The following is a 67,094-nucleotide window of genomic DNA, read 5'->3' on the forward strand; positions in this document are numbered from 1 at the left end:
GCTTTACCAGTAATCAATCTGGAGTAAACATTTGTGAAGAAAAAAATGTGTGTTTGTATGTTTCTGCGTTAACTCCAGGCCAGAGCTGTGGTTCGCTGGCCGTGGCTATTAGGTTCTGTGATTTGCTATTCCGATCGCGCTCTCTTTACAGCTCATTTCCTCTCCACACAATAACATAAAAGACCATTTTGTTCAATATCAAAAGACTCCAACCGAATAATCACAAGGGTGAAACTGTAACTATTTTACAGGTACCTCTGGGATATCCCCACACAACAGGGGTGTCAAAATCAGCGCAGAGAAAAGTTTCTGCAGGGCAAAGCCTGTTTTGGCATTTGTTCCAACATCTGCCTATAATTACTTAATTATCCCAATCAGTTACTAGCTCTGACATTAACATTTCCCCAAATGCTAAATCATAGCTGAAAGTTGCCCTGTTCTATTCTGCCACGGCATTAAAACGGATCATGAAAAATGCATAGATGATAATGTACATGGATACTTAACTAATTGAGCCAATTAAGGGGGAGAATTGGTTTGAATGAGAGCAGGGGAGACAGTGCCCTGAAGGAACCCACTCTGACACCTCTGATATACTGCTGTGACTTTCACTATTCAGTCATTCAAGCCCCGGGTTATATTTCAGCAGACAAAAGAACTTGCCCTCAGTCTAATGGCTGGGTTAAAATCAACATAAAAGCAAGAGGCATGTCTTTAAATACAACAGAGAACTTCTTCAGGCCACACACATGCTATAAGGGTGGAAGATATATAAATGTTGTAAAGGCAAAAAAAAGTTAATTTCACTGAAAAGTTTTCTACAGCACTAATGGGGTATATTGTGAAATGTATGTGATGAAACGACAGAACGATGGATAGAATGATGGACAGAGAGATGACAGACAGACAGACCAAAAGACAGATAGATAAGATGATAGTTAGTAAGACGGGCAGACAGATAGGAAGGAAGGACAGTGGGAAGGAAGGTTGACAGATGAATGGAAAGTTGATAGATGATTGAAAGATGGATGAACATGTTATATATAGAGAGGGACAGGGAGATTGGAAGGATGGATTACGGTGGGATGGTAGGTTGGGGAGATGTAGAGAGATGGAGACAGACAGATGATAGATAGAAAGACGGACAGACAGATAGACAGACAGACCAATAGACAGATAGATTACAGACAGATAAACAGACAAACATACAGACAGACTTTTGGAAGGTTGGATAGTAGAAGAGGTGATGGTGGGAAGGAAGGAAAACAGAACAATAGACAGACAGACAGATAGATGACAGACAGACAGAAAGACAGATGATAGATAGAAAGATGGACGGACAGACAGACAGACAGACAGACAGACCAATAGACAGGTAGACAGACAGATAGATGACAGACAGACAGAAAGACAGATGATAGATAGAAAGATGGACAGACAGACGAACAGACAGATGGACAGACAGATGATAGAAAGATGGACAGACAAATAGACAGACAGATCAATAGACAGATAGACAGACAGATAGACTGACGGACGGACAGACAGATGATAGATAGAAAGACAGACAGACAGATGATAGATAGAAAGACGGACAGACAGACAGACAGATAACAATAAAGAAAGAACTATAAAGAGAGAACGATAGGTAGATATAGATTTAAAAAAAAAAGACTACCCATTGGATGTGAAATAAAGAAAACATCACTATTCTAAAGGTCATCCTGTAGAAACACAAAGAAGAGAACAGGCAATACTCATGCTGAATATGCCAGAACATGGATTTGCAAAGGGCTTTGATGCAGAAACACAAAGTCATTGGAGACCTTAGAAAAGATGAATGATTTGGTTGGGTTGAGAACTACACCCTCTAAAAATCCAAATCTGTGAAATCACCAAGACCCCCCCCCCCCCAAAAAAAAAGACATATTGGAGCCCTACGGTTGTGATTTCCTTCTTGCTATAGATGCATAAATAAACATAGAAATAAATACACAGAGGACACAGGCTGTGAGTGGGTGGCCAAGTGGGGCAGCTGTTATTAAAAGGGCTATTTATCACTGTCACCCTGCTCAGGTTTCATCCCTATCTGCCCGCCAGCATTGTCACTAGGCCGCACAGGAACAATGAGGCTCATCCAAGCACACCCAGCCCCACTGTTTGCACCCACTCACCCACACACACAAACATATACATAGACTCTCTTTCCTATACATTCACATGCCAAAATCAGGCTTCAACTCAAAATGCAGGCTTGCATGAAAAGACACATGGCTAGTGCATTGATATGAAATGAACATATGCAATCTATAGCTGCCGCAACTCAAAGAAAAGACCCTGGAAACCCATTTCAGACCCCCTCCCTCATACAACAGCACCTTTTATTTTATGCTCCGGTGACTTATCGATTATAGCAACAATTACCCACTAATCTCTGCAGGTTGAGTTAAGTGAATTCCCCCTTTGTTGGACAATAACTAAACAGGGCTGTTGTATAAACCTTGTTGCCTCAGGTCTGTAACGCTTCCAATCACATCATTAAATTTACATATAGGTAATAAATTAGCAGACGCGAGGCTCCACCCATCAATTACTTTATCCCTGAAGAGGGACAATGATAGACAAACATGGCTTTCCAGGTCAAGCATTTACCCTGGTTTAAGTCCTCACAGACACTAGCAAGCCACACCATTGATTTAAAATCACAGGGTGGTTGCAACTTTCACATTTTTTTGCTTTTAGAGAAATGTGAAACCAGAGGCCTCATATTTATAGAAACTGAGGGTGCACATACTGCATTTGATATATATATATATATATATATACGTATATATGTATAGATATATATATATATATATATATATATATATATATATATATATATATATATATATATATATATATATATATATATATATATATATATATATATATATACGGGCATTTCCATGCAACACAAGGGCGTCTGCATCTCAACTGAAAACTGTAACAGTCATTTCAGGGTCTTTATGATTGGGATTATCAATAAATAGTTCCATTTGGTGGATTTCTGAAAAAGAACACCCATAGATGTCATTACATGCCTTAGCATTCAAAACAAAAAACTCTGTGCACAGATGTAGAAACTTGCTTAAATTACTGTTTGCATAATTACTGATATTAACATTTTACAGCCAATTATTCGCAAGAGAAAAAGGCATTTTCCAGAAATATAACAGCATAAATAAAAACTATGTAAACTATTATAATCTAAAATGAGAATCAAATTATTAAACAATAATATAAATAAATAATTGAACACATTGTTTAATAAATAAGTAAAAATCAAATAAAGAATAAAAAACATTATTACACACTGTCTAATTTCAATGCAAAAAAATGAAAAATAAAAAATGCAAGCATCTTAAGGTCTCTGTCCAAGTTCTGTTGTCCTGTATAGTCAAAGTCGGCATCGCCTTCATTCATGAAGCTGCTGGACTGTGTAAAGCTTAATCAAGTGCTTGCTTAACCAACTCAATCCTCCTTAATTCCTATTAATTTGGCATAATAGCAATCCTCTCATCTGGAATTAGCGACAGCCCAGCAGAAACCCTCCAGTCTCTGTGGAGCAGCAAACAGTCCAGCCAGCACATTCACATCCAATTTGATATGTATGTACATACAAGTGTGTAGATGAAAATGGTTAAAATTCATAACCCTTGCATAAGACCCCCATCAAGTCTGCTTTACACCTGTATTACATTTTCCTCTTCAATCAGCAGCTTTTGGGTCGAGCATACGACTCGCACTTCCCATGAGAAGCAGAAAGCCATTACAGAGAGCCAGGGCTCATTTGCAGAAAGATTGGAGATCTAACATCATGTTTGAGAAAAAAAGAGAATGAGTATCAAAGTGGATAACAGGAATGATTTATTTCACTTTCTTTCCTCTATGTTTTTTCCCCTTTGTAAAAGATTGCTCTTTGCTGCTGAAAAAGTGTATTTAAAGTAGATGGCATTTCACTGAATGCAACCATAAGATCTGTAATGGCTAGACACGATTTCTGCTGTAACTATAAGAATGCATATATATGGATGTATAAAACACAGAAACACATTTATAAGAGGAAAAAAAATCTTGACCTTCGGTAGATGCCGTTAACCTCCAGCTGGAGAGAACGTGCCCTTGGAACAGCAGATGTGTGAACTCTGGCGACCCTTAGAGACGGTCGATACACATTCAAGAGGTAAATCAGTGTTAACCCTCATGTTGTGTTCCAGACATTTTGACCTGGAGAGGATTTGTTCTTTTCCGCTTTTGCATTGAACTAAATCTTAATGACTTTGCTCACACAGGGTATAACAACCTAGGAAAATTTTCTTGTTACACTTTTTTTCTTGTTACACTTGTGGTGATCCTAGTCAAAAATGATCAGCCAAAAAAAAAATTGCCTATAAATTTCTCTTTAGGCAATATTATCATCAAACATTGGATTCAATCTTTTTAACAACTTGCTTTCTTTCAATTAGCAAAGGTTTTGTATTTGATCATAGGCCTCACTGATCTGAGGTTATGCACCTCAGTTTTTAAGTGAACAATGATTTTGAATGAAAATTATCCACAATTAATGTTTTTTTTTCACTCAAAAACTGAAGTACATAAGTTCAGATCAATGAGTCCTATGACCAATCAGTTCCAAAACCCCAAGATTTGTTGATAATATAGTAAAATCAGACATTTACAAGCAATTATTTAAAAGGCTGGTTATTTTTGGCCCAGGAACACCAAGGAATTTCAGCACAACATGAGTATAACCTACATCCAAAAATGTTCTTTTCCATACAATGAATGTGATTGATTTTTGAGGATGTAGTGAAAACTGGATTAAACCACAGAAACCGGTTTTAAATCATTCACACTTATTTTAAATATAAATATAAACAAGTCGTACCACCTCAGGTTCCTTAGACTTGCGTAAACTCCTTCAATAAAAAACATAACAGATTCTGAATGCAAAAACAAAGCATTAGTTCAGAATATTGTAATAATGCTTTTCTGAAGAACAGATATAATGTAGCCTGTGGCAACAAGGGCATCGCTGCACACTAGCAGGGGGTAAAAGACAAACTTGGGGTGGGGGGGAGGGGGCCGTCTGGTTTTTAATGACCCAAAACTTTAAATACTGCATAATATAAAATAAAATGGAGAGTTCATTTAACTCTCACAATAATTCATGGAGACACCATTAGTATCCATTATTCTTAATGTCAACACTGTAAACAGTAAATATGAGCGAGGCATCTTCCAAGCTCCAAGGGAGAAGCAAAAGCGAAGTTGTAATCAGCTCGAAGGAGAACCAAAAACAATGCATTAAGCTAAATGTTCGAAAATATCAAAACAGAAAACATGAATTCAGACAACGCGTTAGAGATACATTTGCACGGATGTGTCAGTCAGATGATGAGCCATTAACATAAAGCACGTATTAACACGCATTCATAAATAACATCATCTGCACTGTGCACTTCAAATGAACAACTTTTTTAATGAACTTCTGCATTAATTAATGTTGCATTTATTTAAACACCAACTAAAGAGCGCTTCAGAGACGGCCTTGAGGAATTGTTCTGCGTGAATCGTAAATCGCTTGCCTGAATCCAGACTTGAAAGGGTCAGTGCCTCGCATGACTGACAGCCACTGGAACCACCTGCAGCCTGTAGCTGTAGAAATACTGATTGGCACAGTGGGCATGCTGCCTTTCAGCTGGCCTTTTCAAAATAAAAAATGCAGAGAGGGGGAAAAAAAAGGAGAAAGGAAAATAAAATAGAAATATAGAGCCACTTGTCATCCCTTCCAATCTGCTTAGTAATGAGAAGGCTTTCCCCTCTGGGTAAAAAGATCTGCTTTAATAGATTTTTAATGGCTTTTCCCCTCTCTATAAGAACCACTCTCAGCACCCAATAGCATGTGGAAAAAAACATCAAGTAATTCCAGCCTCAGTGGTGTGAGGTCAGCAATTATAATACACAGAAATCACTAAGGCTTTAACAATTGAACTAAATCCATTTTCATTTTTTCTGTCTGATAATGCTGTGCTAACATGATGCAATAAGGGAAATCTCTATTAAAACATACTTACTATCACAGGGCATTAGGGAAGACCAGGAATGGTTGTACCATGGGGTCAGTTGTAACAACAACAACACTTGGAAAGTACAGCGATGCAATCACCATCACACGACTTCCTTCCTCTTAAGCTGGCAGGTGAAAAATATAAAATATAAAGGATTAACATGACAAAAAACTATTTTGAGGTATAACATATCTGACTTGATCAGGTTAATGCAGACAAAAATAACATAATGGCATCATATGAATCAGATTCTCATTTAATTTTATATGTAACAATTACTCAAAACTATCACCTAAACATTAAAAACAAGCACACACATTAACTAGAAATAGTACAGCAGAGCAAACAGAGAGGTCTGTAACACTAATGGCATCTCACAAAAACATAAAAATTGGACAGTTTATAAGCCAATATCTGACAATTGTGAAAGTGACTAAAGCTGTCTTTACACAACAGAGGTAAGGCTGCTCTGTGCCTTCCCAGACCCACCTCAGCCTATAGTATCAAAGTATACAGTCGTAGTGTAAATGCATTTAGAAATGCAAAGCCACCTCTTATTATATTTTCCCTTAATACTTTTTGAAATGGAATGCTTAAAATGGAATAGGGTGGGGGAGGGAAGACTTCATTCATGTAATAAAATAAGCACATGTAGAAATTTAAACTGCCCAAGTTACAACTCAATTTTATGACAAAAGCACTATTTGTACTTGAGATTAATTGACATAGTTTAGGGATAAGTTTAAGATTTCAAAACTTTAATTTATGCCAATAAATGGTGTAACCAAATAGGCCTACTGAGTTAATCATTTAAAAAAAAAAAAAAAAACTTCACCTACTTCTGGATCCAACAAGACAATGGTATTTGTGAAATTGAAGTTACTGGTTAAAATAATCAAGGAACTGACCAAAATAAGTAAACAAATTATATTTTGTATATTTACCTACAAGAAAGTCACATGACTACACTCATTATAGTGATCCTATTCTATAAAAGAAAATCTCTTTCCACACTAAAATGAACTTAATCAGAATTTAGGACTGCTGCCAATACTGTAATATCACGAGACACAAATGCAATTAATACACTGGCAGATTTGTGACATTCTTGAAGATGTCCTCATGAATGTGATTCAATGAGCTATAATTGCTTACCTTGGTTTGTCACCATCATTTAATGACTTCTGACAAAAGAAGCTCAATTCCAAACCTATTTGTCTCAGCACCTCTGTTGACATGAAAATCATGGTGTACCTGAAACAGATGACACAAACTGTATTGCAGCTGAAATCCCCCTGCTGATAGAGCACCCTGAGAGGCAGAGGAGCCCGTAGTTGGTCTGGGAACTCAATGATAACCTTCACAGAATTAGCTGCAGGGGTTATTCATACAATTATTGTTTCTGCCAAACCAATACATCTCCATGTCAACCAAAAATGTATGATTTTTTTCTTGCTAAATAATAGATTATACACCATGTAGCTTTGAATACCCCTCCCCCCCATATCACGATCAAATCCAGCTTTCACATTTTCATTAGTTACCTAAGATGTAAATAGTGTTTGTATTTAAAGATTTCAACTTGGTCTCCTTTATTTGCATGTAATTGAACTTGTTAATACAAGTGCTTAATCCTTTGTTGATTAGTACCTTATATTCAAGAGAGGGTAATTTAGACCTTCAATTACAAACACGAGTCTTAATTGCACGGCCCTTAAAACAAGGCACTGATCTCTTAACGTGGCACCGTTAAATTTTCTGTTACTTTACAGTAGACAATTTGCTGCTCTGTTATCCTAGACCGTTGACCGAGGTGAGGTGTAAGTGATCAGCACCTGCTCAGACTAATGTCGTCTCCTGTGGCTTGGCACCACACTTGTGGGACTGACCAAAAATGGGAACACCGCGACATGGGCTTGAGTTTCTCAGCTCACGTCAGCCTGTCAAAGCCACAAAGGCCTGGCCTGACACTGCGCTGTGATACTCTACTCCTCCTCCAGGTCTGCTACAGTATCAGTGATGAGGAAAAGGTCAAAGAGTCAATGAGGAATTAAGACATGCTTCCCTGAGCATTCCCCACATAGCATTTCAACGCTCATACTAACTCCCATGAAAAGGAAAAGCTGACCGTTCAGGATAATAGTGCTGATCAGATTTTGCTGGTTGTCTGAATAATTCCATTAAGGCCAGTTAGCCCCCGCACTGATGATGTAATATAGGGGCTACCTGCCTGAATATATATTGGGAATAAGGAGGCAGGTATGTAATAAACTCAATGATAATGATAGACAGTAATACGTCACTTGTTTTCAAATTTGATATAATTTATTTTTAAGGGTTATTGGTAACTCATTATAGGCTACAGAGTTTCTGCAGGTTTTTGAAGGTTAACTTAAGACTTTTAAGACATTTTTAAGACCAAGCAAACAACTTAAGGAATAAATTAAAGTGAACACATCAAAATATACTGTAAATGTACGTTTTACTTTATTTAACTAGTATATGGAAATAATGTTTAGTGTACCTTCTGATCAAACTGGAAAAAGTAATGTTCTTTCCCCAGTATTTTTGTCTTGTTTCCACTGCAAATGTTTAAAGATTTCTAAATCATGATACACTTAGAAGCAAAATGTCAAAATAATGTGCGTTTATGATTAAAAGAGGAACAAATATCTGCCAAAGGGGTCAGAAAAATACACTTAAAACAAGAATAAATATTTCCTTGAATGAGGTATAAACTCAGTTTTGTTCAATTTCATATCTACAATTTGGATCTCAAAATTGGATGTTTAGATATTTGCACTGGAAAATGACAAAAAAAAATACTGAGAAAGATATTAATTTTCATGCAGTGCATTCACCGTGACTTTATGAATTTAAGACTCTCTGCTCCAATTTCAGATCTTTTCAAAGACTTAATTTGTGGATGGGTGAATTAAGACTTTTCAAGACCCACGGAAACCCTGTTATAACCATGAAATGCCATAATTCATACTAGATTAAGTCATTACACAATGGCTCGGTCAAATCCAAATCCCTTGGAATTATGGTTTGTAAAACAAAGGCCAAGAGGTCCATTGATTTACATGTGATACATGAAATTATTACTTTGGTACTGCTACCAAAGAGAGTATGCGGCAAGGCCAGACAATCGAGGCCTCTGATAAATGTGCTCAGCAGAAAGCTTTAAGAAGTCTAGAGAATCAATATGGTAGTTTGTCAAAGCCGATATCAGAGGTAATGTGACGAAGGATCCTGCAGAAGAGAGCCAGAGTCAGCAAAGTACATTATCAGAAATCAAAGCATCTGAGAATGACAGGAAGAGGGGGTTAAGGGTGGGTCCTGAACGAAGGCCACACTTCCTCTATTGTAATTAAAAACCATTTTATCAGGCTTGTCCTCCAAACAATCCCTCTTGCTTCCTATTGACAATATGCCAGGCAGGGCGTGAGCTCTAATTTGACTTTAAATAAATGAGCTGAAGGTATTTAAAATTCTGCATTAGCTTTAGGGAAGAAAACAAGTGGGAAAACAAGGAGTTGTAAGAGCTTGTAAACTTCAAAGAACACATCAGATGCATCACAATAATGCCTAATTATCACGATAATGGCAGAATAATTTGCATACCATGTGTGACAAATCAATTTAATCCAAAAAAAAAAAAAAAAAGACTTGTCAAAGAAGTGCAATCGTCACCTTTCAAAATAAACTTGCCTATTTATACCAAATGGATGAGCAACACAATAGCCAATTTGATTAAAAAAAAGACATATAATAAAGTCCATATACATTTACCCTGAAAATATTCATGTTTCTTGAACATTCTGATCAACATTTTAATCAGCAGTTTTAATCTCTTTTATTATTTATCTAGTTGGTTAAGTATATGGCTTCCTTAATTTGCCCCTTTTTTGTCAAATAATATTGTTAAATAAATTATTTAGGTTTTTATTATTACTTTTTAATTAACTTGTAGTTATCAGTCTGCTATTAATACTAATAATACTAATTAATAAATACAAATGTGTAATATTGAAAAGCAAACCCCAAAGTTTAAAATTAATAATTTATTTATTTTTGTGCAAAAGTGCATTTGTGTATTTCAGGTCGCACTTGGCCATTCGTACAAGTTTTCAGACAGTCTGTGACAAACATTTTCTTGTGAAACTCAATTCTTTCTTTTCAAATACTCATTGTGTCTCTGATATTAGAACTGAGCACCCTCCACCTCCTTGTATGCAAAGTAAACAGTAACAGGTCCTGCAGAGGTCTGAACTGTCTCTGTCACTCCAACTACCATCCATGAACCCAAGCCATATGCCAAGCATGGGATACCTAAAGAAAGACAGAGAGAAAAAACATTAGAAATGTACTAGTGTGCTGTCAGAAACATAAAATAAAATATGTTTAACTAATACTTTAACTGACCTAGATTGATGACTTTCAATGCCCCAAAAAACTTATTTTCAAACTCCAGGTTCTGTGGAGGTGCTTTGGTGCAGTGGTATTTGATAAAAGGGAAAGCACCGGTCCTAAGGATGTGGTAGTTCGCTCCCTGCACCTGCCAGTTGAAGTTGGACAGACCGAACTGGTCGTTGATGACATCCCGGTAGCGCACGCAGAATGAAGTCCAGGGCGGCAGCGCGCGCTGCGTGAGGTGACATGTTAATACTTCAGAGGCAGCGGGACGAGGCGCTTTATTTCCAAAGGTGCTGGGCAACAGAGCCATTTTTAGAAAGCCACCGTGGATTCTGCGTAGTATTTCTGTCATAGCCGAGTAAATCCTAAAGTGATCTAATATCAAAAAAGACGTTTCAAGAGCAACTGTTGGCTTGTCACATCAGTTTGGACTAATGAATAAATTAATTAATTAATTAAGCAACGTAAATCATTACTAAAGATCAAACCTAACCATACTGCAGTTTTGCAACCTTTAATCAGCTCAAAAATGCTGCCGAAACTTTCTGTGATGCCGAATCATTGTAGAAGTCCCGCACTCGAGAGAACGTTATACAGCTTACCGGTGAGCCTTTCATACTAGTTTGACAAACAGTTATATAATACTACAACACTGCTTTTACAAAAGTACGATTAATGAGCTAGTTTTGTGCAGAAATATAAGAGACGTTCAATACAACCTTCACTGGTACGATTAATATTTTCTCCGGGAAGAAACAACCGAGCGCTTTTTTGTTCCTATTTGCCCTATGTAGTAGGTATTTTCATTCTCATGCACAAATAGACTTCCATTCATAAATGGAATTACACATAAAATACAATGCAGTAATAGAACAAAAAATAAATCATATTTGAAATATTCAATGTATTTATTATATGTATATATAATATCCAAAATATATTAGGCTAAATGTTTAATTATTGTAATTATTTTATATGTTGGTCAGTCTATATAAATTAAACCCATAACGGGAGCCAATTACATACAAACTCCACTTAAGTTTTTTTTTTTCCTTTTAATTTTCATCAGCTGGCCACAGCCAAATATAACTGGATACAGTTAAATTCAATAACTACATTTCAGATATTAGTCTTTTAATATTTTAAAAGTTTTTTCATTCCAAAAAAAAAAAAAAAAAAAAACAATCTCCTGAATCCACAATAACGTTACAATTTATTGACGGTTTTCTTGAAATAACTTACAACAGATCTGATTATTATCTGGATGTTGGTACTGTTAAAAACTATCAAAATGTATTATTTGTAAGTGATTATATTATATGTACCAATTATATAGTTTACTGATTAAGCAACATTGTATCTCTAGCTATTAAGAGCTAAATGTCATGAATGGCACATGTAACTTAAATGTAATTATCCTTTTCACATTGTTAATCTTTCTAGATGTAAATGTACAATAGTTTAGATCACTATAACAATGTGATCTAAAAATGTCATGGAGAAATCCACTCAAGCAAATTTATAGATGCGTGTATCTCCTTTTAATGTTACTGTATGTTAGCCACTTTACAGCTATAACTAAGTTCTATAGAATTGTTTGGTTACAGCAATTATAACTGAATGTGTAAATGCTATTGTATGATACTCTAGAAGCATGTTGATTAATTTAGGGTTGTTCTGTAAGGTTTATGAGATTATAAATGTTCGCTTTCGGCTGCAGTAATCTCCTTTTCTTCTTGAGATGTGGTTTGGTTTTGTATGGTCATGCCCAGGACTTCCTCAATGTCCTTGATAAGGTCCTTATAAAAGCAAACAATAGCAGACATTCAGTCAGTATGTCTGACTACAGATCCTAACCTCTAGCCACTGAACAGTGAATGAGAATTTCTCGATAAAATTAAGTAACATTGTGTTGAATGCAGCTATTCAGGTAGTGTCAATGAATCTACAGTTCACTCACAGTATCCAACATTGTCTACAGAGTTCTACATTTGAATGATTTCAGCTGCAGATAATACAGATAGAGATAAAGCCTTGACTTTAATAAATGAATACCTTGTGTATTGTATGAAATGTTATTATGATACACAATTGACGTTTTCTCAAAACATGTGCTTAAGTGTGATGAGTTCTCATCTGAATTTGACCAAAAGCTCAAATTCACTACTCTTCGCCCTAAAAAGACTCAGCAAAACATTGGTATAATGTTGGTAATAATAAACTTTAGTTATAACGCTAACAATAATTTCTTTAGAATAGCATATTTAGAAAAGATTGCAACAAACGGTTTGGTGCAAACTGGAAGTTAACAATTTCTTTCACTGAACCTATATGGCCCAGTCTATTCATCATTTGTCAAAGGTAATATGCTGCCAATTGTTGTCTTAAATTTGACTTGAAAAATATGAGATTATTAAATTAAACAACCTTGAACACTATGAAGGATGAAGTTTATTATTACTAGCATTACACTAAAGTTTTGCAGAGCCTTTTGGAGCAAGTGGTGGAGTAAACTTGATGCAGCTCCTCTACTGAGTGACTGATTCTTACTGCTCCATTGTGGATATATTTCTGTTAATTATTTGATGGTCATAATTCATACTTTGTCTTTGTAAAGTGACCCTGAGTGTTCGAAAGGAACTAAAACCATGATATGTTATATGGTGAAACCACCAAGAATCATTGTGATTAATGTTCTACACTCTTAGAAAAAAAGGTACCAAACTCTCACAGGGTATTAATATGTATTAATATTAAGTCTTAATATGCACTTTTTAAAGCACTAATATGTAGCATTTAGGGGTAAATAAGGTTCTTTTCTACCTCATGGTATCACCCCAGTGACAGCTTTGTACCTTTTTACTAAGAATGTAATTTGTAGATGCATGATCTGAATGTGAAGTGAAGAACATACCATTTTAGCTGGTCTTTTAAGAGTAGGTTAAGAAAAAACGACATCCACATACCTTAAAATTGTTTGCTCCTTGCATATTTGGAGCTGATATTTCCTGATGAATGATTGACAGGTTGCGAGCAAAGGTCAGCAGAGCTCCCTGGAGATCCTCCGAGATTGTTCTGTTAACGACACACAGAAACAAACGAGCTTACTAATGATCCCCCAGAACCATCAGAGAAAAACAAAAAAACAATCACCTTGTTTGGCTGTGGGGCTGTAAGGAGCTTAATGAGAACTCTCAGCCTTAAAGAGTGTGCTATCTTCAGGGAGAAATGAGGAAGGAAAGCTGGGCTTCAATGGGATAGGTATAGGATTTATGTGATGAATGCCTTTAATTCGACTTGGCAGTATTTTGTGCGCTGCCACATTTTGGGTTGAGGTATTCACTACATAATGTATAATCTGCACTTGGGAGTGTGCTCAAGGTCTAGATATATCTCTAATGGTAATGGGGACAGAGGAAGGGAAAACAGAGCCGGAGAAAGATAAGGGTAATGCGTCTGCCTGCTTCTTGTGGGAACTCACAGCATGCCAAGGCTTCTTCGATCTCTGCTGTCATGGAGGGCGAATACAGTGCCTTGCCTTGCCTGAAACAAATATTAAATATATTGAAACACTTGCTCTGCAATCAAAGAACTCCAGCTGTATTATTGGAAAACAAGCAAAGGTTTTACCTTGACATCATAACCTATGCCCTGCGCTTTGCACATCAGAAAAAATGTGCTATAATATACCAAAGAAAGATTGGTGTGTAGAAGTCGGGTGCACATCACTGCAAAGCGATTGGTCACTGAGGTTTGCTGAGGAGAGAACAAATACACAGAGTTAATCAACAAACTGCATGTGATTCTGTTGCTAAAAATTTGACCAGTATATCTAAATGATAAATTAACCTCTCGGGGACAGCAATAACAGCCTTGCTAGAAACAAATAGAAGGGTTTCAAAATCCCAAATGGAGAAACATTAGGCATTAGTCTCATAGTCATATAGGGCACTGGGGAGAAAGAGTCCTGTGTTATTAGGTTATACAGAAAACAGAAAGGTTTCCTCTAAAACCCAACAACGCCCACAGACACGGCAGATAAAAGATGTGTCTAAAAGAACGCCACAGGAGCGGATTAGTTAAGAGTGGCAGGACTCGCAGGACTCATAGCGGGCATGAGGCATATTCTCAGTGACAGATATGAAGCGGAGGGTAAAGCCCTTGCACGGTGTGCGGGGCATGAGTAATTCTCTTCTATGGAACTCTGTTTTTGGCTGTCAGACACACTATCCTCAAACAACAATAAAAAGCTTTTCCTGCAGGGTTTTAATTGTGTTTGTAATATTCTGGGCCTGAATGATGGCCAAAGCCGGAGCCATTAAGACAGGCAGGCGAGAGCCGGGCGATAGAAGCACATACAAACTAAATGAATGTTTGATAAAATAATACAAGTCGCAGATTAACAAGCGTAAACTCTGGTTTGTCACTAATAAAGGAAGTCTATTGTTTAGGGGCTGGCATCAGGTTGATGAGGTGCTCAGGCATGCATACACATGCATAATGAATATGGTATGCATTATTTATGGGCTGATTATTTAGGCTCATCTATCAAAATGATAATGAATTCAGCTTCTTCTAAACACCAATCAGGTCGGAAGCGTAATTACAGCGTTTAGTTGTATTTAACCAAAATAAAACAACAAAGCTTAGCTAGATCAATCTTTATGGATGCCGTGATTTATCAGGATAATATTCAGCAGAGGACTTTTATTGCTCTCTGGTCTGGTCTCAGAGAACACATTCGGGATAACGACATTCTTGTGCTTTAAAGAGCTAAAAGAATCCCAAACAGTTTAGAGCATAACCTTTTAAGTGACGTTTTTCACCCGATATGTAAAGCTCTGTCATCATTTACTCACCCTCAGGACCTGTATGACTTTATTCTACTGTGGAACGCAAAGAAGATAAGTATAGCAAGATGTCTATGCTGTTCTTTACCATGCATTAAAACTGAATGGTGATCACGAACGGTAAAGAATATAACACAAGTTGCATAGACTACTTTTATAATGATTTCTTGGTACTTTTTGACATCCTATGGTCCCCATCAACTTTATTGCATTGGTTTTATTAATGCTTGTATTAAGCAAGAATGCATTAAATTGATTACAACTGTCAGTGAAGACTTTTATACTGTTACAATAAAATTCTATTTCAAATAAATACAGTCCTTTTGACATTTCTATTAATCAAAGAATCCAGAAAAAAATGTCAGTTTCCACAAAAATGTTAAGCAGCAAAACTGTTAATAACACTGATAATCAGAATATTAGAATGATTTTTGAAGAACCATGTGACACTGATCCATTATAATAATAGAAATATTTCTAAATATTATTGTTTTACTGTATTTTAGATCAAATAAATGTAGCCTTTGTGAACATAAGAATTTTCTTTCAAAAATATTTTTAAAATCTTACCTATCCCAAACCTATACTTAGGTTTAGAATGTCATGAGGGTGAGTCAATGACAGAATTTACATTTTTGATTTAATTATCTCTTTAAGGCTGTCTTTAAGGCTGAACTATTCTAAAATAAAATCTTATGTTTTAATGCCATATTTCAAATCCAGTATATAACAATCATGTCATCTTAATGCTGAAAGAGAGAGTGGATATTTTAATTGCATTTACAGATTCTTACAGCTTTGGTCTTTATTCTAGCATTGCATACAGAAGACTTCACGTCTCTGACTGGAGGAGGAACCTCCAATTTACTGGTGCGGCAGTCCAGCGTCCCCCTTGTCATCATGAGCATCAGCTGTGTCATGGCCAACTGGTTACTGTAGCCCAGGTCAAGATCAATAGCCCATACCTAAATACAAACCAGTGCACACAGACATAAGTCAGCAGATACAACACATAAATCAAAATAACTATTCAATTATTTTTAGCCAACAAGTAGACAATGGCAGAAATTTAAAACAAACAGACAGATGGATATTTCAAAACTGTATTTGCAGAAAAAAACGGAGCTCAACAGACATTGTGTGTGTGCATGAGAGAGAGAAAGAGAGAGAGCGTAGCATACTGTGTCTAAAGCTCAACTGGAGACTCTCTTCACATCTGTATGGTTAATGGCATCATTATAAGGATATTAAGGGGTCAGGCCCAGTCGTGGCCTTATGCTTAAACAGGGCTAATTTTCCCTGATAATAATCTAATAGCTATGCCCTCTCTTCAAAAAGTGGCAAATAAATCACCAGTGAAGGAGTTGTTAATAACTAAGTGGCAGTTGGCTGACTCTCCTGTCGTCCCTATTTGTCAACCTAAACGCTGCTGCCAGCGAATGCAAATGGTGGCCCGGCTGCTGAAATCACTTTATGATCACCGTATCGTGCTTACCATTCACATGCTGAAATACAGTGAACCGAATCATTTATTTACACTGGCTTAATTTCAGCTGCAAACACTAATTAATTTCAGTATATAAAAACTATTAAAAAGAAAGAGAATAAAGGATTGTTTATGTAATTTGCTTGTTTTATTCTGTCCTTTTAACAAGAAAACATATTCCTCTGTTGAAACTAATATACAAGTTGATGTTCTGTCCTCCAGATTAATTTTTCCAACATTACTTAGTTTAAGGAATAGTTCACCCAAAGATGAAAATTTGCTGAAAATGTACTCACCCTCAGACCATCCTAAATGTAGATGTGTTTTTTTCCTTAATCGGAAAAGATTTGAATAAACTTAGCAGTGAATGGGTGGCGGAATGAGAGAATCAGAATGAGAGTTCAGATGTCTTAATAATCCACACAACTCCAGTCCATTAATTAACATCTTGTGTAGTGTCCATAATCCATAATAATGCTTCCTCCAGTGAAAAGGTCCATCCCCTGTTGTCCTCTCACATCAACATATTTGTTTAGAACTGTTTTGGACTGTTTTCTTATGTAAATGGTGCTTGATCTATGCATATTTCTCTCCTGATTCAGACATAACAACTTTTTTACTGAAGAAAGCGATATTATGGATTGAGGACTCAAATATATTATTTTAGCTGGAAGCAGTTTAAAGTTAAACATGGTCTTAATTATTTTATTATAAACACAAAGCTTTCACACTACACTATGTTCGTTGATGGACTGGAATTATGTGGTTCACTTGTGGATTATTGTTTTGTTTTTATCAGCTGTTTGGTCTATAATTCTGATGGCAATTCTGCGAATGATCCATTGGTGAGCAAGTGAAACAAACTCATCTACATCTTGGATGGCCTGAAGGCAAGTCAATTTTCAGCAAATTTCCATTGCTGGGTGAACTATTTCTTTCATTCTAAATTTGACTTTCTAAAAAACAATTTAAACGCTCTTTTAAAAACTAAGCAACCAAAAAGGAAATTCCTTTTAAAAATAGCTCCTGTAAAGGGATAAAGTGAAGCAATGACCTTTGAAAACAGGACTCCAGACTTACAGGAAGACCTCAATATAGAGAGCTGAATTCACCCAGCAGTGCCTCCCGTTCATACTTAATACCTGTGCTTGTGGGATAGGTGGGACCATTTAGCCAGTCTGTAGAATCAGCCAAGCCTGCTTCTTTGTCACCCTTAACAAAGGCGCTTGATATATACGCCCAGATTGTACCTGTCTTTTATAGCCCCTTCACTTTCATTAAAAACTGCAATCTTGCAGCTGAGCCTCCCTTTGCACACAATGTGAAGCAAGCCTGCAAGGGCAAACACATGCGACCCACCTCTCCCCCACACATACAAAAAATACAGACTGCTTTTAGCAACAGGTCTGAATGTAAATTGATGTTTAAATAGAGACAGGTTAGCACTAGTCTGGCAGATCTGTCTCCCTCTGTGCCAGGAGAGATGGGACAGTAATGTTTGGATTTATCCGTCTGAATTCCTTTTGTCGCTTTTAATTGTGTGTGCAGTTTATTCTCCGTAAGATACGCTGAAAAAAATCATCCCGTGCCTCTGTGAATCCATAATATAGAGAATCCTGGTGCTATTCAATCAGAATAATGTATGAATTACTTTCATTTGCAGGAGTAAAAGCTATTCTATCAGGAGACTATATGAGATTCAAGTGTGAAATTGTCTGTTTCTGTGGAAGACTACATTCCACCTCAATGCATAATTTATCTAAAAAAAGCTGCCGTTCTTTGACTTCCAAAGTCAATCATCTATTTTAAAATCACAGCATGCCAACTGAGTCAATGATTAAAACAGCAGCATGTGACATTCATTTGAAAATATATCTGTTCTATAGCATTTCACCATTTCAGAATGATAAATAGCATAATGTGCATATGGAGCTGTAAGAAATCAACCGCTGACTCAATGGGGGCTTTAGACTTTCACTGTGTTAAGTAAATGTCATAAGCTATTTTTCAGAGCTGTAACATCTTATACATTTCAAGAACATACACACGATTACAACACAAACAAAAGCTTTAGCTTACACCAACAGGTCAGTCCATCCCCGCAAAGGGCCCTGAAACATTAACAACAACAGAGAGGAGGTCTTCTGTATGCAATAGTGACAGATGTAGTGAATACAATGTGAGTGTGTTCTGCCACCCTCTAGTGGTAGTGGGAATCGCTAAAAGAACAATGTGACAAGACACATTTCCATCTTAGGCCTGCCAGCAGGGATCATTGATAAAAATCACAGTACTCTAATTAATTATGTATCATGTTGCCTAGTTATATAATCACTCCTTTGCTCACTTATCATTTGCACTATGTATAATGTTTCCAAAGGGGATATTCACATTCCATGACTTAATAAACAGACCTAAATTTAGAAACGCAAGTTTTGAAAAATGACTAAATCAATGTCTAACACAGCGAGGTCAGTGAGGTCAAATCCATACCATTTTTTCTACATTAGACTCAGATTTATTTTAATGCATCCCCTCCTTTTTCCCCCACAGAGATTTTTCAGTTGTCATGTCCTTTGGCAGAGATGCAAAGCGAATGGTCTGAAATGCAAGGAATGCTAGATTACCTCCTACTGTCAGGGTTGGCTTTGCACTGTAAAACATGTTTATTTAGGTAACCTTAAAATGAGCTTCATGAGGTCTAAATTAACATCTAAATTAACTGTTACTACATTATCTTATGCTGTCAAAAAGATTAGAAATAAAACTCTTTATATAACTGCACAACATAATATTTCAAATTTACTAGTGTAGTGTTTTAATGCAGTTTTTACAGAAATTGAAAAAATAATGAGAAAATCTCATAAATAACCAAGCCAAAAAGAACATCAACAGTAATGTGCGATCAAAAGCATTATAGTGTCCAATCTGTCTTGACAGTGACCAAGAACCCTATCGTCTGAGGAAAAGACACTCCGGCCTGACCTCCTGTCTGACACCACTACATAGCAGGGGTGTTGTAAGGTCAGGGGGCAAGGCCTTAAAAGGGGAATTAGTTTATTGACACAATAAGACCTGACAGTTTATTAGATAGCCTTTTGGCACATTAGCCCCTTGTCATTCTCTCATCTGTACAGCTCTTAAGGGGAACCTATAGGAGTGTCCTATAACATCTCAATAAGAGCCCCAAACCAGCAGATTGAACCCTCACACTATCTATATTCTAAGGTGAGAACAGGGCCACATGTCAGATCCCATCTAACTCTCAACAGCTTCTTAACATGGCAGGTTCTGTTTTCATAGAGCTGTAAAACACACCACTGACATTTAAGGGTCAATTTGTTTCTGAGAGAGCTTGTTTGATAAAAGATAGATAGAGCTGAGTGCTTTCATTGTTCCTGGAGCTCAAATGGTAGAGCTTGGTGCTAGCAATACAAAGGTTGTGGGTTCGATTCCCAGGAAACACTGCTGATAAAAACCTATACCTTGCACTATAAGTTGCTTAGGAAATAAGTGTCTGACAAATGCGTAAATGTTACCATTATATTATGCTTTTAAAAGCGTTATCTATCCCAGTGTACTGCCTAATGTCATACCTATAAATGTACTGCATAATGTCATACCTATAAATTTAGCTTATATGTTACAGTATCTATATTCTTATTCAAATGTACGTTGAAGGAATGCTCCACCCCAAAATGAAAATTTTGTCATTAATCACTTACCCCCATGTCGTTTCAACATTTCTTATTATTATCAATGTTGATAACAGTTGATTACAATTTTGGTAGAAACTGCGATAACTTTTTTCAGGATTCTTCGATGAATACATATTTAAAAGAACATTAGTTGAAATAATATTTTTTTGTAACAATGTAATAGGCTTCACTGGCACTGATCAATTTAATGAATCCTTACTGACTACAAGTATTCTTACTCTAAATCTTACTGACCCCAAACTTTTGAATGGTAGTGTAAAAATATAAAGTGTTTTATATAAGTGTTTTAAAGACTGAGTACTGAACTGGCTCTCTAACCTGCTGTTCCAGGTTGCTGGGATCCAGGAAGGTTACTAGATCTAGGGAGATGTGGCCCATGATGGAGCGCTTCTGACAGGCCTGACCCACACGAGTGCAAATGGAGTGCAAGACATCAGGGCAGATGGAGGTCTGAGGTACGGTGCAGCCCACCACTTCCAACCCACTGGGCCCACGCAGTTGATCTCCACAGGACAGCATGCAAACATCTCCCCCTGGCTCCACCAGAAGATCCACCGTCAGACATGTCACACTATCCGAAGGCGGGAAAGCTTCTATCACTCCACCTTTGGAAGGAGATGGATACAAAGAAAAGACTACCAAGGAAGATCTGACAAGTAATTGGTTAGAGGTACTTTGCAAAATTGGTTGAAGCTACCTTCCCTGAGGAAGTGTTCTAGGAAACAGGTCCATGTGGCATAGCAGGATGTGTTGGCCGGATGTGCATATGAAGCCAGAAGATGAGGAACCTCCTCTAAGAACTTGATCATCACCGACTCCTGCATCAAAATGAAAGATAAAAGCAAAGGCATAATGAAAATCCTCTAAGCTCCATTGAGCAACCTAAATAAAATGAATATCTTGACTTTTATGCTATAAAGCAATTTCTAAAGTGTCTGGGCCTGATTTAAAAAAACATATAGCACTACATAGTGTCGACACCCTTGATGAATCAGTAACTACTGAAGTGTGTCTTAATTTGACATGCCTTACGAAAGCACAGGGGTGGGGGTGGTGGTTGATGTTGATTGACAGCCCATTGCCACGGCTGTAGGCAATAGAAGGCAATAGTAACTGCACCTGTCCCCAATAACAACTGACACATGCTGGCAGATAAATACCCATGCAAGCCAATCGATCAGCAGATCAATCAGGGTCTGTTTCTGATCAATACAGGCCTTGTTTCTGTAACTAGAAAACACCATAATGGCTTTGACACTTAATTATGTTGTTAATTGCAATGTTTGACTTCCTGTGAGTGCCTCTTAAAACCTGTTGGTTAGTAAGAGAAAGAATTTCACCTTAAGGACCTCTCAAAGCAGGGAAAAATGGACAGAGCACTTACGGATTGCACATAAGTGCATAGTTTGTGCTTACAACTGCAATGAGATGTATAGAAAACAGATTCTAACATAGCAGAACATAAAAGGGGAAAGAATCTTTTTGGTGGGAAACAATTTAATAAAAGGCCCTTTTTTATTTAAGCGCTTTTAACAAGTCAATAGGTCCTGTTTTACAACCTTGAGAACTGCAGGTTAAGAAGATGTAAGGATGAATCGATTTTTGTTTTCCATAAAGTCTTTATCCTTTTCAAGTACATTTATAATGTTCAAACAAATCTGACATCACTGAAGAAGTTGTCTCAAAATGGGAAGATACGATACTGTTGATATTCAAGTCATGAAACAATCATCATCATATTCAAGTACCAGAAGAGCCAGGGTCAATCGCTGCGCTGTGATTTCACCCCCGATACAAGCCATAAAGCACACAATGGTGCGGCAAAAAGTGTAAGGAAACGGCCTTCGTTCCCCGCGAAAGAGCAGGCGTGCTCTGAGAATTTGCCAATGCACTTCACACAAACAGCGGGGAGGGAAGGAAAGCGAGAGGGAATAATTTTTGCCATTCTTTATTTGGACTTAAACTGCGAGCTGTACTGTGAGAGAGGATTCGGGCCTTGCTTGGCTTCCACATAAAGATGAGCTATTTGAAAATAGATAAATAAAATAGACGTCTCCTGTGTGCTTTGATTGCTGCTTTATCTCTACATTAGGAAGAGCGACTTTGCAGTCACGAGCATAGTCAACAGCATCCCTCCTAAAAGGGATATAGGGCTTTTTTTAAAGCTTTCTTTAAAGGGATAGTTCACCCTGAAACAAATATTCTGCCATCTTCATGCCTTTGGAACAACAAAAGCAGATATTTTGGAAAATGTTTTTTTTTTATTTTTTATGCAACTAAAGACCCCATTACATTTATTGTTTTAGGTAAAACCCCTTCTTTGAAATATATTATAAATTTTGTGTGTTTTTTTTTTTTTGTAAGCCCTCTGATATACAGTTTCTATACATCAGATATTAGATATAATACTAAACAAATATGAAGTGACATTTTGAATAGAAATTGAAATTTTGAATGAATATGGAGCTTTCCTTAAAGGTATAGTTCACCTGAAAACAAATAGTCTGGCATCTTCACCTTTTTGTTCAAAATTAAAAGCAAAAGTAGATATTTACACTTACAAAAATGTCTGTGTTGTTATTGTTTGTCCATACAATAAAGATCAGGTCCAGTGTTGTTTTGGAGACCATTAGCTTTTATTATATGGACAGAAACAGTTTGTGCGTGTGTGTGTGTGTGTGTGTGTGTGTGTGTGTGTGTGTGTGTGTGTGTGTGTGTGTGTGTGTGTGTGTGTGTGTAAGCCATATACCTTTATGATACACCTTTCTTATACATCAGATATTAGGCATACTAACAAATCCTGCAGAAATATAATGTGGTGATATCAGGTAAATTGACATTTTGAATGGGTTTGAAAATAAAGCCTGGTTATAATATGGAAATATTTGCGGATTATTTCCCAAATGCAACATTAACCAAAGAGGAATACAGAAAGTGTCGTTACATTCAAAATCTAATAAAATAAACGTGGTACAACACGTAATCCCACATGCATTGAATAAAATAAGTAGGAGACAATCTGTCTATCTGTTGATGCTATTAGTATAATGCTCCCTCGTGTCTAATGACCCGTGTGCTGGCAGAACGTGCATGTTTGTAATGTGTAAAGTGTAGCGTGTATGAGTCCACCCAGCCGTTGAATAGAGTGAGATCCGCATGTCTTTAACCTATCTTCTCTGAATAGCTGTGAGGCTCGCCCAAGGCTGAAACACCCCTCAGGGTGTGGGCCTCCCGAACACATTGCAAAGAATCACACAGTCTTATTTTACATTGCCTCTAGGTCTGTTTTCACACTTATCTCTGTAGCTGTTCCTCTATAGGACCACATGGGTTCTGGTATTCTTCCTCCTGCATTCGAAGAGGTTCTTTATACAATCAATAATTAAACAATGTGCACATAGTAAATAGGGTAAATAGAGGGGGAGCTCAACATAGGCCTGGGCTTGACAGGGGGAAATTAAAGGATGCATTACAGTGAAAGACAGTTCCCTAGAGAGGCAAAACAGCATTTAAACTTCTATGACTTATAACTAAAGCCAAACGTAAAACTTAAGTGAAGCCTCTGAGCACTGATAATTGCAGTCAGATAATTACAAAATCATTATAATATTTGTAGTGGCCTACAAATGGACGTTTTAAAAATTGAATTGCAAATAGACGTCATACATACTAATTTTTTTTTACTTAAAGAACAAAAGGCAATATTTACCCTTTATTACCCACTGCAATTAAAACATTAGACCGATATATGTGTTCTAGAATATTTTTACTAAAAGAGTGAATACAGATCTGTAGAAAATGAATGACACACTGAAATAACCTCTGTGCTCTCCATTCTGTTAGCAGAGCTTGCCATTGATTAAAAAGGTTGAAGAGGTAGAATAAAGGCCCGTACTGGCTTCCATATGGCCCAGAAGCCCTAAGGGTGGAGGCCAGCTCATCAGGCCCCAGCTCCCTTTCCTCTCACTGGGACCCCAGCTGGTGAAGAGCCCCCCATTTAAAGCTCCTTCACTGCCATCACCATAATGGAGCTTGGCTGGGCCTCAACCGCTTACCTCTGTAATTAACAGCACCAATGCCACCACAATTACAGCCCCAGATTCCTCTCTCGGCCTCAGTGTGAATGAGGGACTGAGCTAATAGCTTAGAGGTAGGACACACGGCCTCGTCTTGCCCCCAGGATAGAAGGCTACAATAAGAGGCTGGAATAAAAAAAGCTAGGTCTGATTTTGCACACAGCCGCGAATGAGGATAACCCTGTAATTAGCTTACACAAAGCTCACAGTGTAATGGCAAAACACTGTATTTAAATCAAGGGCTAAATTGTAGGCATATGATGCAGGAGAGGGTTATGAACAAGATTACAGGCGGATAAAACCGATGTGTTTTTAAAGCACACAACAAGAGTGTTGAATACATCACATTTGAATTAGAATACATAAATATGCTACAATTCAAATGACTCATTATTAATTTCCCATGAATTTGAGTCATAAGCACTCTCTAGACAAATCACGATGATGGCATCAAAGTTTGGCCTTGGTCAGTAATGACAGGCTTGTCATTGAGACAAGGGTGCATTTTGTACAGAATGTGAATATAAAAACCAGGCAAAGCGGAAATTCTAATGAACAGGGCTTGTGACTGAAGTGTAGCTGCATTTGCAAAATAAAAGAAATGGCACATTTCATTTCGCATTTAAAAACAAGCTACTTGATACTTTAGAATTGCTACTGTTGCACAACAGGCACTCACTAATGCAAGACTGTGCATTTGAATGGTGTAACTGCACTAAGAACAAATCAGAACAAATTTTGTCAACAGATTTCTTTTATTAGTTAAAAGCAAAATCTGTGTCATGCTCACTGCCTAACCAAAAGATTTGGTTTTTACAAAATGTTTAGTAATATCACCAATGTAATGTTTTATTAAACATTATGGTATTTTAGAACTGAAATAGTTCCACTTAAATTCAATTTCATGTAAAGAAAACAAAAAAAAAGTTGCATATGATGCATATAAATTATACTGATTCTTATTAAAGTTAATATAACTAAAAAGTAAAACAAAATTAAAATAAAAACATAATTAAAAATTTAAAAATATAATAAAAATATAATTACAATAAAAATAACAATATGAATAAAAATAATTAAAATGTGTTTTTTCTCCAATAAAATAAAAAAAATACATACATAAATGAAAATAACTGAAGGTTATTCAAAGATCATTTATTTAAAACTAAAACAGTCCTACCTTTATTTGAGACTGTGATGTTCTCCACTGCTCAGGCCCATAGCGGCTAAACTCCTGCTGTGCCCATGGGCGGCATTTTAGGTGGCATGCGTCACAACAGGCCGTTCCCCGTCCACCCACTTCACTATCTATCTTGAAGAGCCATCGCTGGACTTCCATGTGTTCTGTCATCAGCCGCGCCAGACCTTCATGAAGCTGGAAGATAGACATATGAATCATATTCCATTCTTTTTCTACATCATTAAATGTAAGTTTCACATGAGGTGTTTAAACAGATGTCTGGCACACAGACCTGCTCCAGGGTGTATATATCCCACTTTCCTGGAGGCATGTCGACCCCTGCGCTACTGAAGATCCTTCTTCCCCCGGATTTAGTGCTGTATAGTTGGGTCACTGCAGGCTCTGTGCCCAAAAGTGGAACTTTGAGCTCATCTGCCACAGCCAGGTCATCAATACAGGTGACACCGCTGATCATGTAGACCTGCTTCCCCTGAATCAAATTCTTGATGCGCTGTAGTGTTCGAGGACTGTACTTCAGGAGCGAAGCTAGACACATATTCCGGGTCTGAAAGAGGAATATAATACACTGTGAGTTAATGGTCAATTTGAAGAGCACAAAAGCTACAGAATTAATACTATATGCTTCATAACATAATAAGCTCTAATAAATAGAATACATAACAGAAATAGATTTTTATTATGTATATTTCCCCTCAAAGGTGAAATCTCAGCAGTCTTTGTGTACATAAATAACTGTCCTTTCCACTCTAGCTCTAAGGTCTTACCCCTCCCTTTGTCTATGGGTGTAATTTATGAACGTGCGCAAACACATTGGGCCCATTACGTGCAGCCGGAGGGGTCATGACCTCTCCTGTACTCCAACACGTTAAATTGATAAAGGAGAGTCAGGGGAGGGCCGTACACCTCTGCAGCCTCTTGTCTTTACTATGTGCTTAGTGATGGGCTCCATGGGGAAAGCACTAATTACTCCACATCTGTATGTTTGATCCAAGCAGAATTGTCCCGTCTGTCATTGGCACGCCACGCTGGCAGCAACGGCTAACAGAGATTTATCCTGCTGACACGTCTGGCAGAGTTTACACACAGAGAGGAATTGACAGAAGAGGCAGCGCATGCCTCTCGTACACTATGCGGCAATAAATAACAGAAGCGCATTGCTTGCACGTGCAGTCAGTTAGGCCTACAATAATTGAAGAAACAAATCTGCATATAGTGTGTAAAAAAAAAAAAAAAAAAAAAAAAAAAAAAAAAAAACACTCTCCTTCCTTGCAAAATATATATTTTCAAGAATAGTTTACATTTGTGTTGTATTTTTCCATTCACCACTTGAACTAGGGTTTTAAGGTAATTTTTTTTTTGAATCTATTAAAATAAGTTAATGAATGGAACTGAGCCCGTGTCGTGTCTTTAACTGCCGAAAACCTGTTTCCCATGACTGTACGCGCCTTTGATAACTGTGCAGGTCGTTTTATCTGAATGTACATGTCGCCACTAAATTACATTGTATTTGTCCCATTTTGTTATTAATATACATACTGACTTCAACTTGGACCACTAAATAAATAGACTTCTATTGTTATGTATGAGGGTTAGATTATTTAGTGTACAGGTCATTTCAAGAGTGATAAACAAAGTGATAGAAAATATTTATTTTCATGCATTTTAAATGTTTAAAAATGTGGGAACCACTCATTACATCACACCATCTTCTGACTGCATTATTATTTGTAAAATAGGGGCTTTATGGAGTGTGTGTATACATGGCTATAAGTATAACAGTTTATATTTCATTAATTTAGGGAAATGAACAAGTGTATTAGCACTCAAGGGACTATTTGGCCATCCAGCTTATTCCTGCTTGAAAAGCAAAATGTTATTGATAGTGTAAAAAACATCAACTTTGAAGTACATGCTGATTGATGGACTAACATTACTCAACATTACTTACTACCTTCCAGCAACACTACATTCAATAAAGGTAAAATAGTAAAAAAACATAATAATAGTTCATTTAAATGGAACTGGAATCGGAACCTGAACATTTGTATACTGTAATATATGTTAAATTTTGACATTGCCAACCTTTAAATTAAGTTCACAGTAAGTAAGAAAAAGTATTGAGCACTGAGTAGTTGAGTATTGTGCATTTTTCCTTACCACTATTTTTTTTATAGTTGTTTAATGATTTTAATGGAACCGGAATCGGAACTGGAACTGGAACCAGAAAATTTCTAACGATTCCCAACCCTAATCATGAGTAATATTTTTTCTGATAAATTATGAGAAGAATCCATTCAGATAAGTTTGAACTGAATCTGTTTCAGGTTTATACATCCAATGAGTAAAAAAGATACACTAGTAAATATTAATAGAAAATGTTTTAATAGTATTTTTTAATAAATTATTTAGTTTTTAATTTATTATTTTTTAGCATTTATTTATATTAAAGCCAATTATTTAATTCCGTAATCATTTTGCATTTATAATATCATAAGTAATATTTGTCTGATAATTATCTGCCTTTATATATATATATATATATATATATATATATATATATATATATATATATATATATATATATATATATATATATATATAAATATAAATATATAGTATAATTATAATAAATATATACCAGGGGTGGCGAATATCAGTCCTGGAGAATCGCAGCCCTCCAGAGTTTTGCTTCAACCCTAATCAAACACACCTGAACAAGCTAATCAAGGTCCGAAGGGTTACTAGAAAGCTACAGGCAGAAGAGTTTTAATTAGGGTTGGAGCTGAACTCTGCAGGGCTGCGGCTCTCCAGGACCGGAGTTTGCCACCCCTAACATATACTGTAGCAATATTAGAATCATTATAGTTTGGTCCCTCATATCAAAAAGTGTATATGTGACTCTGGACCACAAAACCAGTTATAAGGGTCAGTTTTTTTAAAATTGAGATTTATACATCACCAGAAAGCTGAATAAATAAGCTTTTGAATAAATAAGCTTTCTGAATAAATTAAGCATTGATGTGTGGTTTGTTAGGATATGATCATATTTGGTTGAGATACAACTATTTGACAATCTGGAATCTGAGGGTGCAAAAAAAATCTAAATATTGAGAAAATCACATTTAAAGTTGTCCAAATGAAGTTCTTAGCAATGCATAGTACTAATCAAAAATTAAGTTATGACACACACACACACACACACACACACACACACACACACACATATATATATATATATATATATATATATATATATATATATATATATATATATATATATATATATATATATATATATATATATATATATATATATATACACATATACACACGATAGGAAATTTACAAAATATCTTGATGGAACAGGATCTTTACCTAATATCCTAATGATTTTTGACATAAAAGGAAAATCAATAATTTTGACCCATGCAGTGTATTTTTAGCTATTGCTACAAATATACCCAATGCTACTTATGACTGGTTTTGTGGTCCAAGGTCACATATATTGACATTGTTTATGTTTAGTTTTAAACAATATCAAATATATATATTTTTTAAAATGCTATTAAATTATAATATGAAAAGATCTTCTTTATCTTCTTTGCATTTCTCCTCTTCCCTAGCTTGCTTCCTAATCTGTCTAATAAACTTAGCATTGTATATTACGAATACAGTTGCTCTGTGACAGTATCTTGTGTTCCTCTTTTGTAAGTGGCTTTGGATTTTTGGATTTAAGTACAGAACGTAAAAGTACAGAACCTTGCACTGCAACCTAATCAATTATGGCAGATCTACACAGAGTACTGTAGTAAATACAAATGTCACCTCTGTCGCCCTCTACAGGTGAGAAATAAACCAAATTATTTTATGAAAATTGTTAAATTCATGTGCACCACTATATTTCAGAAATTATTTTGAGGGGAGACAAAAGGTATCAACATCTACTGTAGGTGTGTGTGTGTATGTGGTGCACCATACTGGAAAATACTCCAGAGCTTCTGGCATGAGGACAGTGAAGCGTTTGGAACAGTGGGACTCAGGTGCAGAAGCGTCACCCAGCTCAATGGCTGTCTGCAGGCCCAGCAGGCGAGTGTAGTATTGGAGAACATCCTTGCCCAGGCACACCGGAGACACATAGATGACCTCGACATTCTCATCTATATATAACACAAACAGTACTGTGTTTGCTTTCATGTGTCTGCTGTCAATCTAATTTGATCATGTCATGGTTCACACCCTCACCTCTGATATCACACAGTCGGCCCATCTGGGTATTCTGGAGAACATCAAATCCCCTGAGACTGAGCCGCTGATGTTGGGAATATCCTATTGAACAAATCAAAATGATTTCAAATGAAATTTAAATATTTTAGCAATAAATTCATGACTTTATTCTAAGCCAGGAAACCCCAAAAAGACTGCTATAAACTAATCTCTATAATGAAATGATTAAACGCATGCAAACTAACAGAGCGAGGCAATAAAAACAATAGGGTTCAACTTCTTAATTATCTGAGCTCACACAGGCCTCTCCTCAGCCACCCCCAGTGCAAAAATCACACTCCATCTGCTGGTGATTACAATTCACAACCATCATCATCCCCAATAGCCAGTGCAGGTCTCAATGACAAGTTTTTGGAAAAATCAATTTTCTGTGTTTTCTGCAGGTGCACCCAAATACATGTATTTTTTCCCTTTAAAATATTACGTAACCAGAAGCCATCATAACAGATGGAAAGGAATTACCCAATGATGGGACGTGGATGATAGTCCTTTTGGCGGAGGTGATGTGTTTCCAGTTGGCCGCCAGACTCTGTGAATCACAGACAGCAGAGGATAAAAGAGAGTAAAAGTGACCGGTGACAGACAGCACCCAGCAGAACATGGATCTATTACGTTGACGGCCCACCGATGGCAGCAAAGGGAGGAAATTATGCTTGTCTTTCTCCCTGGGTCTCATGGAGACAAACCAAGCATAAATCACATTAATTAAATCAGCTAAGTGCATACTTAGAAACATCTTCCCTCTATTAATTCAATTAGCAGTCTACATGAAGCTTTCTGCCAGGGGAAGATTAAGGCTTAATTAAAAGGATGTGAGTGTTTAAAGGGTGGAAACATACACAAGCTTGCGTCTGCTCTCACAGTGAGTGACGGTGAGGATAAATGAACATGTGGGCACTAATTAAGAGACATGCTAGGTTCATAAAGATGTTACAGGAATGACAGCACAGACGAAACATCTGTTCTGACAAATAGAAACTTAATCTAAACGTGAGCTATCACAATCACTGTTTGTATAAGCACCTCTGCATCGAAAGTTCAATTCTTTCCTGGGCTGTATTGATAAATAGATGTACTATACAGGTGTGGTTTCACAGTTTTTTGGTAAACAGACTGATTTCATACAAAATCTTATGAGTGGAACAACTGTACTTTCTTATGCCATGGATTCATGATCTACCATTCAAAAGATGTGATCAATGACAGCTTGAGCCATTTCTGGAAGTTACTGGAGTAAAGACCTGGTCGTTTCAAGAAAAATAACTCATTATAAAGTTTTAAAAAATCATTCTAAATAACAAGGAGGCAGCATGGTTGTGTGGTTTTATAAAACATTTCAAATTAATATACAGTATTGCCAGTTACCATGTCGGTTTTTGCTACGGCAGTCATAATAGTTTCAAAACATCAGCTGAATGAATGATTCAATTACTTATTCATAAAGACAGCTGCAATTGAATCGTTTTTGAAAGAATCAATGGAATGAATGTTTCTTTGCCAGTGTTTCATTCCTGAACAAATCTTTGTTTTAAAAACAATTTGTAAAAAAAATTGTAAAATAATATAACGCCTTTACGCTGCTGGTGTCCCGAGTTTGAATCCCGACTTGAGGACCCTTCAAGTTAAACTGTTAAGTCAATGCTCTTGGAACGCTGCTCAACAAATCAGATTCAAGGACCAGAAACAACTGTTATATAAATGTGTATTTTATTCACCTCTGCCCTGATGCGGTAGTTTTCCAGTTGGCGAATACGTGAGGCCTGTAGACTCTTCTTCAAATGGCCCAATTTGGCATGTTTCAGCAGAGATATGGCAATAACTTGTGCCGCCCATTTGGGCCTGAGTTGGAGCAGGTAGGCGGTATGGGCAGAGTAACGCCTCCAGCAGGTCTGGATGCGCACAGCCGCTGCCTGATGCCCCTCGATGCCTTTGTAGCGCTGGCCAGGCTGACACATCAGGTCCCATACCTCATCTCGGTTCTCCAGCACTGAGAGCAGCTTCTCCACATGGGCAAGCCGGCCCCTGCTGTCTCTCCAGTCAAGCTCACCGCTCTGCACGCACGCTGCCAGACGCTCCCCACACACACGAGCCAGTGGCACCGCAAAGTCCAATAGCATCCGCTGCAGCTGGTCCAAAGCCTCTACAATTGCACCCCAGTAGAGACAGTATTGCTTTTTGAACCTACAGTAGTCAGGATCTTCTGGGTCAATCTGACACTCAGCTATGGTGAAAGGATATTTGCTGACGGCAGCTGGCACTGAAATGCTCTAAGAAGAGAGAAATGCATATTATAATAAAGGCAAAAGGCAATCATTTAACGGGATAGTCCATAGAAAAATTTTAATTCTGGTTTAATGTCCCATAATGGGGCCAAAGCTGTTTAATTACCAACATTCTTCCAATTTTCTATTTTGTGTTCCACAGAAGATAAGAGATTATACAGGTTTGGAATGACATGAGTAAATGATGACTGAATTTTCACACACACACACACACACACACACACACACACACACACACACACACACTTTTTCCTTGAAAACTGTTTTAGTAAAATATTTTTAAACAATCATTGGAAACTGTTTTAGTAACATATAAATAAACAAACAGTAAAATCTGCTTTGCAGCAAGTCATAAATACAAAAGGCCACTCGCTTGCAGACGGTGACTATTTCAAATCATTACCTATATCTGCCCTAAAGCTATTCCTTGACACATTGAACATTACGTCAGGGGTAAAAGCTCACTTTACACAGAAAAATAAAATTGATTATCAGTCAGTTCTAAAGCTCTCATGATCAAATTATTACGAAAACACAGACTGTCCAAATCAACCAAAATGTTAACTCAGCAAGCAGAACACATTATATATCCTTGTCATATATAACTTTATGTATGTGGTAAATAAATAATACCTGTCGGTTAAGTGGGGTGAGTCGGGCTATCCCACGATTCAGTACTCCATTGTCAGAGCTTGCAGAAGCAGCTGATGGAGGGGGAGTGTATATGGTCCTGGATGCTGGAGTCTCGGTTCCTGATCTTCCAAAAGCCATTTTGTCTTTGCTCACATCCATCTCCAGTTTTGAAGCCCTTTCTGACTCATCTATAATAATACATAAGTAAGTACATACTACAGTCAAATACTGTACAATATACATAACCGATATAAGTAAACAATATATAAATATATGTAATAGATATGTAATATATATGTAATACATAAGAAGTACATACTACAATCAAATACTGTACAATATACATAACCGATATAAGAAAACAATATATAAATATATGTAATAGATATGTAATATATATGTAATATATATATATATAATATACATACAATATATACAATATACAATATATAATATATGTAATAATATATTATCTGCTGAAAATGAAGTGTTAATTGAACAAAAAAGCAATATTTGAGGCTTTTTTCCATAGTTTACTCCCTGTATGTATGTAGATTGTTGGGATTCAATTTACAGCAAAAAGCTGAATTTTAGGATACATACAAATTGACTTTCTAACTTTAAATGCAGGCCGCAAGTGTGTAATGACATTGTGGAAATAGACTGACCTGTCTTACTTTGGCCACTGTCCTCTCTCTGGAGCACATGGACAGCTTTGGGCTGTACTGGGGTTTGCACTGAAGAGAGGTCAGCTGCTGAGGGTAGCAGCCCTAAAATGCAAAAAAAAAAAACGTCTTATTACAATCTGCAAAAAGGATCCTTACTCAAAATAACAATATTAATGACGAACACAAAAAGACAGCACAAACAAATAAATTAATTTATGCCAAAATATGCATGTACAGTACACTACTGTTTAAAAAGTTTGGGTCCAAATCAGAATATTCAATTGATTTCTGAGGGATCATGTGACACTGAAGACTGGATCAATGACTGCTGAAAATTGCCATTACAGGAATAAATAATTAAAATACATTAAAATAGAAGACAGTTATTTTACATTGTAATACTATTTCTCATTGCTACTGTTTTTACTGTATTTTTGATCAAATAAATTTAGCCTTGGTGTACATTCAACAATCTTATAGGCTCAAAACAGTAGTGTATATAATGCATAAAGAAATACTGTATCAGTTGTAAAAAAAAAAGAGGCTTATACACAGTACCTGCATTCATGTCTCTACATTCGGGTGGTGGTTTGGGGTGTAGGTGTTTAGGCAGACCTTCATGTGCTGCAGTGAAACTCGAAGTGGAGCCAGTGACCAATCTTTGAGTCCCAACCTAGAAAAACCAAGGCAAACAAATTTTGTGTTTTCATTACATAAATACACTTACTCTTTCTAACCACTATGGTTCAACTAAGCCAAAATATAGTTATTTTAAAGAGCTGCTTCACCCAGAATTAAGATGTTGTCATTTATTTCACTGTACTTCATACTTTTAATTCATAATTTTAGATTTGCATTGACTGTAGCACTGAAATCTCCTTTGAGTGATTTAAATATGTGCATATTCAAGTTTGATGTGAAAGAGAAACATGGTCACCATTCACTTTCATCGATAGGGAAAATTTTATTTTTGTTTTTGTGAGAACTCTCCATTTAAGCTTGAACTAAGTAATGGGCCTTTCTTAAAAAGGCTATAAAACATTGTCCAAACATGGAGAAATTACTGAGCCCCGAATGATAGCTCTGTGGTCAAAGGTCAGAGGTATTGAAAGTGACAGAACAAAGGGTATTAACCTACTGCCCCGTCTCACTGGGCCAAAAAGACCTGCCTGCAGGCTCTAAAGCCACCATTTACCCTGTACTAGAAGAAGAGAGAGAGGGAAAATACTTCGCTCAATAACTTGCTCACGGTGAATGCTATTAGCTTCGGGTCACCGATCAGATTTTTCCCTCCAAACAAAACTTTGTTGTAAAAGGCTGGGAGACGACTATCCATTAATCAGGCTGGTGGCAGCTTGTAGATGTCAAGAAATATGGTTTCTCTTTCTCTCGGTTCCGTTGGCTGTACGAACCACAAGTGCAAGCACATTTGTGAGAGAGAGAGCGCGGTGATGTTGTGTGATTACAACCAACAGATTTTCCGCATTCATTAAAACAAAGCTGGAGCTAAAATACAGGCAGTTAATGACATTGTAAACTGGCCAATAAGCCCCCTTCCCTGAAGCAATCAATCACATGCTGGCAATGCTTTCTGGATACTTTGAGCATGGCTCGGTTTATTTGTCTCGCACCTTCTCTCAAGTGAACAGCTGCTTGAAATCTTCTAGAATTAAATTCCATCAGAGCAATGCCTAAAATGCTCGTACCACCTCATTATCATATAATAGTTCATAAATCGAATGAAAGTCGTGCTCCACATTCCACAATAAAAAGGATGTACTGCAATAATTAGGACTTTCATGGTAGTCATATAGCGACTAATATAATTCATCATTAATTTTTACAATCATTTTGATAAAAACAAGCACCAAAACTCACTACCAAAGACAAAAAGCCCAATAAAAACATGTTATCTACAGAAAATTTATAGCCCATTAAGAGCAAGATGGCTAAATCACAAGCTAAACTTTTTTGGGGCACAAAAATGAGACAAGCAGGATGTGCATTAATCATAGCAAACAAAACAGCATCAAAGAACGAGGTCGGTCATTTCCTCAGTGCATATAAACATATAATGGAGAGCACACTGCAAGTTTGTCAAGTTGTGGGCACATGCCAGACAGAGCCCTTCTGTACTCTCCTCCTCATCCTGCTGTTCTGGATTCTCCCCCTGATGTTCTCTGGCCTTTCTGTTGTCACACCACTGAGTTCCCTGACAAACCACGAGCACCAGCCAGGTGTTTGGAGAGGTTTGGAGGCTCGCAGCTGTTTAAGTGGTACAAGGGGACATTTAAAAGAAAAGAAAACAGTGGGAGCTCCTTCGGAGACTCAGCAGAGAACTAGCCGACAGCACAGAGGTATTGACGCAGCAGGCAGAGCGCCAGCGAGTGCCAGTTGGGTAAGCCACGGCTGTCTTATTGGCATGCGGGAACAGGTACCAGTGCCTGTCCTGAGACAGCTGTAAAGCAGCAGCCCATACAACTGCAATCAGGCGGTGGCCGTCCTCCGAAGAATGCTGATGTGCCGCAATCTGCGTCTGTCTGCTTTCGGCAGCCAAGTCTCATACCATCTTCTCAACAACATGACAGCCTTCTCACAAGTGACAGGCAGAGGATGCAGGAGATAGAGGAAGAACCGCAGCGGAAAGCAGAAGGGGGGGAAACAGAGCACCAAAACAAATGGTGACCTTTAGAAAGATTAATTTGTTTACCAACAGACAGATTTAGCTGTCACTGCCAAACCTGGTGACCTTCAAATCCGCTTCTCCTGTTTGAAAGCAAAGTGACTGGAGTCATCTATTATTACACGCCAGTCACGTCTTTTCTTTTCATGAGGTTCATGTGACAGACGCTGGCGTTAAGGCAATAGTCAGAGCTGGCCACCATATAATCAACACTATCAATAAGCCTTAATCATAATCGCTGCAGGATTCTAGTGCAGCCACACATGTAAAATAAAATAAAAACAAAGTACACTATAGTATTAGAGGGACTAATTCTGTCATTATTTACTCACACTCATGCCGTTCCAAACCTGTGTGACTTTATTTCTTCTGTGGAACCCAACAGAAGATATTTTGAGAAATGTCTCATAAAATCGTTTGGTAACAAACTTTCTTCAAAATATTTTCTTTGTGTTCTGCAGAAGAAATAAAGCCATACAAGTTTGGATGGAATAACATGAGGGTGAGTACATGATGACAACAAAAAAATAATAGAAAGAAATAAAATAATATCTTTCAGCAACTCACACTGGCCCCAGCTCTCTTGTGCAGGTGAGGAAGCTGAATCCCATAATTTTGTTGCACAATCTCCTTGTTCTTTGGGTGAAAAGGGTTATTTAGCAGACGCATGATAAATGCTGATTTGTGCTGTTGGGGAGATAGAACCAGAGATTACAGAATAAATAATTTTTTGACTGAACAAATGTTATGAATATGTGTAAAGATGGAAACCTTTTCCCCTGGGGATGGACCAGGAATCTGGCATCTCAGAGGACGTGCATTTGGTATTGTCTCATATGGTGGCTGCCTACAAAAATGTTATACAAATTTTGTAAGCGGTAATGTGATATTACATAATCCAATTGACAAAGTTTATATATATATATATTTAATACCATTTAACAAGCTTGGCAGGGACAGGCTTCTTTTCAGGCTCTTCAATACAGGGTAGAGTCAAAAACTGATTATTAATGGTTTTCAGGTGATCTTCTGCATGCCTCTGTAATTCAGTAAACAAATATTTACAGGCATCATTCATTCATGCTCCACATTTCATATTTTTCCACTGTATGAATCTTACAAGTCAGGGACTGTAAGACGAGACGACTTATTTAGATGAATAAATGTAGTAAGATAATTAGTTAGTAATTATCTTACTTTTATATATAAAAAAACAGGATGTTAAAAAAATACAGGCCTACAAAACTTCGAAAAACAAGAAGAAAAATAGATTTGCAATTTCTTAAACTCTCCCCCACATAAATTTGGTATTGTATGTTGTGTATTTAATTAATGCAGACTTCAATTATCTAGAAATATTCAAGTCAGGTTTTCATAAAGTTGGCTTTATATACCCTTATTCCATGTTCCGTCCTGCTGATGGCTACATCCAAAGCTTGAATGTCCAAAACTTCTCCATTCTCTTGCACAGTCAATCGAACAAGATTCTTTTTTAGTTGTCTTAAATCATCCTGCACCTAAGACACAATAAAAATCACAAGAAAATTGTTTTACAAACGTAATTATATCATATTCAGTTATATAATGCAGCTAGCATAGTTTCAAAGGAATTAAAACTTCAACAGTTGCTGTCAAGTCTTCTTTTATATTATTTTGTACTTGAACACATTAACTTACCTGTACTAAAATATGCCCAACTTCGTCCTTATTTTTTAGTACGTCGGCCATTTTTCTACAAAACAATTCAGGTCACATTTAAGCCTTTTTTTCTAACTGTGCCTTCATGCTTCCTTCCAAGTTTGACATTTTTCCAAACAAAGGTCTGGCTGTAACTATGGCAACACGACGCGTATGGCAGTACAGTCTCCGTGAGTAAACACAGTTAGGCACAGTTATTATTTGTTATTATTACAGTTTTGTTCAGGGTATATCATTTACTATTTCTATAGCTATTCATTGGAAAGCTGTTTTGCTTTAACTAATTTAATTAAACTTTAGATTTTCTAACACACGCGCGCAGACACGGAAGCAATTGAGGTTAGAGGTGAAAGGTATCCTGGAGGTGGTTGACAGCTGTTGCTAACGTGCTAACTTTCATTAGGAGCTGTTTTTAAGTGTCCAAAAGCTTAAAATGGCAGATGATCAAGGAGATGAAGTACCTACCCTGCCTTGTATCTTAGTCACAAGTTGTGATTCCAGCTTTAAAGAAGAGGAGCTCATCAGACGTGAGTAAAAGGGGGAAATCTATTCTACACTCGTTAGCCTTGATGCTATGCTAACGTTAGCTGTCAACAAAAAAAACATTCAACGTGCTGTCTCTTAAATACAGATCAGAATGTGTCGATCGCGATAGCAGTTTCATTGCTAATCGCATAAAATATAACGTTACGTTACTGTGCGTTAATGTATTGAGTAACGATTGCATAAAAGCAATTACGTATATATACTTATTTTGTTGTTGTTGTAGAGATTGCCCAACTGTCACCTTACAATTCTTCATCTGGATTTTTGCTGATTTCATGTAACATGCAGTGTTTCCTAAACGTTACAGTTTACACGTTTGCCTATTATATAGGGTTTCTAATCACGACAATCTTAGATGATTGATAAAACATGATACAACTGGACAATAAATGTGAATCACTAACTTACTGGTGCTGTTATTGATGCAGGGCTACAGTACATAATAAGTGTGCAATATTTATAACCTGATACATTCGGCACATCAATTTTTAATCCTTATGCCAAAGTTAGTGCCTTACTAGAACATTGTATAAAAAATGTTGTAATTCTTTACATCTAGTGATTCTTTGTGTCCAGCAGGCGGCAGTGTTGAGCTTCAGTTAATTTACACATGATGTCTTACTTTAGAGAGTTTTTTAATGATATCAAACACACACTTGGCCCATAACAGTTTAAAATGTTTTATTTCAGAGATCTTGGGCTCAGAATCACTACCTCAAGCTACCAAGATAGAGGAAAGAGTTTCTTGGTATCCATGGACAATCAACAACAAGTACTACACAGCAAACGTCAGCTTATGTGTTGTTTCAAGTCCATTCGACATGAATGCAGAGGTTGCCAGGTCTATGCAAGCATTCATCGTTTACTTTGACAGCAAAACTGTGAGTTATTGACATTATGATCATTTTACAAATTCACCATTAAATGCATGTGCCTTGCTTCAGCTCTTTTTGTATTTCAGAAAAACGCCCTTAACAGTGTCAACTCCTGGTTATCAGTAGTGGAGGATTTGGCTCCAGAAGTGCTGATCCTAGTGTGTGACCATGCGTGTGACAGTGGTGAGTGTGTGTTTGGTACTACTTATTCAGTGGTTTGGATGCAACATATGCAGTTTTTTTTTGTAAGATTTGGTGTAAATATGCCGTTGCAGGTGTTAGCAAACAGGAGGCCCAGCAGTGGTGTCTAGCTCACGCATTTGAATTAGTAGAGCTCAACCCTCAAGATCTACCTGATGAAGATGGTGAGAGACAAAACAAAGTTAAGTCACGATTATGCACGTGAATCATTTTGTTTACAGTCTTTGTGCACCCCATAGATGACTTCCCAGAGTCCACTGGAGTAAACAGAATCGTCCAAGCCCTCAATGCCAACGTGTGGTCCAGCGTTGAGATGAAAGATGGTGAGATTGTACTGCCCTGATGTGAAATATACAATGGCATCTACAACAAATCATATTCAATTAGCTTTCCTTTAATTATCATTTATTCTTCTCAGAACACAGTCAGGGATTTGGGCTAATGAGCAGCCTGGTGGCATCTCATCACAACACCCCAAGACCCAGTCAAGAGACACTGGTTAGCCTTTTCTAATTGTGCTGCTTTTTAATATATGTAGATTAACATTATTTACTGCATTTTAGGTAATTAAGAGTCTTAAGGTCATCTCGTCATAACAGACTATTTTTCTTGTTATTAGTCCTCTCATTCCCCATCCAACAGTACAGATGAAGACACTGAGAGCCAGAGAGCAGAGAATAACCAGAATAATGCAGTAGATACAGCAGTCGGTAAGTGCTTTTGTTAAGGGCAATATATTTATACTTGTTTTGGAGTTAAATTAATGGTATGATAAAATAGGGTATTAGCATTTAAAGTACAAATGGAGGAAGCCATTGTTTAAATACTTGAAAGTATTTGTGTGCAGTGTTTAATGAAATATTTGCTAATCTGTCACAGATCCCATGATTGACATAGACATACAAGAGTTGGCTAATCTAACAGCTGGAGATGCAGATGTGGAGAATTTTGAGCGACTTTTTACAAAATTGAAAGAGATGAAAGGTACACACACACATATATATATATTTACATATACACTACTGTTCAAACATTTAGGGTCAGTATTTTTTTTAATGTCTTGGTAAGAGGTTTCTTATGTTCAGCAAGAATACAGTAAAAACAGGAATATTATGAAATATTTTTACAGTATAACCTTTAATTGTTCTATATTTTAATATATTTTAGAATGTAAATCATTCCTGTAATGACAAAACTGAATTTGGTGCTCAAGAAACATTTTTTATCATCATTGTTAAAAGTTGTGCTGCTTAATGTTTTTGTGGAAACTGTGATACTTTTTATTTTCAGGATTTTTATCGTGATCAATTAATGTGTCCTTGTTGAATAAAATATTTGTTTAAATCATTTACCGAAATTTAAAAGTGGAGACCTGTTTTTACAAATAATGGCCATTATATTCTTAAAACTCTTTTTATTTGTAGACAAGGCCTCTTCGCTGCCACATGAACAGAGGAAAGTCCATGCAGAAAAGGTAATATACCTTTAATATGATCTCAGTAATACTAATGCTAATAGTTGTAAAATCTGAATGTTGCATTAACAATTTAATCGCCCTCAATCAGGTTGCTAAAGCGTTCTGGATGGCTATTGGTGGAGATCAAGATGAGATTGACGGCTTGTCATCAGGAGAGGAGAGTTAAGGCCCCAGTTTCCACTGTTGCTACTCAGCCCACCCTTTGAACCCAGAGTCATCCCAAATCTGCCCAGCCCAAGAAACATGGAAGAAATGCAGGCAAAAAAACAGCAATGGAGAAATTCATGATACTGCTGTTACTATAATGTCAGTGTCCAGCACCTCAATCAGGCAGTACACAGTGATTATGGGCTTTCGCCTTCAAACATTGTAATCGCAGAGCCATGGGATGGGTTGCAGGGGGCAAGATTGTTCTCTTGCCTGTTCTCTGGTGGTGTCAGTGCAAGTCTGCAGCCACATACAAGGATGAAGCATATGGTTCTGTCAAAAGAGTTGTAAATCAAATGATGGATGAGCTGACAAAAGTGGATTGTTTTTAAACTTATTTTTCCGATTTAAGTCACAATTATGGACTATTCTTGTGCATGTCATTAGCTCTTCATCAATTAAAAGAATGATCTGTCGAATCAGTTTTGATGTTTTGTTTTGCTTAGAAATACATTTGTCAAATACATTTGACATGATGAAATCATTCTTTACATACTGTAAAAAAAAAAAAAAAGTCTGAAACGATGCTCTTAAAACATTTTTATTATTGAAACTTACATAACAAAAGTCAATATGACAGTGAATGCAAGAGGAGTAAACATGAGTGTAACGTTACAGAAAAGCAAAAAGGAAATTCAGGGCAAAAAAGAACTAAGCACCAGTTTCATAATATGAATGAAATTACTGACACTATAAGAAAAAGAATGTTGTATTTGCTTCCAAATCAAGAGTGCAAGAAAATAAACAGAATATAAGCAATATTCCAGCAAAAAGGAGAAATCTGAATAATATCAACAGTCCACTGTGTGCTTTGGCCCTGTTGAGTCACTGATGAAGAGCAGGCAAGATTAATAGCAAAAACATCGCTTGGGGGAATCAAACACAAGTGTCAGTTGTTCAATAAAAATCTAACCGAGATTGTCAGGATTTTCATGATCATTGATTCAGAGCTTATTCCTTGAGACCAGACATCTTCCAATAAAATATGAAACATGCATTTGGACTGCTGATGTATGCTGTTAAAAGCCAGACCATGCATTGAGTTAGTTGTTGAATGTCAGTACTAAACAAATCAAGGGATTTGAATAACCTGATGAGCAAAGGGTCCACATAAAAATCTAGCCATTCACACTATTCTCTTGTGAAATCAATTTTTACATGAAAATACATGCGTTCCAAGAGCTGCCAGCAGTACTTGCCTTCCATTTTTCTGTGAAAAATAAAAACTAAATCGTGGCATTTTTTTACCCACTCAGAAATCACTGACAGTAAAACAGTGTAGTATGTAGAGACATAAAATGCTGTTAGTTGTTACACGAGTTTTGAGCTCAATGGATTGACAGTCCTGAGTTTCAGACTTCCCTTTGATGCGCCAATCATAACACAGAACAGAATCAACGAAAGGACAATGAAATCAGGTGATTGCTGAAAAGAAAAAAAGTGATGACTAATGGTTGTGAATTTTCACAGGCAAAGTCATTTCGATAGGAGTCTGTGCAATCACAAGAAAAACTGATGCTAAATATATCACAACATTGTTGACAACAGACTAAAAATCAGTGAAATTTTGCTAATGTGACCATGTTTTTATATCTGTGTAACATGACAAGTGTCTTAATTACAATACGCTATGGCAGCAGTAAAAATATACTTTTTCGCAATCTCCATTCAGTTTATAATGCAAAAATACTTAATACAAAATGTATTTGCTGAGCATAATTCAAACTGTAACCATTAAGTTCAAGAAATAAAATGGCACTATTAGCTACTAGCATTTGTCACTGACAAATTTCCAATGCTATTTTCTTGTTCACGCCATCACTGGGTGCTTTTCAAAACAAGTGCTTTTCATAATCAAGGCTAAGTACCTCTGGTATAACTCTACACACTCAGTTCCTGTATACAAACCTGGTCGACCGTGCATATGAGACCAAAGGCAATCAACATTGTATACAGACCTGTCCAGCGCAGTGCAATTTACTTACACACAAACAGCTTCCCGAAGCACTAGTATACTGTAAAAGTTCACACAAGACCCCTTCACTGAAGGTGGTGGAAACAAAGCACTCTTTGAGGCCCCCTATGAGAATGTTTATGATTTTAAGCAATCATATTCCGAGCCCAAGATTCTAATACCTTCAGATCAAGTTAAATGCATGATACACTTCTTGATCAAAACAAAAATGGACAAAATCATGATTTCATTATCACATTTAAATTCACAATGAGGAAAATGCCTCATTTTAAACTCATCACACTGAGGAAATATCATCCATGCTCCTTGTGTGTTATTGTTCAAAGTGCTTCAACTGTACGTGTCTATTTTTGCCCACAGCAAAATCTTAGGATCTGTAAATGATCAAGTGACACTGTGAGGAGTCCAGCAGGTGTTTGTCTCCCCCGTCCTTGGTTTCGCTCTGTTTGTTTGCTTGGCATTCAGCAGCAATAGAAGATGTCATTAGAAAGGGTTAGTTAAATGAAACGGGATGAGGGTTTGTCCTATGACACGCTGGAGCAGCGGAGGTTCGGAGAGCCCATCTGAGTGAGCACCTTGTCCAGCCACTGCAGGGGGCCGTTGAGATGCAGCTCTATCCAGCAGGGGGTGCTGGTCACTGTCTGCCGCCTGCAGGAAGGAGAATCTGGGTCACTAATGTGCTTCCATGCCTGCTGAGGATTTTTAAAAAACTACAGACCAGCCAGGAATATCCGTTTTACATAACCAAAGGCAACCATTAGCTTTTTGTATGCTACTGTCACAGAAATCAAGTGATTAAATGCCATTTGTGCATTTGTTTTTAAAACTCAGCATTTATGAGTACAAAGCACTTTTGAAAGTGATGCAGCGAGTTAGGAAGAACAGATTTAGAAAAGCGAGTTGAAATATTAATGGTAGAATTAAGTAAAATATTATTACAATTTGAAATAACTGTTTTCTATTGTAATTCATTCCTGTGATGGCAAAGCGCAATATTCTCGTTTTTATTCCATTCCTAAGTGTCACATGATCCTTCAGAAAATCATTCTAATATGCTGATTTGATTTTTTTTAATTGTTTCAGGTCAATGGTAAACTGTTCATTCTTAGCTAAAGGAAAACACAATTACTTTTTCTTAAATAATAATTTGACATTATCTCTTCTTTTCCATGTGTTTTCCAGGACTGGAAAATTAGTCATCAATTTTCCAGGTTTTCCAGGACACATGTAGAGTATATATATCATTATATAACAGAATATAAACAGAATAAAAGTATTACGAAGAAAGCGGAAAAAATTGTACTGATCCCAAACTTTTGAACAGTACTGTATGTGCTACCTGTGATGAGTAAATTATTGTAGGATAGAATATATACTATAATAATAGGAATATATATAATTTCTTGCAGAATAAAAATATTAATTTCTTTCAAAAAGAAAAAAACTGATCCTAAGCTTTTGAATGGTAATCTATGTGCTTTCTCTGATGAGTGTCTTAGCTTACCTGTATTCTGCCCCCCAGCCTTTGACGAAACTCATGCGAATGGTGCACATGCGGGTCAGCTGGTAAACAGCCTCAAATCCCTGATTCACTGATTGGGCCAACAGAGCTGCAAACTCCTGATTATTGAAGATCTTCAGATTACAGCCTGAGGCAAACACAAATGTACATGCTTGAGTGCTTCTATGAAACAGAAGGAGGAAGTCTGACACTAGAACATGCTTGAGTGACTCACAGGATGTATATACACATAGCTGTACATTCGTCCAATCAGTACACAGACGGGCTGACTCACCTGGAGGAATCTTACATACTGTGGCGGGGTGCCAGCCATACCGCTGGTTACAGTTCGGACTCTGGACGAAAATAGCACTGTCACTCAGACACTCAGCAAACACCTCACCGCCGATGTAATACAAACGCACACCTCGGCCTGAGGAAAGGTTAAGAGGTTTAACAGATTCAGTTTATTTCAGAAACTCTGATTCCAATATCTTCCAGTATGTTTTTTTTACAAATGTGAGCTGAATGTACCGATGTGTCTGCGCGTCAGCTCCACAGCTGCATTGCGGTTGACGTTGGACAGCAGGCCCAGGCAGAAGCGCTCTGCGTTAGAGGGGTCCGTAAAGCCATCTACGGTCAGAGATGGTTGCGAGGCATGGAAAGTCTCACCCACACGCTGATTCAGCTCATAGTAGGAAATCGAGCACCAAAATGCGGATTCACAATATGTTACCGGCTGCAGATCTAACACACACACATAAATGAGCATGAGAAGGGATCAGAGTTACAAAACAAGTGCAGAACAAAGATAAAGTGTGAAAGAACAGGAAAAGCTCTGGACTTTGGATTCTGGTGTAAAATCAGTGTCACATTGTGACAGAATGTGGCCCTTTGAAAACAGCAGGCTGTCCATGTGAAATTGGTTATTTGTTATGTTTACTGCAGGGCCTCCTGGTGTCTCTGCAGAGATAGAACAACCCAGCGACAGGATATTATTATTATTACATTACCCTGGGCTGACTGAGAGGACAGAAACAAAAGACCCTTTTATATGAGGTTTCCTCTTATACAGCTAAGAGGCAAAGCGTGAGACTGGGGCTCACTAACAACACACATGGTTTATTGTGACACGAGAGAGAACAAACTCCAACCCCCATTTAGCGATGGGTTGACTAGTAGCTTAGTAAATATATCTATATTATTTTTTAGATTGAATATTCATTGTTAAATAATCATTTTTCAAAATTAGCATTATTTAGCCTATTTAGTCAGTTAAATAACTAGATATTAAAGGGATACTCCACCCCAAAATGAAAATTTTGTCATTAATCACTTACCCCCATGTCGTTCCAAACCCGTTAAAGCTTTGTTCGTCTTCGGAACACAATTTAAGATATTTGGGATGAAAACAGGGAGGCTTGTGACTGTTCCATAGATTGCCAAGTAAATAACAGTGTCAAGGTCGAGGAGAGTATGAAAGACATCATCAGAATAGTCCATCTGCCATCAGTGGTTCAACTGTAACGTTATGAAGCGACGAGAAAACTTTTTGTACACGAAGAAAACAAAAATAATGACTTTATTCAACAATTCCTCTTCTCTGTCTCTCCCCACATCACTGTAGAGCCATTTTGGAAAACACCTGCTCAGGATACGCAGGTGCACCACAAGGATATGTTTTCTACATGTATTTACGCTTAGATTTGAAAGAAAACTGTGTATCTTTGTGGTGCGGCTGACACAGAAGAGCGTACGCTGCCTGCGTGATGTGGGGAGAGACAGAGAAGAGGAACTGTTGAATAAAGTTATTACGGTGGAACCACTGATGGCCGATGGACTATTCTGACGATGCTTTTCATACTATTCTGGACCTTGACAGTGTAATTTGCTTGGCAGTCTATGGGACATTCACAAGCCTCCCGGTTTTCATCCAAAATATCTTAATTGTGTTCCGAAGCTGAACGAAGCTTTTACAGGTTTTGAACGACATGGGGGTAAGTGATTAACAACAAAATTTTCGTTTTGGAGTGGAGTATCCCTTTAATCTTATTTATAATGAATTTACACATTTACATTTAAAGGAAACATACATATTTTTATACTGATGTTCCAAAAATTGGGGTCAGTAATTACTTTTTTATTCAGCAAGGTTGCATTACATTGATTCAACGTGTCAGTAAACATATAGCAAAAGATTTCTAAAATGATTATTTTACATAAATGCTGTTCTTTCCATTCATCAAATAATCCTGAAAATACATGCATCACTGCTTCCACAAAATATTAAACAGCAACAGCTGTTTTCAACTGATAATAATAAGAATTGTTTCTTGAACACCAAATCATCATATTAGAATGATGAAAATTCAGCTTCTCTTACACAGGTATAAATTATATTTTAAAATACATTAAAACAGAAAACAGTTATTTGAAATTGTAATAATATTACAAAACATTTGTGAGCATAAAAACATTAAAAAATTGTCTCTGCACTGTGCACCTTTCTTTTGTATACATCTTTTGTGTTTTTTCACTATTATCTAACTTTTGTGCCTATGCACAAGTGGAATGTGAGTGCATAATTCACACTCAATGTTTGGTGCAGTCATTTACTCAGTATAAATTGACTGGCACCAACATTATTATACTTCTTAGTGTGACTAGTTGTTCAGACAATCAACCCAACTAGCTGATTTTAAAATTATAACAATTTATATATATGTGCATATGGCTAAATGATTTAAACAGCTAAAGCCTGAGACACACACTGCATGATTTTCGGCTGTCCCAGATGAAAGATTGACATTGTGAAACAATCGTGGCGATTTCTTTGATTGTGGCTTCTAATCAGTGCTCTTATGTCGTACAGTGAGAGAGGTTCAAAGATGGCTGTTGTCATGGTCTTGCGACCAAAGAAAGCCTACGATAATTTTCTGACATTGTCAGAAATTCAGTATGATCATCACAGTGTGTTTGCTGCTATGACCCACGTTTGCTGACCAGCCAATAAAAATGCAAAATGAAATCAACGTGACTTGGCGCTAAAACATAAAACTGCTTCCTTCAAACTCTTATCCCTTCCTCTTTCGCTGCTTCCACTTTTTTTCAGCACACACTACAACTGCCAAAATGTGATTCATCATGCTCTTTTTGTTTACCACTAGCACATGCTGATAACGTTTTATTCTATATAAAAGTGCGTCGTAGCTCACGAGTCAATAGGTGTCATCACCATACAGTCTGCTTAATTGTCGTACCCAAGTTTATTAGATCCATGTTACACAGTGTGATCTGCAATGATCTTATAGGATTGCTAAAATCATGCAGTGTGTAAAAGGCTTAAGTGGTAGTAATAATAATAATAATAATGTAAAAACAACAACAACAACAACAACTTATTTATAGTCTTATTTATAGGGCTGGGTAAAAAATATTGATATCTCGATATTAATTGATTCTCTTTTTTACTTAACAATATCAATTCTTAAATCCCTTAGAATCGATTAGTGTAGCCTGTTTTCAGTTAAAGGACGGAACATTTAAGGGCACTTCCTATACAATAAATCGCAATAAGCATTGTGCTTTGGTGCTTTTAATATGAAACAAAGTCTCAGGTTTCAATTTATGTTCATTGTATTGCAGTATTCAAACAATAAATGGCGTTTTGGCGCTGTTTAATGTGGAGTGACAGATCGCGGTAGCACCTCAGTTCAACAGATGTAGCAGCACGAGGTCCACGTGAACTAATCATCTCCTCCACATTAATATCAGTTTCAGCACAAAAAAATTATGATTAAACATCCGAAGGTAAGTTAAAAGAAAGAGTACAACTTAATCTGTATTCTGTCTCATGTAATCACTCAATCAGTGTTTCAGTCGTGCAAAGACGTCAATATAAAGACTTTAATGCAACATTTACCTCAGATAGAAAAATAAACTGTAGAGAGGACATTTTGCTAAATATATGCACCATATAACATATTCATTATAACTGTATACTGTATGTTTAATTTATGTTTGAATAAATCCATTATTTTTTATGACAGCCAACATTTACATTTTTATATTTAAAAAAATTAATTGAAGTAGAATTATTATGTAACTGTAACTTTATTATTTTAAAAATTTCACTGAGTAATTTTAACAGTTGTATGCTACAGCTCACAAATCAGTCCATTTTTACCTTCAATATTATAGTAATGTAGTACCAAATGACTCTTGTGTATATTTTACAGCATTAGTTTTTTTTTCCTTGAGAAAATTTGGCAAGTACTGTACCTGATATATATCCAAAATAATCGATACTGAATCAAATTGAATTGGTATTCAAATCAAATTGAAAGCTTGTGAATGAGAATCGAATTGTGAAATTTGTTTCAAAACCCAGCCCTACTCATTTATTTAGGATAGTACAGAATGCTGGTGGCATTACTCATGTGCTTTACTGGCAGTGACTCGTCCTAGTGTTTTCTCTTGGGCTCACTGAAGCAGACTTCCATTCTCACTAAATTACCTCTCACAGGACCAGGCAGGCACACCAGTTATGGAGATAGTATGTCAGAGAATTTTTTTTATAACAGATTAAAATCACAGTGGGGTGGAGTACTTACAGAAATCAGACTGACTCTGCATGGTTCCCATCACAATAAACACTTTTAGTGATGACTATTTTCATGAAAGAAATTACAGCCACACGTGAAAGGCGAGAGGTGCCGACAGAAAAGCTTAAGTTTTCACAAAAGGTGGCGACTTCGAAACATTTTAAATATCGGATAACTTCTACAAGATTTTGTTTAACTTCAACTTTTTTTTTTTTACTTTTTTGTTAAACTATTTTCCACATGTTAGAATAATAGTAAATAATGAGTGGATGTGTAAAAATGTTTGTAATCTTTACCCCTTAGACAATCTGGCATCTTTATGAATACATAATATTTGGCTGTGAAACATTATGAATAAGTGTCTGCTCTTACCTAGGTTGCTGTTGGCAGGAGAGACAGGGTTGGGTGAAAGGTTTGGGGAGCCTAAAAAATAGAATTAGATAAGTACAAACAAATATAATTAGGTATCTAATAGCAAGAACTTGTTTGTGATCTCAGGGCTCTTACCTGTGTCCATGCTGTGGTTCATCTGGTGGTCGCTGGTTTCCCCATCCTCACTCAGGTAGCCTGGAGGAGGGGTCTCTGAAACATAAACCAGACATTTATTATTTATTATTAACCACACAAAACAGAATTTTGTCTCCCTGCAGAACACATATTTAAAGATTTTTAGAGTTATTTGGTGTGTTTGCCATTTATTTATATAGTAGCCTTAAGTATCAGCTGATACACAGAGGCACCAGAGACTGACACTGTATTGAAGCCAAAATCATGTAGAACAAACTAGGGGTGGGCGATATGGCCAAGAACTTATTTCGAGGTATGAGAATTGAAAAAAATAACGAGAGCAAAGAAGCAAATTACAAACAATAAGACAAATACAATAAAACAAAGATAAAGTTTTTCAGCTCAGTAGGTTTATTTAAAGTAGTAAGAAATACTACAGAAATTGAATAATCAATTGTAAAATTAAAACACTACACAGTCTCCACTGTATTAATCAATTATGAATCATAAACGATAAAGAAGTGATTCAGTCAAGAGCAGCAGGTGACTTTCTCTGTCTTTTGTTTTGTATTTTGATTAACAAAGGACACAGACAGCAGCAGGTTTATTATGCTGCTGTCACTTTAAGACCAAATGAACAGATCCAATATACTGATACACATCCAGTTTTCTCTCAACTGTATACATTCACAAATGACATAACCATCTGTAAATATTCAACATAATTGTGTGATCTGACCATTCAAGCACAATAAGATGTGAAAGTGAGATGAATTTGTCTGAGGCTGTCTGAGGTGGATTTCTGTGCACATACTTCAGATGTGTCAGTTTTTCACAGCTTACTGCACATAACTATATTTCACATCAAGTACAGTATGTATTGCTTTTTATTTTCTCCTTCATGCATATTTCCTTTTCACACTAACGTGTCAATAACTTTAAGTAGTACTGTGCTATGCTGATGTAATTACATACCACAAAATAAACAATATAGCAAGATCGCTAACAAATGACACTTTATACCGTTGTCATACCACCCAACCCTAGATCCAACCCTACTAGTCACAGAAATAGAACTTAAAAGAGTTCAAACTTTCTTTATATTAAGTGCTTGGATTTCTGAAGCAATTTACTCAAATGGCACAGTGTAAATGTGTTGTATAGTGAGAAGGTCAATCTGAAAAGAGGAATTCTTTTACTCGAGTCATGTGAAACACTTTTACCACCAATAGTCTTAAGCCTCAATAAGATGTTACTGGTCATGAGATCAGCACTTTGATCTCTTCTTGTCTTATTCGCTTTACAAACTTTGTTAAGATGCCAGACTAAACACTCTGATTTTGACAAAACAGCTTAAACGATCTGAGACACGACAAAATAAACTCAAGCAGATGTGTGTCTGTGAACCAGCGTGTGAGTGTGTGTTAGAGTGAGCAATTCCTGTTGTGTAGTCCTGAGGGCATGTCTGGGTGAAAGTTAATGTGTGATTTTCAGAGAGAAAACAGAAAACATGTTTTCACCCGGTATATAGTTGCTTGGAGGCTCAATGCCCGCTGGGAATATGGTGTTCTCAGGGATGAAATCATCCAGTGGAGGGAAGTCTGTGGGGATGTCAGCATGCCGAGGAACCAGGACTGGAGGCAAAACTGGCAAAAACACACGCACAAAAAAAAAAAAAAAAAAAACTTTGTGTTCCCCCAAAAAATCAATCAAATTAGTTTCATACACAAAACTGATTATGGAAGCAAACAGTCTTTGAATAACTACAGGTAAAACACCAGTGGGGCTTACCTGGTGTCTCTACACGCTGGTAGTGGTAAGGGTTCACACACACCTCGTCCTTCTTCATATGGAAGGCAAACTCACACAAGTCTACAGCACGCAGCTCGTGGTGGGACTGCAGGTCAGGCCAGCGCCACAGCCGGCAGTAGATCACATGGGGAAGGCCTTTTCTGTGAGAAACTTGCAGACGGCCATCCAGAGACCTGCACAAACCGTTCAAGGAGACAATGAAACAACCGGTCCCATAAAAGTTACCACTTAACGCAAGAACCATTCTACCTTCTTTATCATAAAGCTATTGTTGGATTGATTTGTAAAACAAATTCAGAAAATGAATGATTTTCATGATCATCAGTTAAGTCCATTTTTCTACTTCTGCTTATGCTGAAAGAACAGAAAACATGGATTATGATAAGCAAATTCCAATTCAAAAATGAATGACTATTATGAGCTGGTTCTTATTATTAATAATAAGTATCTTCTTCTTATTATTATTAGTCAGAAAAATATTATTGGTTTGAATCAGTTTAATGAGTCATTTAGTCAAAACGACTCATATTATTGGTTTGAATCAGTTTAATGAGTCATTTAGTCAAAACGACTCATATTATTGGTTTGAATCAGTTTAATGAGTCATTTAGTCAAAACGACTCATATTATTGGTTTGAATCAGTTTAATGAGTCATTTAGTCAAAACGACTCATATTATTGGTTTGAATCAGTTTAATGAGTCATTTAGTCAAAACAGTTCTTCAGTGAGCCCAAAGTCATAATTTAGAAATGTCCAATTCAAAACAAAAGCTAGTAATCATTACTTTTTACTTAGGGCTCATGGGATCTAAATCAGTGTAATTATTGATTTTGCATGCTTAAAGTGCATTTAAAAGAACATTTACTAGATATATTTATATTGAATATATATTTTTCCTAAGTATTACTAAAGCAGTAAATGAATTGTTAATAATATTTTTAGTTAAATAAAATCTGAAACATTAATTCATTGGTTTTCTAAAAGTTCTAATAGTATGTTAAACTGCTGCAGAGTAAGTTTAACTGCTGTTTCTAAAACATAATTGCACTAATGTACAATGTTATTAACGTGAAAGCCCAATAAATCTTTCCCTGTGAGTATTGTAATAGGCTTGCACTGGGTCAACCATTCATTTTTCGCAGAAGTCGGGATATTCAAATGGTGCAAGAGCCTCATTTAGTGGAAAGTGGATCAGGTCTTATTTTCAAACGGGGGGAGAGGTCACCGGCTGTGAGCAGAGAACGCCACAGAAAAAAAAAAAAAAAACATGAATCATTATCATGGTATTGTGGTCTATGCAACATGACAGCCATTGCTAATGAATTTCAACGCATTAATGCATTTTCACCCTACATTGGGATTATCCTAATTCTTTAAAAATGCTCAGACTCAGGGGACTGACACAAAGATGAACAGAGAAAGCGAGTGAGTGAATTTAGAGGAAATACCAGGCTTGGGTTCAGGAGGGGAAAGACAGCAGACTGAGACGAGCGCCTGCACACTTTTCCAGTCTAATGTTTACCTATTCATTCAGCTATGCACCAGCAGTATGAATGCCAGCAATCTGCACTAGAAATATCCACTAGGAACAGATGACATCTGTATTCGCCAGACAGAACAAAAAAATAGCCCAGGCAGAAATTCATGTGCTGCCTATATCATCTTTTATGTAATATGTTCGGAAATTCAGCTTTAAATAATAACACTTAAAAGTAGTGGTTGACTGAAATGGGTTTTATAATAGTGGATGTCTATTTCTAGATAACAAGGTGAGTGATTTTAGGTGGTCAATTTATCATAATGAAATGTAATGACATATGAGACATACAGAAGAAATAATATAAGACTCAATAGTATTCAAACATCATGAAATTAATTCTGAACATTTAAAAATAATGTTCAGAACAAAAAAATGCCACATAAAAATAAAATAAAATAAAATACAGCCTAAAAATAAAATTACGTTTTGGGTGAACCATTTCTTAAATTTGCTCTTTTAACATCTACACCATAATCACATTTTAATAAATAAGTTAGCCAACCGCACATGCATTCAATCCACCATCAGACAAGACACAAAAAGCTGTTGACCAGACCTTCTGTGAGTTTGCAACCTGACAAAGAGAAGACAGACTATCCCATTGTCTGACTCAGTCTACGGGAGTCTCCCCCAGTCACAGCTCAACTGAAAACAGACACACAATTTCAATTCCTTCTGTTCAAGTCAAACTGACCCCTACACTGACCTGAAAGTCACACACAGCAGAATTTCACCCTTCTGTCAAATATAGACATATATACACATATATCCTATACACACACCGCCTTTCTAAAAATCAACACTGGTTTAACAACATGACCGAAACCAGTAATCAACAAAACAAATAAAAAATAAAATAAAAATGGTGGCGGAGAGAGCTGAGGAGGGAAGATGTGTGCGTGTGGCTCACCAATAACCTCAGCTTTCCTATTTAAGTAGCAGTGTTTGTTTTCTACTCTCCCACATATCTCACACAATCTGCATCTGTGGAGTCTCACTAAATCCATTAGTCATCATCATGGGCCCTAAAAGGCCCCTGACCTCAATTCTAACCAGTTTTGCCACTGAATCTTTTATGCCGTTTACTAAATTGCTAAATTATCTAAGTGACAGATCAGAAATGACACTAATAATTCCACAATCAGATGATAGCCCTTCATTAAAAGACATTTTCAGCAGTTAGCATGAATGTCTCACTTTGGTTAGAAGCTTTCAGAATATCTGCTCTGTTAGCATAAGTGAGTGGAGTAGGAAGTAGCATAACCTCAGAAACTCAGAGCCTGTGAGCAGGTGATGATTTCCTGCTCTTGTTCTGTTGCACACATGTGGAGTCTTCCCCTTGCCACCCAGATAGCCACTAATGCAGAGAAGATTTCATCCAGAAGAATGGAGAACAAATCAGTGTAGGTTGCATCAAGACCTCACAGACTGTATGACACAGCTGATTATATTCAAACCTGCCTAACGCCAACCTTTTACACTCAACCACAATCCAGGGAACAACCCACACTCTCCTCCAGACCATGGTTTGCACTGCATTCTTGATCTTTGAATAACCATGACACATAGTGTGTTGAATAAACATACTCTCAGCTGTGTTTAAAGTACTGAGAAAGTCTGCCTGAGCGCAAGTGTGTGAACAACTTTTGTGGGGATTGGCTTACAAATATACAGATTTTGTCATAAAAGGGTTGCTTGACATAGCAGTGAAGACAATAGATGCAGCAAAGAAGCATAAACATTAATTTCCTGTGTGAAAGCTTCTATAAAAGGGGCCGGATGTATGTGGTCAAACTGTAGAATACCAAAATTCAACAACAAAAGGGCTTAAGTCAGGCACAGTATGAGCCTATCTATCACACTTTTTTTTTTTAACTAGCTACTGAATCAGGATACTGACAATGCACATACTGCGCAAATAACAATTGGCAGAGATAGAGGTGACTTACAAGATCTACTCATTTCCAGTTTCCTCTGCAGTGAATCGGTGCCATCAGAATGGGAGCCTAACCAGCTGATAAAAACATGACAGTCAACTGATGTTTGTAAAGTGAAAAGTTGCATGTTTGTAATACATAAATCCATCATTAAGACTTTAAACTGTTGCTTCCAGCTAAATTAGAGTCCACTATTCATAATATCGCTTTATCAGTGATGAAGTCGTCTCATCTGAATCAGGAGAGAAATATGCACAAGTGCACAAGTTTATAAGTGAAACCGTCCAAAACAGTGAGGAAACATCATTATGGCATTATTGACTAGCATTTTAGCCAGTAGCGGTTATGGTTTAAAGTTAAAACACCTTAATGATGCAATTTTTTCTTACAAAAACAGAGCTGGTCACTTCACAAGATGTTAACTGATGGACTGGAATCATGTGGATTACTTTTGTTAATAACACATAATTTATTAACACTATAGCCCTAGAATAGTATTATCTGGGGACCTTGTGTGATTTTGAAATTCAAGCTTAATATTTGATTTATTTGTAACACATTAACCTCAAAACATTTTCAGCTGCTTTCTCTTTCTTCAAATTGTATCGTGTAGTGATATGACAGCACCCAAAATACTATCAAACAGTCCAACGCAGCTCCATTCTTCGCGAAAGATGGATAAAAATGGCGCACAGGAAACAAAAACCTCGAAAAAGAATATACGACCCGCCAAATGCTGGCCAAATCACAGAGATGCCAACTCACACGGGATTAATATTAACATAGGACGTCGGTGTTCTGCGAAATATGGTAGGTCATTTGCGGGGGAATTTTTACTTTACAAATTACAGATATGGCCGGTTCGCAAGGGGTTAATATCACAGACAACCTCCGCAGTTATTACAAATTAATACTAATGCCGTGTGAATAGAGCTTATGTTAGTCACCAGGTGATTCCCACTGAGAGTGACGTGATTCTCAACCATTTATCCGTTTGAACAGACCTGCATGGACAGGAAGCATTCTTAACATGACTTTTCGACATCATTAGTAATGCTGGGCTCAAAAATCAAAAATTCTTTTCTATTAACATTTTGGCTTCCAACTATTATTGTGCTGCATTCCATGTTTATGTCCATTTAATTTTATTTTGCCATTAATAAATCTAAATTATTCACTAAAAATGACATGTACTCTGCATATAATACTTGATATTATCAAGTTAAAATATGCATATCGCTGTGCACAAACCACAAAGGCTTTGTTTTCATCTGTAGGGCTACTAATTCTCCAAATCCTTTTACCCATGACAAAATGTCCTGAGTACAATTGGATATAACTACCACAGTGGTTATGATATAACAAGCTTTACCCTCCTCCATCACCACCATCTAGGGCACAGGGCACAAGTACACCCATTCACAGACAAATTTAACAACACTTCCAAAATACAAAAAACAGCATGTAATTTACCCAATATCTGTAAAAGTACATTTTACAAAGCCACCACATTCACTAGTTGCAATGATTTGTTTAGATAGGCTACACTTTAACCTCACTACTGACCATTCACTGAATGGTGTTACTCTAACATTCCCGATAATTCATTACATATACTAATAAGGTTTGATCTGTAAACTGTAAATGAATGCTCAATCCAGCTATCAAAATTTATATTTGTAAAAACAGCCCCAGTCTGCCCCAGATATCACAGACTGTTATATAACAGATTAGTTTGGCACACAGTGGTCTTTGGCATTTTATTCACGCATACGAGCCTGAACATTTAACTTTATCGCAGCCGCTTAAACTGTCTGTCTGTTATGAATATAGATGGGTGAAGTTTATGGTCATCTATATAAGCTTTCAAAACCAACTCAACAGTTAAAAGTAACGAGTATTTTTCACCATATCAGCAGTAGACACAGTCCGGCTAACTTAGCTAACAACAACTGCTTGTATGAATGCAAGCAAACCGGGACTGTTTAATATGAAAACGTGATATTATAATAATAACCAAAACTTTTTAATATATATATATATATTATTCTCTAGATGCTGTAGGAATCTAGACGTGACACTGAAAGAAACAATGAAACGCAATAATTGCTTTAGCAAGCTAGTCAACTTAACGCACGCACTTAAGTGTAACTGTCAAAAACATTTAACGTTAGATGGTTTACTGATTAATGAAACACCTTAAACAGCTGACAGAGTACTCGACAACACATTAACAATTTAACCAGTGCTAGAAAAGCTTGTTAAAATGAGAATATCTGCTGGCTTTCGCTAGTTAGCAGCGTTAGCTTCCCAGAGTTCTTGGTTGTATATGGATGTGTCTCAAAAAACTAGTGCGCTGTCTACCTAGACACCTTGTTTGTGAACCGAATTTGCTTTCAGAACGCGCATATGATGCCCAAAATGCCATCTAAGTAGGCAGCTCATTATGTTTTGAGAGACAGCCTATAGTATATGTACCTCGGTATGGTGATGCATTTGGTGTTGATGTTCTGGGTGGTGATGGCCTTCTCCAACTCCTCCAGCTGTCCTGTCTTCTTTAACTTCTTCACCAGACTCTTCACTGCCTTTTCACACCATTTCTCCTCCTGTCCGTTCTGCTCACCCTTCTTCCAGCCCAAAAGTCTCTTCACAATCGGAGGCGTGAAAGGTAATATAGACATCTTCAGTAAATCAACAACAGATCCAAATATATTCCTTATCAGTGAACTACAAAGTCCTATGCTTTTAAAGACGTCGCGTCGGTGGACCTGTGAAATGGCCAGTTCAATATGAATAGAAAGTGTATGCCCATAGAGTCAGACTGGTGGATGCTGTTCAGCCCCTCAGGTCTGTGGAAAGTGAACCGCACACAGATGAGATGAACTCCAGCGAGACGCAGCGCTGTCTGGACCCGCCCCTCCTCCTCCTACTCCTAGAGTTTCATTTAGATATTTTATTAGTACTAAAAACATTAATATCCAGTGTGTTTCTAACATTCATTTATCCATTCATGAGGAAAAATAAGATATAGGCCTAATACTTTTTAGTGTCAGTTTTAAAATGTATTTAAAAAATAGTCTATATATCAACACATCTTATATGCAACACATTATTTATTTAGAAAAATACGATAAGATACATTCTTGTGTCAATAAAAAAGCTATTCTATTATTATATTATATTATATTACTACTGTCAGTTTTAACATAATATTGTGATTACATGCACATTGTATAATTTAGTATTTTAAAGATTTAGAGATTTTAGAACTAAAAACATTCATATCCAATGTGTTTCTAACATTCATTCATTCATTAGACAAAATAAGATATAATACTTTTTACTGTCAGTTTAAAATTAACTTTAGAAATTATATTACCACATATCCTTTATGTGTTTAACACATTTATTTATTTAGAAAAATTAGTTAAGATAATTGTTTGTGTTTAAAATTATATTATATTATATTATATTATATTATATTATATTATATTATATTACTGTCAGTTTTTAACATAATATTATGATTATTTGCCCATTGTATAATTTAGTCTTTTAAAGATTTAGAAATTTTGGCAATAAAATAATTTGTACCGAAAACTGACATGATGCTATATGTGTTTAAATTAATTACTTATTCACTTGTTTGTTTGGAAAATATGATACATTTTAGTGTCAGCTACATTTTTATATACATTTTATCACATTAATATTGTTTTAACGTATTACAATTATTTGCATATTATATAATTATTTTGTAAAGAAAAAAGTTTGGTGTGAATCATCAAATGATGATTTTCTAGCTTGGGTTTTAATAACCTTCATTACATATTGATTTTATTTGTTTAATTAGTTTTTTCTTAAAACTAAGTCCTTTTGTTCATGCATTTAGTTGTCAAGCAACATGCCTCAGATTTGATGTAACTTCATAAACATTCGATGAACCGGCTTTTTTAAGTTGTAGCACAAATCAAACTGAGGGGATGCTGAGAAGAGTGTTTTGAGATATACACAGCATTATTTGGACCTGAAGCCCTGGCCGAAATATAGTGTACAATGGTTTCTAGACTCCAGACGGGGGTGGGAGGGGGCAGGGGCTGAGACAGCAGCAGTCCTGTGTGTACTTGCATGCATATTCAGGCCTGTTGAGGCTTGCCCTCTGCAAGTACATACTGGGAATGTCCCGAATCAGTTCATGTTCATTCAAAAGGCCATCAATTCAAGCCAGCTGGAGGGAGTACAAGGGCTCTGGGTCCATAGAAATCCATCTCTGTCAGACACTCTCCTCTATGATACATTAATTGAGACATCCTAAGTTTGGTTGACTCAGTTGCCCAAAATAGATAACAAATATATGACAAACTTTATCACCATCACTACTTAAATAACACCTGTTCCAATAAACCAAATCTCTATAACAGTGTCCCATAATTATTTCAACATTAAACAAATATTAAGCAAGATTGAATTCCCTGAAAACACTGCCTTATCACCCAGTGAAACAAAAAGTGTTCTGACTCATTTTTAAAGTCACGTCCTATGAGAGTGACATGCAACCTGACATAGTAAAGAGAATTGGCTGGTTGGCTGCCCCAGCATGTGAAGTGTCAACACATTCCCTTTTTATTTTTTTTACAACCCACAATGCAAGGTCCTAAAATAGAGGACCCCTGTCAGGCTAACCCTTTGATCCCCCCAATAAAAGCGATTTAATTTCACCTTCAATGCATCCTGTGGAAATTGTTAAGTTGACTGGGGTGAGGGTATTTTGAACTGTTTGTGGGCTGTTATTCATATGTACTGAATACCACCCCCCTCCCCCTGGACAGATTTGTGCTTATGATATAAATAACTCTACCCAGAGGCCCATACTGATAGTCCCCTTTTCCTTTTACCTATTTTTATCTTTCCATCAATGGACACCATGTAATAATTTCATGCTGGGCTCTGGCACGGTTTCATACCTCTTCAAGCAGGCCTAAAGAGCAACTCTGAAGTCAAATTATTCACAAGTAGCCACAAAACATAAACAATATGATTGTTAATAAGATATTAATGTGAATAAATCATTACTGACCTTTACTGAGTAATGTTATATCCAATTTTACACCTTAAATGCCAAGATGCCATGATGCCTAAAATCCTAAAATGACCATAAAAAATTAAGAGAACATCATTATAGCTCAAATAACACACAAGTTTTGATTAGTAATGTAAGTGGTTTTATAAAATTGTATACTTAACATTTCTGCTTATAATCCTCAAAAAATTGGCCACATTTGCTTCCATTGTAAGTACCTCACTGTAACCAAAATTTGTGCCTTTAAAAAAAAAAAAAAACATAGGATAAGTCAAAATTATTTTTCGTGGTATTTAACGTTACGCCATAGTATCAAACACAGAATCATTTTTGAACAGTTCAGCCAAAACTAATGGTTTTAAGTTACCTTAATGGTAGATTATTGAGAAATATTGTTACAATTGAGAAATGGAGAAATATTGTTACAATTTAAAATAACTGTTTTCTAATTTTATTTATTTTAAATGTGTCACATGATCCTTCAGAAATTGTTCTAATATGTTAACCTGGTGCTCAAGAAATATTTCTTATTATTATCAATGTTGAAAACATATTTTTATGGAAACCATGATGCACAAAACTGATCTTGGTAGTTGGTAACATCAAATTGATGTGTTTTTGGGAAGGGTGAGGAGGCAGCGCGTGCTACCATGTGCCGTCTGCTTCGGCCCGCACAAGCCCAGCACCTGTTTCCACCCCAGGGACTTCACCGGTACGGAGCGTGGACAGAGTGTCAGTGTGTGTGTGTGTGTGTGTGTAAATTGGGGGCAGATGGGCCGAGGCCGAGCATGATGGGAAAGCAGCAGAGTCTCATGTCCATGGCCAGAGTGAAAGATAGCTGTGGACAAAAGGCAGAGTGGATGGCCGAATGAGTAATGACCGCAGACAATCCGATGGATAACAATGGCATTGTGCCGGACTCCACACTGGGTACATGGGAAGCAATTCGGATTTGAGGGGGAGTGAGAGGATCAGCTGGACTTTACACAATGGTGTGAATAGGAGGGGGCAGAGGATTATGGGGCTTTTGTGTAACCACAATAAAACTTAATAACACTGATGGAAACCTAAAAGTGATTGTGTGCTTTACTGCGAACGTTTAGATTAGTGGTTTTCTTGTGATTGCCATCCATAGATCTATTTATCTCAGAAACAATTAGTAGCCTATATCCTGTTTAAAATATACCAAAGAAATGTGAAATATATATATATATTTTTTTTAGTATATACAGGCTTTAATTCCACAAATCATGGATTGGTAAGCAGCGTTGCCATCTCAAACTTTTAACCACAGACCATATGCATCAGTCGCACCAAACAAAATCTGGGGCAACATCACAACCCCCCACAATCCCCTGTCTCATATTATTCTCCTCTGACCTCATAATAAACCCCTAAGACACACTCCCCCATTATAAACACTCCCCTCCACATTGTCTGTAGTCCCAAATATATTTACTTCTTTCCTCAAAGACAGGGACTAAACCTAAACTTACTAAACTTGTCTGACTTACAGTAACCTGATTTTATTCATTTAATACTTATTTTATTTTTAATGAAGTTTTTTCATGACACCACTCACCATTGTAAGCATAAGAGAAATTACAGACTTTTAAAATAAAACAAATGATCATTTTATAGTGATTTTTTACGTACAGTGATTCATTAAAAGCATTGAAAAAATGAATCACATACAAAGAAAATTAAGAGCTGGAAAATTAAGGACTATAACTCAATTATGTAAAGCATTTGAACCTTAAGGAATAACATCCTGTTGCAAAGCAAAACTGATGACGAGCAATACCCTTAAAAGTAGCGCTATATCTCCACCTAGTGGTCAATTAAAATATTGCAATATTTTCTTTCTTTTCTTTAATTTTTCAACAAGAAAATAAGCATATTATTATAATTAGAAGCTTGCTTGAATTGTTTATAAATTGCTATTGTAGTTTTTAAGCAAGTTATTTATTTATTTTTAAAATAAATAATATTTTTATTCAGCAAGGTTGCATTAAATTGATCAAAAGTGACAGAGACATTTATAATGTTACAAATGATTTCTATTTCAAATAAATGCTGTTCTTTTCAACTTTCTATTCATCAAACATTTCCACAAAAAAATTAAGCATATTAAACTATTTTCAAAATTGCAAATAATGTTTCTTGAGCACCAAATCTGCATATTAGAATTCTAATTTTCTTATTTATTGCAACTGTATTTATGTGATTTTTGAATTTGCTGGAAAAAAAACACATTTGTGAATGTCAGATGGCATTAAAAAAATTTTTTTTTATTTTTATTTTTTTACAGTCCAAATAACCTGTATTCTTCATTATTTATTAATCCATGATTGTCTTAAGCATAGGCGAAATTATGAGAATAACCCAGAAACACACTTTAACACTTTAACCCAGCATGTGTTCTGTCCAATATTTACCCACCGCTGGGTTGCCAATTGGGTTATTTTTAACCTAGCAATTTTTAGAGTGAAGGATCATGTGACAGTTGTGAGACTGAAGTAATGGCTACTGAAAATTCAGCTTTCCATCACAGGAAAAAATGACTTTTTAAAAAAATATACAGTATATTAAAATAGAAAAGTTAATTTTCATTTGCAATTATATTGTACTGTAATACTGTTTTACTGTATTTTTTTTATAAAAAATAAATGCAGCCTTGATGGGCATCCTGACAACTTTTGAACAGTATAAAAGTCAATCTGAAACAACAATAAACTGTGTCTAAGCAAACAGTAAGGTTATAAACAAATTATAATTATGACTCATCAGTATGAATTTTTGTATCACACTAGGCCTGCATAAACTGCATGTTTCACAAAAAAACACCATGATCCTATACACCATGATTCTCTATGCATTTAACAGATTATTAACCTACTTAAATAAACCTTCACAACCAACCAATCGATACATTCCAGAGCGGAGGTTTTCAACTCTGGAATGATTTTTTCAGTCATTAGCTGAATATAATCATTAACTGAAGCCCTACTGACAGCTCATTTGATTATGAGCCGAATGCTATTTTCAATCATGCTAGTAGGAGGAAAATATACCCTATAGCTAAGCAACCCGTGATCTACTTTCACACAGTGTTTCTAAAGCTCATGCACTGAACCTCATTTAATTCATGACCCAGTGTGCCTCTCTCTGGGGACATTTTAAACCTAACACCACTATTCAGATGTTAATTGTCAATGATCATGCCTATCCTTCTCCAGAACAGGCCCTTTCACACTGTAATATCCCAGGAGAAGCAGTCGGACGGGTAGGAATCGTGTAAATGCGTGCATCGGTTTACGCTTTATGGTAAATGAGCACATGACAGTGCATTTACCTTCAGGCAAGACAAGAGACTTATGGGCGTCAATGATATTTACCATCTCTAAGCCTTCAAAAATACCAAACACCGTGATGCAATAAGACACGTACACTGACACATATACACAAAATTACCTAACTAACCTAATCATTGTGAAATTACTTTTAGTGCAATCAACCCCCCACCCCCTTATCACCCCATGCTAGGAGCCACTGTTTCCATATGCATGAAATTGCCAACGTTAAAGTGGGTTATGAAATGGGGGTAATGCTGTGGATAATTCCACTGCACACCCACTAATGCTTTTTTCCATTAAATTAGGGCCTGTCGCCTTACTGAAGTGGCTGTGCCTTACAGCAAGACGCTTGTAAATTGCCATTTACGGATAATTAAGCATTCCTCATGAACATTAAAACATGCTTATTTTGGAGGGGCAGTGGCTAGGGATGTCTCCTCGTGTGGTGACTAATGTCTCTGGGGCATGCAGAGCTTCTTCATGGCTCATAGTTGCTGGAGGGCTGTAATAATAATTTTTTGTTGTGTAATTGTGTGGCCTGCTTTTGACTAACTATTCGATTATTGGCACATAGCCTGTCATCACAGGTTTAGATTTGACTCTAAATGGCAATGCAAAGCTAAACCATCATTTCGCTTTAAGATAAATTTAACCTCAAGTTAAGGAAAGAACAATTTTTCTAAATGGTAATGTCGGTGCACATAAACATTATAGTAGAAACAACAATTGTTAAGCAATCCCTTAAGCAATCACTACACTTTTACCCTCTTGTTTTATGTCTTTCGTAAGCTTTTTTCTGCATTGCTGGCTCGGAGAGATATTCTGATGCAGCAGTGCATCAATAATCATTATTTTCTTAAAATGAATTGATATGTAAATTGGTCAGCCATATTATAGCACTTGATTACTTTACAAAAGAGCCACAAATGCATTGTTCCCTAAAAACAACATGGACTGTGTGATTACTAACTGATTATTTGCAAATATCCTGTCATCACAAATTTAGATTTGACTCTAAATGGCTTTGCTTTAAGATAAATTCCACATTCTAAATGGTAATGCCGGTGTATATAAAAACATTATAGAAGAAACAACAATTGTTAAACAATCCCTTAAGCAATCACCACACTATTACACTCTTGTTTTATGACTTTCATTAGCTTTTTTTCAACATCACTAGCTTAGAGAGATTTTCTGATGCAGCCGTGCATCAATAATCATTTTTTGTCTAAAAATTAATTGATATGTAAATTGGTCAGCCATATTATAGCACTTGATTACTTTACAAAAGAGCCACAAATGCATTGTTCTCCAAATCTGATTGATTTCTATAGCTTCAGGCGGTATGATAAAATACTATAGCAATAAAAAACCCAATGCTATTTTATGGTTTAATAAACACAATGGATGTAAATTGCTTTGCATTCATTCTATCGCATTTTCCAATGAGTTTCGGTGTCTATAAAGTATACCAGACTAATTATATCTTGCTAGTAGTGATGGGTTTAATCTAGTTGCTGAATCAATAATATCTCCTCTTTGGTTAACTGAGAAGTTATTTACAAAGCAAGCTGCAGCTTTGAAAATATAGATTTTCTAAGCTTATTTAATTTTTACATCCACTTTCTTCTTGTTATGCTGCCCGAGGAGCCGCTCTTGGAGTACATTAATTGACTTTTTACGAGCGCATTTGTTCCTCTTCCCCGCTGAAAGGGAGGGTGATGACCTTTTGATTCTCGGCCCACCACCATTATCCTCTTTACGCCACTTTACGGGCGGTTTGCTGGTGCCTTCATCTCCCTCCTCTGGCAGAGCAATGGTATTTCCTGACATGATATGTGCCTGCGAGCGTGTAGTTACATGAGAGCCCGTGTGTGTGAGAGCATATGTGTTTGCATGTAGGGATCAGAGGTCAAACTACGGTGCCTGGAGGAAAGCAGTTTGAGATTGAGAGCACTTTAACTGGTTATTGCAACTCTGCTGTTTATTTTAGCAAGAGGCCTGTAAAACTCGGCTGGTTTGGACTGTGATGTATGTGGATATAGCGATATGATGTTAGATCTTGCGACAGGGGGAGAAGCTGAGGAGGAGAAATGGGTTTTTCTCCTGCTTTATCTTTCATTCTTCATTTCTAACTCTTTTCCTGTTTGTTAGATTTTGCATACAAGTTAGAGAGAGCTTGTGTGTGAGTTTGTTCTGTCTCATTACACACAGACTGCATAGCTGTGATGGCTGTATGCTCTCGCTTCCATATGTAAACCATTTCCCTCCTTCCCAAAAGCCTGGCCTCATTAGCGCAGCCTTTATGACACGGCTCTACCTAAATGCCAGAGATTTTTCCATTCCTGTTCTCGGCCCAAATACACACTGGCAAACCAAAAGCAAACCAAAAGCTCGCAAAGACAGAGGCAAGAAATACAAATACACATTGTGCATGAACAACATGAACAGTCAATATCGTCAGTTTTTGAATATATAGGTAGTGTTTTTCATATATTTTATTATTTGAATATATTTAATTTAAAAACACAAAGTATAATTATTTAATATAAAATATCACATTTTACATCACAAACATTTCTTAATATTATTACTGTAAAAAATGGATGTGCTGCTTAATTAATTAATAAATGATTTATTCATTTATTATTATTTTTTGTAGAAACCATTCCAATTATTTTTAAGGATTCTTTGATGAATATACAATTTAAAAGAAAAGCATTTAATTAAAATATAATTTTTTTATAATAAATGTCTTTATGGTCACTTTTGATCAATTGAATGCGTCCTTGCTGAATACAATTATTAATTTCTTTTGAAAACATTACTTGCAGAAAGAAAACAAAAACAGAGGAATGTCACCTATTCAGTTGAAACTACACTGGCTCTAAATTAAATGGAAACACAGAGAAAACGTTACTTTCATAAAAAGAGGCCTGCTTGAACTGTGCTAAACCACCAGAAGGTGGGGATGAAATCTCCTTAAAAAGTTCATTTCCGAGCAGGATCCATGAGCGCAAACGTTCCTTCGAAAGAGGGAGCTCTGGTAATGCGTGTCAGTAATGAAACGTCCCCAATGTGATGTCTGTTAGCTACTAACCCACAATAAACACACAAGACAGAGAGAGTGCCACCTCAGCACTCTTCACTGTTCTGCAGTTTCTAGACATCACTAAATATAATGAAAAATCCCTTGTCCTACATGAATGCATGCACTTAATGTTCATATGCATCCTTCTTCCATACTTCAGTCCTTCAAAACCCACAAATGAGCGACTGAAACACAAGGGACTCGTAGATTGCGAGAGAACATAGTAAAGAAAAGAATGAGAAAAAAATACTGCTCTCATTGCAAATGGTGTG

General features: G+C 36.6%; 4 protein-coding genes across 10 annotated transcripts; 1 reads left to right on the forward strand and 3 right to left on the reverse strand.

Annotated features, from left to right (window-relative positions):
* Positions 1-10,158: 10,158 nt before the first annotated feature.
* On the reverse strand, positions 10,159-11,312 carry cb18h15orf61 (chromosome B18 C15orf61 homolog). Of its 3 annotated transcripts, none has more exons than XM_042744103.1 (3): positions 11,252-11,312; positions 10,542-10,907; positions 10,159-10,448 (listed from the first exon to the last, which is right to left on the reverse strand). In XM_042744103.1, the coding sequence occupies exons 2-3, from the start codon at positions 10,882-10,884 to the stop codon at positions 10,321-10,323; spliced, it is 471 nt and encodes a 156-aa protein (XP_042600037.1). In that variant the 5' UTR covers positions 10,885-10,907; positions 11,252-11,312; the 3' UTR covers positions 10,159-10,320. The 3 variants fall into 3 exon arrangements, with proteins under 3 accessions (XP_042600037.1, XP_018966987.1, XP_018966986.1); XM_019111442.2 differs by having other exon boundaries at positions 11,045-11,295; XM_019111441.2 differs by having other exon boundaries at positions 11,026-11,295.
* Positions 11,313-11,709: 397 nt separating this feature from the next.
* Positions 11,710-38,947, reverse strand: iqch (IQ motif containing H). 4 transcript variants are annotated; one of them, XM_042744106.1, is made up of 22 exons: positions 38,900-38,947; positions 38,092-38,146; positions 37,809-37,931; positions 37,350-37,453; positions 37,186-37,261; positions 36,982-37,101; positions 34,290-34,404; positions 33,732-33,833; positions 33,064-33,251; positions 31,864-32,415; positions 30,611-30,677; positions 30,107-30,190; positions 29,843-30,021; positions 26,136-26,408; positions 25,844-26,038; positions 21,285-21,405; positions 20,906-21,192; positions 16,177-16,347; positions 14,163-14,288; positions 14,014-14,075; positions 13,499-13,607; positions 11,710-12,331 (listed from the first exon to the last, which is right to left on the reverse strand). In XM_042744106.1, the coding sequence occupies exons 2-22, from the start codon at positions 38,140-38,142 to the stop codon at positions 12,227-12,229; spliced, it is 3,210 nt and encodes a 1,069-aa protein (XP_042600040.1). In that variant the 5' UTR covers positions 38,143-38,146; positions 38,900-38,947; the 3' UTR covers positions 11,710-12,226. The 4 variants fall into 4 exon arrangements, with proteins under 4 accessions (XP_042600040.1, XP_042600038.1, XP_042600041.1 ...); XM_042744104.1 differs by having other exon boundaries at positions 38,862-38,941; XM_042744107.1 differs by lacking the exon at positions 38,092-38,146 and having other exon boundaries at positions 38,900-38,941.
* Positions 38,471-41,837, forward strand: aagab (alpha and gamma adaptin binding protein). The gene is made up of 10 exons (XM_042744109.1): positions 38,471-38,639; positions 39,349-39,539; positions 39,620-39,716; positions 39,809-39,898; positions 39,974-40,057; positions 40,153-40,232; positions 40,354-40,444; positions 40,614-40,718; positions 41,159-41,208; positions 41,300-41,837. The coding sequence occupies exons 1-10, from the start codon at positions 38,546-38,548 to the stop codon at positions 41,375-41,377; spliced, it is 960 nt and encodes a 319-aa protein (XP_042600043.1). The 5' UTR covers positions 38,471-38,545; the 3' UTR covers positions 41,378-41,837.
* Positions 41,838-41,943: 106 nt separating this feature from the next.
* Positions 41,944-58,184, reverse strand: smad3b (SMAD family member 3b). 2 transcript variants are annotated; one of them, XM_019122262.2, is made up of 9 exons: positions 57,774-58,184; positions 51,797-51,990; positions 51,526-51,651; positions 50,006-50,080; positions 49,871-49,921; positions 45,429-45,641; positions 45,190-45,327; positions 44,898-45,042; positions 41,944-44,041 (listed from the first exon to the last, which is right to left on the reverse strand). In XM_019122262.2, the coding sequence occupies exons 1-9, from the start codon at positions 57,974-57,976 to the stop codon at positions 43,918-43,920; spliced, it is 1,269 nt and encodes a 422-aa protein (XP_018977807.1). In that variant the 5' UTR covers positions 57,977-58,184; the 3' UTR covers positions 41,944-43,917. The 2 variants fall into 2 exon arrangements, with proteins under 2 accessions (XP_018977807.1, XP_042600042.1); XM_042744108.1 differs by lacking the exon at positions 57,774-58,184 and adding an exon at positions 57,494-57,754.
* Positions 58,185-67,094: the final 8,910 nt, after the last annotated feature.

Source organism: Cyprinus carpio, chromosome B18 (genome assembly GCF_018340385.1).
Source record: "Cyprinus carpio isolate SPL01 chromosome B18, ASM1834038v1, whole genome shotgun sequence".
Taxonomy (NCBI): domain Eukaryota; kingdom Metazoa; phylum Chordata; class Actinopteri; order Cypriniformes; family Cyprinidae; genus Cyprinus; species Cyprinus carpio.

Bases quoted from the DNA above. Each gene is read 5' to 3' on its own strand.
- aagab (XM_042744109.1), top strand. From the start codon at position 38,546: ATGGCAGATGATCAAGGAGATGAAGTACCTACCCTGCCTTGTATCTTA. The intron at 40,719-41,158 runs GTACACACACAC...TTTTATTTGTAG, and splicing joins AAAATTGAAAGAGATGAAAG to ACAAGGCCTCTTCGCTGCCA. The intron at 41,209-41,299 runs GTAATATACCTT...GCCCTCAATCAG, and splicing joins GGAAAGTCCATGCAGAAAAG to GTTGCTAAAGCGTTCTGGAT.
- smad3b (XM_019122262.2), bottom strand. From the start codon at position 57,976: ATGTCTATATTACCTTTCACGCCTCCGATTGTGAAGAGACTTTTGGGC. The intron at 50,081-51,525 runs GTGAAAACATGT...TTTATGTTTCAG, and splicing joins TCCAAGCAACTATATACCGG to AGACCCCTCCTCCAGGCTAC. The intron at 45,043-45,189 runs GTGAGTCAGCCC...TGTTTGCCTCAG, and splicing joins AGTATGTAAGATTCCTCCAG to GCTGTAATCTGAAGATCTTC.
- iqch (XM_042744104.1), bottom strand. From the start codon at position 38,935: ATGAAATCAGCAAAAATCCAGATGAAGAATTGTAAGGTGACAGTTGGG. The intron at 34,405-36,981 runs GTGAGTTGCTGA...TGGTTTTTCTAG, and splicing joins ACAAGAGAGCTGGGGCCAGT to GTTGGGACTCAAAGATTGGT. The intron at 21,193-21,284 runs GTAGCTTCAACC...CTCCTTCCAAAG, and splicing joins AGAACACTTCCTCAGGGAAG to GTGGAGTGATAGAAGCTTTC.
- cb18h15orf61 (XM_042744103.1), bottom strand. From the start codon at position 10,884: ATGACAGAAATACTACGCAGAATCCACGGTGGCTTTCTAAAAATGGCT. The intron at 10,449-10,541 runs GTCAGTTAAAGT...GTCTTTCTTTAG, and splicing joins ATTGAAAGTCATCAATCTAG to GTATCCCATGCTTGGCATAT.